We start from the raw sequence: 72,089 nt of genomic DNA, 5'->3' as shown, positions 1-72,089 counted from the left end.
CATCATAGGAGGCAAAACACGAAGGTAAGACTGCGCATGTCTATGTGCAGAGAGGCTCGTGACATTTTCAAAATGCGGCGGTTCAACTCCCATAAACCAAATTGGATCGTGAAAGTACCAGAAAACCAATAAAAGTGCCCCCACTCACCGCCAAAAATATTGTCCAGTGTTGTGCCGAGTCTCCTTACAATAAGCGCCTGTTTGAATGCGCTGAGCAAAAATAGCACTGGACCCTGAATGCGCTCGTTCGGAACGGCGTTGCCACTCAATCACTGGGAAAGTGTTGAAAAACTGCTAATCAATGTCACTATAAAGATGCTAAAGTGACAGAAACAGCCACGCAGCCTTCAACCACCCACAAACTCGAGGACAAGTCACGCCTCTCACCTGACCTGATGCCCTCCTCCAAGGTGCAGAGTCGATTATAAAGAGAATGTCTCTCCAGTAAGCACGCGTTTCCCACACAGGGCAGAAACAGGCAGAGTGGGTAGAGGCTGCTGTAAAGTCTCAAAGTCATCAAAGTAAAACTCACGCCCTGGGTGCAGGCTGTCCAGATGGAACAGGACACTGGTGGGGTCAGCTGGGCGTTACCTTTGGGTTTCAATTGACGTCTTGAAACTCTTAATGTCTTTACTTCCTTTTCATTAGGTTCCTTGTTGCTTAGTTGTCCTTATTCTTAACTGCACACGTAGGTTAATCTAGGTCAAATCGTCGCCAAATTGTAGTAAAGGAAGATGCACAGTCCAACTGTGTAAGATAAGATCCTTTATTGTAAGTTCCTTCCAAGATAATAATGTATAGAAGTAAAACCCCACCAGGAGCCAGCTGTTAGCAGCTCAGCCTGAGTTAACCAACTGCCACAGTCAGGTAGAGAGAGACACTGTGAGCCAGAGAGTCACCCATGCATTCTATGATGTCACAGATGACATGGTACAGTCTATCTAGTGAAGAATAGTGGAGAGGACATTTACTACAATCATCAACATTTTGCAAAAGCACATTACCAGGGGGCAGGACCAAATCATCCAACAATGTCTTCCAAGCTTGACTATAAATACTAGGACTCTCCGTGTACCCCTAGGTAGCGCGACAAAACCGGAAGCTGCGACCAGATAATGAGAAGCCGAAAATATTGCAGCTATCAGGATGTATCGGAATGCTAAAGAAAGCATTCTTTAAATCAATCACAGAGAAATATTTAGCAGTGGGAGGAATCATAGTGAGAATAGTAGTGATATCAGAAACCACAGGGTATTGGGGCACCACTATTTTATTAATTTCACGCAAATCAATCACAAAACGATAAGTATCAACATAGTCAGGATCACCTCCAACAGGGGCCTCTTTTAAGATCGGTAAAATGGGGCTGTTGCATATATTAGCAGCTGTCTCTTCCACCACACCCTTTGTGATCAAATCTTGTATGATGGAGAGCAAAGCTTTCTCGCCCGCCGGAGAAATTTTATGTGGAAGCCGAGCATTTTGCTTCAAAGTATTAGAAACGGGTGGAATCCTTAATAATTCTACATCTGTGTCTCCAGTGGCCCACAGCGTCGCTGCGATAGCAGCAAACTCGGGAGAGAGGGGTTCATTTTTGGTGAAACACTGCAAAGTATGCTTGCCAAGGGAATTGATAGTCAAATAAACACCATCAGGTGAACAATTAATTTTTGCCTGTCATTTCTTCAACAAATCCAAGCCCAATAAATTTTCCCCACAATGGGAAGTCAAAAGAAACGGGGAGTCTACCGTTACTGGACCAATTGTAAATGGAATAGGTTTGGAAATGGGGCTAACCACCGGAATTCCCGAGAATCCCACCGAAACATTATTTTTCCCGGACAGAGCAGCCCCTGGGACCAGATAACGAGAAATAGAACTAGTCATCGCACCCGTATCAACAAAAAAATTCAGATGTCCCCATCAAATGCGCCTTTACATAAGGACCTTGTTGCTCAACGGGTACTGACACCTGGCCCCCACTCTGTCCTTGGCTGTCCTATGTATAGGTATACCCTTCGGTTGCATCCATTGCACAGTCCTCATTGTAATACTGCCTACCTCTCGGATTATCAAAGTAATTCTTTTCTGATCCAACGTGCGTCGCCTGCTCTCATCGCATATCACTGCGATCCACACCACCTCGACCTCTTTCTCCTCCTCTCCTATCCCAATCTGAGCCAGCAACAATGGACACTGACATTGCCAATGCCGTTCCTCCTTACAATAGGTGCACTGATTTATCCCCAGAACAACAGCAGGCCCTCCACCTCGTCCGGTTCCTGCCCCCCTCGGGACAAACCCTCTACCACCTCTCTCTCCGCCTTGTCCTCGAAAAACTTGTTGTAACAACACCCATGTTTTAAGATCTTTTGTTTTCTTTTCCGTCTTATCCTTACTCTCATTTTCTCTATAGTCGTAATATTGGGCCATACTCAATATTACCAAGGGCGTAGATGTGGTCCAGGTACTTTCAGCGGCTTGTAGCCGCGCAGTAACTCCCGGTAACAAATTGGTCACAAAACGATTACCAAATAATCGTATACCGCCTTCCAATGATAAATCCTGTCCACTAAAATCAATGAACATTATAAGGCAGACTTATTGGCTTTATCAAGGGGGTCAACACATCAAAATATAAGGAAAGTCTATTTCCTTTTTCAATTGGTCACTACATCAATAACCATGTCAGTACAACCATTGAAACCACTGGAAACGTCTGCATGTATTATTAAGAAAAGCATTGCTACATTTCTGAACACATGTTGCTAGCATAGCATTTACATTCAAAACAACATTTACCATGTATTAGAGTCTTTATTTATCACTTCAGACCTCATATTGCATCCAAGGAAACAACCACAAGGAGCCCTATATTCCCAAACTGAAGAGCAAAAGCTCCACCTCAGAGTACTTGCAACGATGACCATGAGGAAGGTTTTGCAAATTAATCAAACCTCTCCCAGGCTCATATTTACTAAGGCTCACTAGACTTAGGGTCAGTTTGGTAACCATTGGGGGGAGGGGCTACACTTCCTCCAGCCCCCACATGTTTACGTGGTGTACTGGTGGTGCCCCATACCTCCTAAGCCGGGCTTAAGACGGCTGAAATGCCAGAAACCGGTCCTCGGAAGCTTGTTTCCGGTCCAGGGAAGGCATGGCTTGGCAGTTCGGGCTAGACTGTTCCCATGAGGCACAGGGTCAAACTGATTTGCATATGGCCATGTCTCAACTGGGGTGGCAGAGTGGGCTAAAGAACGGTGATGGATTAAACCCAGATCTGTTGACTGGGTGTGAGTGTTTGATTGGTTCGGATGCTCCGTCCATCACCACCCACCCCCTTTTGTAACACCATACCTCCATGGGGCATCACTAAGAACAAAATGTATGCAAATTAGGGCCCTTACAGGGCATTATGGGGTGATTCTGCACCGTCTTTGATGCACACTTAGGAGCATATTTGCCAAAAAGTCTTGCAAGCCACCTTGCTGCACTGTGTGAAAGGGAAAGGGCAGGAGTTATATATATATATATATATATATATATATATATATATATATATATATATATATATATTACCTACTGGCGGTCGCCAGTAGGTATATATAGTTAGGATTTTTTCTCTATGGGATTTTTGAAAATTCTATGTCTAATAACTTTGGCGTTTGTGGACGGAATTGGCTGAAATTTTCAGGAAAATGGCACATTTTGTTTCTGAGCAGCCCTTGAAAATTTGGGGGGGGGTTCGTCAAGGGGGGGCCGAGAAAAAAGGGGGGTCCCAAAACGTGTTTTTAACATTGAGTTTTCCATAGGGCGGTTGGCCTCACTTTTAGCCCGAACGGCTGAATGGATTTGCACGAAACTTGGCAAAATTGTAGCGATTGGTAGCCCGATGTGCCTTTTGTAGGTCTCAATATATGTGCTCCAGTGGATTTTGAGAAATTAACGTTTAAAAAAAGATATATATCTGTAACAGCGGACCAGGCAGCGTCCCAGGACGCGTACTTTTCGCGCAACGGAGCTTTGTGAAGCGAAGCTGATTGGTTCTCCGGCGTCTGTCAACATTCCAAAAAGTCCGTAGCTGCCGCCATCTTGTCTCTCGGTAGGATCGAGAGACAAGAGGAGGTCAAAACAAAGGGGGAAATAACTATAAGGGGGCATAGTAGATCCTCGCTGACCCCCTAGGTTTGATGTGGAGGTTTTTAAAAGGGCCCCGCGGGGCAAAAAAAAATAATAATAATAATAATCGAACGGCTGAATGGATTTGCACGAAACTTGGCAAAATATTAGGGACTGGTAGCCCGATGTGCCTTTGCTAGGTCTCAATATATGTGCTCCAGTGGATTTTGAGAAATTAACGTTCAAAAAAAGATATATATCTGTAACAGCGCTCCGCTTCGCGTAACGGAGGTTTGCGAAGCTGATTGGTCATTCTGTCACTGGGCTATAGTTGGGCTACATCTGGCTGATATTTGGGCTACATTTGTTTTTTTGTGTGTCTGGTGGCCATCTTTGGGCTACATTGGGCTACATTGGGCTTCATTGGGCTACATTGGGCTACATTTGGGCTCCAACATATATATAGGCCAATGTAGCCCAATATATATTTTTCAAAGTTAATTTTCGTAAATCCACTGGAGCATATATCTTGAGACATAGCAAAGGCACATCGGGCTACCAGTCCCTACAATTTTGCCAAGTTTCGTGGAAATCCATTCAGCCGTTTGAGCTAAAAGTGAGTCCAACCGCCCTATGGAAATGAAGGAAATGAATGGGTAATTTGTAATTAGCAAATAGCTAATCGCAAACTAGGAATGGTAAAGAATCGCTATTTATTCCTTAAAGTTCGCTATTTAGGAAATGCAAAAAACTTTGATGATACATATGGCGGTTCATCTCTAACAAGATAAGAAGCATAGGGATACATTTATGATGACTGGCGCATCACCAGGGATGTGTTAGTCATTCTGTGCCGCTGTTCCGTCACCTATGGTGTGCTGCATTTACAATGCGGCGCATCATGGGGCAAAAACAGCACAGATGCGTGATGTATCTGTGCCGTAAAGGTGGCGCATTGCTGGAGTTGTATCGCAAGTGTGATGAAGCTCCAGCAAGGGTCGGGGGTGCCCCTGTCGCAGGGTTTCTGTTCTCACACAGAACTGTGGACAGAGGATTGGAACCTCGGCGAATTAGGGTGTCCCAAAACTCACGTTAGTAATCAAAAACTATTTAGCAAGCTAGGTACAATGTCACATTGGATATAACAAACTCTCAATGTTTAGACAATCCAGAATATGAACTTATAGTACCTCAGGATACGTGGAACTCATGAACAGTCGGTCGTTATATATTTCTTAGAAACCAGAACATGGAGTTAAGAAGAACACATGTGTATTTGAAATGTTTATTTACTAATGCCGTCTTCTCAGGCGTAGTACCTTAGATAATAAAAGTACACATATTATCAGTAGCAAAATTACCAGCATAGTTACTAGTACATAAAAAGTGAATGGTGATAGTATGTTAACATGCTGTAAATGAATAAGAGTTAGCAACACTTATAAGCAGCCGCGGGCCGTGGAGGGAGTTACGGTGAGGCAGGGAGGCGGGGAGGGGGAGAAGCAGGGTGGAGAATACAAGTACACATATTATCAGTAGCAAAATTACCAGCATAGTTACTAGTACATAAAAAGCGAATGGTGACAGTATGTTAACATGCTGTAAATGAATAAGAGTTAGCAACACTTATAAGCAGCCGCGGGCCGTGGAGGGAGTTACGGTGGGGCAGGGAGGCGGGGAGGGGGAGGGGCAAGGTAGAGAGGGCTCCACCCTGCTTCTCCCCCTCCCCGCCTCCCTGCCTCACCGTAACTCCCTCCACGGCCCGCGGCTGCTTATATCTCACCCTCCCTAATACACATATTATATTATTTGCTAAGAAGGTCTCTTTGTGTTGGTTTAGGGCGTGCCCATACTTTAGTGTCTTAGATTTGAAGGAATCACATCAGCATACACCAGCTCTCTCTTCATGTGAACCGCATCAAGTGTTGTGTATGTGTGTTCGGCAAAGCAATATAAAACCCGCCTCATGCCCAGAATTGGCAGAAGTTGCACTTATGTTATGAGTATGAAGTCGTGGAGATCAGACCTCATAACAATTCTGTATCGTGTTGTTCTTGAAACTTTAGCACTCGCTGTACAGATATAGTTTAACAAGTAAAGCAGATAGTAGACCAATAACATATTATTCTCATGTAAACCACGATGAACTACTAGGTGGAAAGCTAAAGCAACAACTAAGTGTCGTGTGCAGAAGTTGCAAAAAAGGAAAAATGGCGTTTAAACCGGTAATGAGCCCATGCTAACTTAACACGGTGTAAAGATATCCAGGACCTAGATGACACCTCCTCATGATCCGGAAACGAACTGAATAAGATAATAGAAGTGCCATCTCATGAGAGCAGATTGCAAGTTTATATGTGGACGGTCCGCAAGGTAAAGCATTAAAAACTAGGAAAATTCAATGCTAAAGAAAAATAAAACAGCCAAGTACTTTATCGAGTCTTAAGCCAATAGGCAAGGTAAATAATAAAAACTTGACAAATAAGTCAATGAATTGTCAATGAAATGCTAGTACTCAGCATATGAAACATGAAAAAGGTCTATGACATAACTGTGTATGCAAAATAAGCTGCAACAGCCTCCAATAGGAAGTCACCGTCTTCATCCGAAAACAGTTCAGCCATCCAATTTAAAAGCGGAAAAGAACATACGTGCTCTCCCAGCACCGGATCCTCTATCACCATCAGAGGACAGCTCGGTGGGTTTTCAAGAAAGCTGTGTTCCAAGAAAGACTGTGCTGCCGCCAGTAAATTCCAGGGACCAAGTAGTCCATGCATCAATGCCACAGCCATAATCCTTTCGCCAGGACAAATCAACTCGTGAGTAATGATAGGAGTCATCAGCTGATTAAAGTCGACGTCAGGAGAAACCGGTCCGCAGAGACACAAATCAATGGCCCAATCGAAATCACAGGTCAGGCAGTGAAATACAGGCTGGACACAGGTGAAGTAGGAGAACCGAAAAGATAATCCATATGCCGTGCTTAATATCGCCAACGGCATTGTGCCATAATATTCTAGCATGCGATTGCGGAACAGTGTCAGCAGCTGCAGGGTCGAAGGTTGCATAGGAGGGACATCCATATTTAAAAATGTAAAAAAGCACAAGAGCGTCCGCTGGTAATGCAAGTAAAAATGCAATCCACGAACCAGAGTGGAGAAAATGGAATGAAAGGGAGCAGGGATGACTCCAAAGATTTTCTCAAATGAAGTCACGAGACCACTGGTAACAACTTTAAAAAAGTGTGCCAGGGATTTTGTGGAGGATGCGTTAAAGATAGTCGGAAACATGTTGCTGAAATTGAAAGGCAAACCTGTGTACGGGTGTTCGCTATGTGAAGTACGAAAGTTTCACGGGCCGAACTCAAGGCCACCTCTCTCTGAGACAAAAGAGCTCTTATTCTTGTCATGCCGTTGAAACGTGTCCCAAGGTTGGTATTTGTGGCCAGATTGAAAACTCCCTATGTTCATGTGTGGGAGGAAATAGAACATTTCTGCAGCAAATAACCCGTTCACTTACTGTTACGATAAAAGGAATACTTTTAATTAACTCAGAACAATCTTCATTATTGAGCATCAAATAACTACCATTTTCCAACAACTTGAACGTGGGGATGATAGCAGGAACTGGCGTGCCTTGCAACACGCAAGCCATATTTGGTCGGTGTTTGTTGCATGAATCGTGTAACTGTATGTGCCTACACATTAGTGAATGATCTGGCGTCTCAGTGCATTCCTCTCCATTCAGATAAACTTCTTGATCATCTTTGAAACATCTGTATGTGTATGGAAGCGACCAGACCTCATGAACAAAAGCACTACCTAAAGGTTCATAAAGACCTATTGGTATATATTTCATACAATTTGAAAACTTATATAAAGCAAAAGGCAGCGTTATTAAACCGTGGATAAGGCATGTTGCCAAAAAACCCGCAATCCTCTGCTGATGATGTCACTGAGCATGTCATGAATGATGTAATATGTGACATCATCAGTAGTGGATTATGGGTAATAGTATCTCTAGTTTACTCCCCTATAGCTGTCTTTCTTTTAACATAAGTGTGTGTTTCCTTCCCTTATACTTACTGTTTTTGGTTCGCTTCCAGTTCGCGTACCAGCGAGCGAACTAGGAAGCGAACTAAGAGAAATAGAGGTTGGCACAGTTCCAAATATTGTACCAATTTTTTAATAACGGGGAGGTAGTTCTGAAAAGAACTTTTTTTTTTATTTTTCTGAACATTTTTTTACTGTTTTTGAATTTTTCGGAACAGTTTTATATTTTTTGGGGTTTTTCTTGGAGGGGGCAATGAAAACGATTCATTGTAAAGGGCTCAACAGGAGCAACAAAACAAAAAAAAGAAGTATTTATTATTTTGGGCGTTTCGGACAAACTTGCATATGATAGTCAATAGCTCTGTTGATCAGAGTGATGCTTCTTTCTCCGTAGGAAATGAATCCATCGCAAAATACGCAGGTGTGTTTTACTTCACCAAATCTCATTTGTATATTTGGCACCATCTCCCTGCCCTCTGGTCCCGTTACTTCCGGTACAACAGATCTTCTGGCCATAATAGGGAGATTATCTAGGTCGTTCCGAAACTGTGCAGCACTGTAGTTGTTAGGATGCCACCTAGTCATATGGCGATGCATTGTGTAGTTTCCGAAACTGTATTTTTTGTCGGTCCCTCTGGACAGTCTATCTTGACATATAAGGCAAGTTACGTATCTTGCATTTACTTTTTTCTGACCTTTGGGAATTTTAAAAAATTGCCAAATGAAGTTTTCTTTCCGGTGAGACGTCTTGGGCTGCTCAGGCAAAAACTGCCTCTCTTCGTGCTCGTCCTCCTGTTCCTCTTCTTCTTCTTCTTGTTGAATTACAACTTGAGCAGGTGGTCCACTCTTCCTTGGATGTGGTGGAGGTGGTGGGGAAGCACCAGCTGAAGCTACTAAAGAAGCCATTGCTCAGTGATCACAAAGGGTCTTTCTCTCACAATGATGAAAGTCAGAGTGAGGAAAGAAGGAGGGATTTTCATCATTTGGGAAAAACAAGAGTTCTCAACCAATCAAAAGTGTTCATTTTAGATTATATGACCTAGTCTTACATCATTAGGAAACCAAAAGTGAAATGAACCAATGAAAAGTGTTATTACCAAGTCACATGACTTGCTGTGTTTACGTTAAGCGCTTTGCAGGGCCTCCCTGTTTGCTTCCAGAAACCTGCGCTTTGGCACTCGCTTCGCGTACCAGTTCGCTAACGTAGCACGTCATATGACGTATCAAGCGACAACGTGGAACGTCATGCGGACGGGAGGCGTCACGATGTTGTTTTCTAACGCGGCACTTGCGGTAAAGAAACGTTTACCGGCTCGCGGTCTATTTCGCGGCATCAAGGTCAGCTAACGGGAAGCTTCCTGATTCGCGAAGCGGGAACGAAGAAAAAAAAATATTTTAAAAAAAAAATATTCATAAACATATAAAATATATTTTTGGATTTAAAGAAGAATACATTTTACAGCTACAGATATTAGCTGTTAAAAAACCAATGAAATTCACAGAAAAAACCATAGGTTATAGACCATATATAGTTAGGAATTAGCATTTACAAAACCTTGAAAATTCACTGAAAAAACCATAGGTTATAGACCATATATAGTTAGGAAATAGCATTTAGAAAACCTTATTTTACTCACACAAAACCATTGAAATTCCATATATAGTTAGTTGCACTAACTATATATCGCGCACCTGCAATCCACTGCTGATGATGTCACATATTACATCATTCATGACATGGTCAGTGACATCACTGATGACATCACTGATGACATCTCAAATGACATCACTGATGACATCACTGATGACAACATCCAGTGACTGTATGCTTCTGTAAAGTTAAAATATGTCTTACATATTGAAGAATGAGTGGATGTATAAGTGTCTGGATGAAGGATTTAGTAGGTGCATGACTGACTGTATAAGTGAGTGATTAAATGTGTCTCACTGAGTGCATGGGTTAGTGACTAAACTGTTTTAAATTGTGCATCATTGTGTCTGTTGTTTTGTAATCTGATGCATGTGTTGATCATTAGCTATATGACTAACTATATGGGTTATTGATTAGTTGCCCAAGTATTTGTATGGGAGACTGAGTGTGTGTGTGGGTGTCTGGGAGGTGTATGACTCTGTGCATAGATGTGTGAGCAGTTGATTCACTAGATGTATGGGTTCAAAAGTGCATGTGGAAACATCTGTATGGGCGGTTGACTGTGTGCATGAGTGTATTGGTGAGTGAATGGATATCTCAGTGCTACATGTCAAAGTAAGTACATATGTAAAACACAGTACATGTGATAGTTGACATATATAAATAACTGTGCATAAGAGCCAGTGAATGTGTGAGTGGCTGTATGGATTATTGTGAACTTGTATCAGGGATTGTATAACAGAGTAAATATGTGTTATTATATGTTCCAATAAGTAAGGTGTGTATAACTATATAGTTGAGGAAATCGAGGTGTGATTGATTCTTTGCAAGACTGACTAGGTGTGTGAGTAACTCCATGGATGAGTGACAGTCTGTGAGTGTCTGTTTACACTGAGTGTATCTAAGGTTATATTAGAGTCTGAAGAGGTTCATTGTATCATCACATGAATGATGTCATCAGTGATGTGATCAGTAATGTCAAATGAGATGTCATCAGTGATGTCATCAGTGATGTCATTTGAGATGTCATCAGTGATGTCATCAGTGATGTCACTGACCATGTCATGAATGATGTAATATGTGACATCATCAGCAGTGGATTGCAGGTGCGCGATATATAGTTAGTGCAACTAACTATATATGGAATTTCAATGGTTTTGTGTGAGTAAAATAAGGTTTTCTAAATGCTATTTCCTAACTATATATGGTCTATAACCTATGGTTTTTTCAGTGAATTTTCAAGGTTTTGTAAATGCTAATTCCTAACTATATATGGTCTATAACCTATGGTTTTTTCTGTGAATATATATATATTCAAACAAAGAGTTTAGCCCTCAGTGGAAGAAGCCACAAGAATGGTAAAATTTGGTAAAATTTGGCGGCTGAGCCCAGTCGCGGAAGCAAAGCCCGCCGCTTGCTGCGGACCCGTGATTGCGCCCAACGGTGCGATCATTACACGGGGGAGTGGTGTCCAGAAGCAGCTGACCACAGACAAGAGGACACCCAGAGCCACAGGCTCACCAGCCCACATGGGTTTTAATCGTAATTTTATTAACTGCCACAATGATGAACTCACACGAGGTACATGGTGTTTGCACTACAGGACCCAGAAGGCCATTTCATCTGACCACGCCCTTGAAGGCAGGCTTTAATATCACGAGTGCATACTGCATCATCATTGCCAAGCAGGAGCCATTGAAGAAGGGATAGACTCCCGAAACCGGTCTGGCTGTACACGAACAGATGGTGACTGTTCTCTCTGCGTCTCCTGTTGCAGCTGCTCCTTAAAGAAATGGATCCAAATTTTACCATTCTTGTGGCTTCTTCCACTGAGGGCTAAACTCTTTGTTTGAATATTTTGCGGCTGAGCCCAGTCGCGGAAGCAAAGCCCGCCGCTTGCTGCGGACCCGTGATTGCGCCCAACGGTGCGATCATTACACGGGGGAGTGGTGTCCAGAAGCAGCTGACCACAGACAAGAGGACACCCAGAGCCACAGGCTCACCAGCCCACATGGGTTTTAATCGTAATTTTATTAACTGCCACAATGATGAACTCACACGAGGTACATGGTGTATGCACTACAGGACCCAGAAGGCCATTTCATCTGACCACGCCCTTGAAGGCAGGCTTTAATATCACGAGTGCATACTGCATCATCATTGCCAAGCAGGAGCCATTGAAGAAGGGATAGACTCCCGAAACCGGTCTGGCTGTACACGAACAGATGGTGACTGTTCTCTCTGCGTCTCCTGTTGCAGCTGCTCCTTAAAGAAATGGATCCAAATTTTACCATTCTTGTGGCTTCTTCCACTGAGGGCTAAACTCTTTGTTTGAATATATATATATATATATATATATATATATATATATATATATATATATATATATATATATATATAAAACATATTATGGCACATTCCTGTCTTTTTCCAGTGCTGGTGCACAATGTGCTGCCTAGCACCAATCCAGGCACCCTTGCAATATGATGCAAGGGTGGCTGCGTTGTTGGCAGGATTGTTTTTGTGCAAGGAGGGACACCTTCCTTCACAAAAACTATCCCCTGAGACATTTTCCTCTTTCTATGTGTACTGCAAAATGCAGCACAGATAGAAAGAGGAATAAATGAGGAGAAATAAAGACATTTCTCCTTGTTATGCCTCTCCTGGGGATGCATAGCATTTTGATGTATTTTCAGGTCTACCAGTATTGGAAAATCTGGGAATGCACCGAAATCCATTGGTGTTGCATGGGAGCAATAATGCACAACCTACTGAACTCCTCCCTGGGACAGAGTAACACAACACAGAAATATGTGCTGTGTTGCATTACTCTAGATGTATCTAGCCACTCAGGGCCAAGCAAGGGGCCCTTGTGTGGCTTGATAATTATAACTTATGAGTGGCATCACTCTTGCACCCTATTGCTTGGTGCTATGTTGGCACAACTCATTGATCAATTTGGCCCTTTGTGACCAGCCTTTCTGAGGAACACTGTTCTCCCTGCCTGTCTTTTCCTGATGTTATTTTGGATTAGGGTGTCCCAGTCCCACCCTGGCACAACCTGATATCTCAAATAAAGTTGGGGTCAATAGAGGAGACTTAAGGTCCCACAACCCTGCAAGTTTCCTGCCAGAGCGAGCAGCTCCATTGTGCTCCTGACCTTGTTGATTCCAGCAGGCAGAAGCAGAATGCCTTGTTAGTCCCACAGTGTGGACATTAGGTAGAGTATTCAGAGTGGATGAGCTTCCCATGGACCACATTAACCTTATGGGTCATGGGGATGGGGTCCGGGGCGACAATTACTCGATTGTGTTCCTAAAGGTATCTACAGAGTTAGGGGGAGATGCCATGCCAATGGGAGCATCTCATAAAAAGTTAGGGACTGGCCTCACACACCATCCGGTGTCATGCTTCATCATCGGCTGTCCTCACCCTCTAAAAACTTGGTTTGATAGGGGGCGGGCATACACCTGGAGACAGGGATGCACTTCTAAATCTAGGTGATGGCCATGGGGGAGTGAAAAAGTGTATTAAAAACCATTACCCTTGTCCATATCCTACGTTTATTTAGGGATCAAAGGTATGGTAGTTAAAAGAAGTGGTCGGTGATATGGGACATTAATCTCCCTTCACCGCGTTATAAAGGGTCAACATGTTTCTGCTAAAGTGTCCCTGAAGGGTACGCAGCATTCTTCAGGACCAAAGGGGAGGTTATTACCTAGAGGTCCACTTCCCGGCACCTAGTTTCAGAAAAATTGACCTGCTACTAATGTGTGAAGGGGCTGTGAATCACAAGTACCCCTCTTGGAGTAGTAACCTAATGAGAGACTCTGTAGAAAAAGGAAACAAAAAAGAAAAGAAGCATACATACCAAAGTGTGAGTGTGAATACAACAAGTACACTGTACCATCCATGCAGTGCCATACCTATTGCGCACGTGGTTCGGTCTATATGAGACACCACCCCATGCTTAGTCCTCACCTGGGAGAAATCTCAAAAATACAGCAGAAACCACACACTAATTTTCACTGTCTGCATGTTAACATGCCAAATCTTCAGAGGTGCATAGCTCACTTTGCTCCTGGTGGTGAACTCTAGCCTCCAGGATATTCGGCACGTCTCTGAAGAGGTGCACTTTGTGGAGAGCTGATTTCACTGGCTCCCTGCACCACTCTTCTCCTCTGAATTGCCCACCACAGGCATCATGGACCCCTGGCCATCTTCCAGGGCACCTTGGGTGCAATGGAGTCCAATTCTTCTCCGAAACCTGTCCTTAGGGGGCATAACAGGCCATCAACACTGGCCCTACATAGACTCATCTAGTCTTGGGAGTCAGCTGTAGGTAAAGTTCTTAGTCCTTCAGGTGCATTAGCTGGCGTGTCCTTCCCGCTGTCCATAATTCTGGTGTTGTCACTCTCCAGGTCCAGGGTTTTGCTTACAGTCTCTCCCTTTTACATGTGTTTTTAAGTGTGGGTGGAAAGTTCTAGGTGCCAGGCACCCCTTCTCAGTCTTAGGATGCTATATCATGCCTTCAACCCCATCCGAACAGTCCGACAAAGCATTCTGTGACAGTCCAATATAGCGCTGTCATGTTTTCTTTGTAAAGAGCTCCTTTGAAGGCCTCAGCTACACCCCTGGCTGACATCACTGCCAGATACCTTTGCAGTAAAACTTCAATGGGGAGCCCTTCATATGTTGGCTTTCACATATATGGGTTTCCTCATTTCTTCATTGTACCTGGGCTGTCCTAGCTCAGGAGCAGTGTTCCTCCCCACCCCTTCCTTCTTAGGACCTGAGTCAATAACTGATAATTGTTCTATTTGTGTGTGGAGGCCTGTGTTCCCTCTGCTGGCGCAAAGTAAGTATGTTGGCCCAAAAAGGTAAAGAAATACCTGGAAGGTGATTATGAGCTGAGCCAGAACAATATGAGAATTTTGCTTAACACATAAGATGTACACATATATTATTGGACCTGCATTTTCAAACTTATTGCACATGTTTTACTCCTTTGCTGACTCCTAAAAGGGGATAAGTACAAAAGCAAAAACATTTTAGTAGTCACAAATGATGAATTGGAGAATTTGTGACTGTTAAAATGCTGTAAACTTCTGCTCCATGTCCCTTTATTTTTCGTAATGTTCATCACACATTTACAACTATATTGTTCCTAATTTTAAATCCTTACTGTTGGAAATGGGGGCCTCTAGTTGGCAATGGTTTGCACTTTTGTCCAAGTCGGGACCCTTCCGCTTATTCAGGGTAAGGGGGATACACTTCTAAAATATCCCATGCTCACCCCCTTGGTAGCTTGGCACAAGCAGACAGGCTTATCTAAGTGGCAGAGTGTAAAGGTTTTGAGCGCACATATTGTAATACAGTGACAACACTACAAATAGACACCACACCAGCTTAGAAAAATAAGTAATCTTTATCTAAACCAAACAAGAACGAAATGACAAACATTCACAATACAGTAATCAAAATACACTTCTTAGAAGGTAAAAACACTTCTGTCCATAGCAAACTATAGATGTGACACTTTCAACACAAAGAACCTTGGATGTGTCAAAATCATAAACAAAAACAGCTGCAGGGAAGGTGATGTGGCGGTTACTTATGTGCATGAAAGGTGATGCGTTGGTTCCTGACTCCAGGGGAGGTGATGGGTCAGTTCCTTACTGCCACACAGGGGAGGTGATTTGTTGGTTCCTTACTGTGTGGAAGGTGATGTGTCAGTTTCTTACTATGCGGGGAGGTGATGCATTGGTTTCATACTATGGCCCCGGTGTCCTTGTAGACTTGGCGTCCCGCTGTGATGCGTGTGGATCGGGGGTGCGTCAGTTATGATTCGGCGGCAATGGCACTGCATTGGTCTCTCTAGCCGCGGTCCCACGAAGCGTTGGCTCTTGCAGCCTCACAGCAGGGTATGCGTTGGAATCGGATGTATGACGTTACAACGCATACTTTTACTCCGCGTACCATTACAACGCGGTATTTACAACGAATACCGTTACAACGCATAGCGCTTTGGGGTGCTGGATAGTGGTAAGTATAATTTACTATTCTAACTCCAGTCCCCGTGGACCCTAGGGAAGGTGTTGGATAGTAAATTAAACTTACCTCTTATCCTAGAGCGCCCCCCAGCGCAATGCGTTGTAATGCCATGCGTTGTAATGCCCGCGTTGTAATGGTAGTGCGGAGTAAAAGTTGCGTCGTAACGGGTGTATACCGTTGGAATCGGTGCAGTGATCTTAGACTTCGTAGATCGGTGCACACGATGCGGCATGCAGCGATTTGTCCAACCGTGGCAGGCACTGTGTCGGTTTCTTCAGCTGCACCTTGGCAATGCATGGAAATTCTTCCTGCACGGCGGCCATGCAGCGGAAACAGGTGCAGATGCATCGTACTTCTCGTAGTTGCGTCTCTTTTACAGCACCCAACTGCAGGAATAATCTACTGAGGCCCAACTCAGCAACAGCTACCTCTTGGCAGGTTGGAACTCCGATCAAGGAAGTTCAGGGGAGCTAGTGGTGAGGTGTTTGTGTCCCTGAGACTTCAGAACAGGAGGCAAGCTCTACTTCAAGCCCTTGGAGATCTTCTTCAAGCAGGATACATAGCACACAGCCAATTATTTGTCCTTTCCTTGGCAGAAACAGCCACCGCAGGCCAACCCCAAACAGTACACAGCAAAGGGGCAGTACTTCTCCTTCAGCTTTCCCAGTTCTTGTCCTTGGAAGAGGTTCCTCTTGAGTCCAGAAGTATTCTAAATTGTGGGGTCTGGGCCCCAATAATATTACAGCATTTCTCTGTGTTCTCTTGTGGCAGAGAAGCTCTGTGTTCAGTCAAAACCAGTTCTATCATCTCTGGTCCAGCTTTCCGGCAGGAGGGGGAGACAGACTTGTGTAAGGCAGACCAGGCCCATCCAGGTGCAAGGAAATTCCTCCTCCTACCCTAAATGCAGCCCAGGTCTATTCAGCCCATCCCTGACTAAGGCAGGACACACCTCAATCCCTGTGCCTGCCTACAGTGAATGCACATCCCCAGCCCCTGTCACTCCAAAGACAGACAGTCAAGCCACAACCCAGCAGAGGCACAAAGGATGATTAGGCTAGAAAGTACTCACTTTCTAAAAGTGGTATTTTCAAATACAAAATGTAAAAATCATGCTTACTAAATATTTATATTCTGAGTTCAGGCACACTAAACTTTACCTTTCTATCTGTTCTCAATGGGAAGTTATATTTATAAGATTTTATAAATAGACTCCCATTCTATCCTATAGGACAGATAGCGTTTCAATAGTGAAAATCGAAATTCACTGTAGTTCACTATCAGGACATGTTACACACATCAGTACATGTCCTACCATTCACATACATTGCACCCTGCCCACAGGGGTACCTTGGGCCTACCTTAGGGATGACTCACATCCCCCAGTGCTGCGCCTTTAAAGTAGACTGCCTGGTTTTTAAAGCACTACATGGCCAATGCCCCTAATTCATCGATACCCTTACCCAAAGATACTCTCCTTCACGTAACCTGCACTTGTCTCACTTCCACCTGCTGACAACTCCCGCCTTCAAGCTGAAGCGACAAGGGGGTTGTAGGTTTGCAACTCTGGCACGCAGACTTTGGAATTCCTTTCCCCTGGAAACTAGATCACGTACAGAGCTACTGAGCTTCAGAAAATCCCTCAAGACATGGTTGTTCACACAAGCTTATGAATAAACTCCATCTTGGTCCGGCTAGTCCTAGACACAGTGCCATGAAAGCAACCGGTGTACGTGCGCTCTATAAGGACCTTATAACATAACACATAACATGCAAGAAAAGAGAATGTTAGGGCCTCACAAATGGGTGCACTTACCAGGTAGACTTGGCAGTAGAGACTGCTAGCAGACACACCAGTGACAGGTCTGAGAACCCTTTGAAAGGCAGCTTGTGTGGGTGTCACAATCAGTGCTGCAGGCCCACCAGTAGAAATTGACTTGCGGACCCTGGGCACACACAGTGCACTGTACTAGGGAGTTAGTAGTGCATCAAACAAGCCAATCATGGAAACACCAATCAATATTCACTATTTATAGAGGGAGAACTGATCAGCAGGGGTAAAGTGCCCAAAGCATCTAGATCAGCAAAAACAAAATTCAGCACACAGCAAAAATACAGGAGGCAAAAAAAAACAGGGGAAAACCATGCCAAGGATGTCATGTCTAACACTTACTGCTAGATTTCCTTTTGGATTTTCTTTTGGAATGGTTTGCTTTGTTAATTTCCCTGATGTAGGAGAATCTCTTCAGCTTTGTTCAAGAACTATTAGATTACAAAGTAGGTTGTTTGCCCTTGTTGCTTTTTCTACTAATCAGGACCCTCTTAAGGAGAGAATTGACACATTTCAAGAGTACTATTAGTGCTGAGAGGATCTGTGGCTTATGGGATGAATTGTGGTTACCTTGGGCAACCAAGAAGGAACATTTACACACCCAAGACCTTCACTATGATATGTAAAGGTTTTATCTCTATTACTGTGATTTTAGAATATTTTGGTCACAAGATTGCCTGAGGTATCTAAAAATGGTTAGTAAAATAAACTATTGTATGCCCATGTACAGCAACATATGGGCATGAAAAAAACATTAAAGAGCTAATTTATAAGAGGCCAGTGATGCAAAGCTACCCTGCGTGGCTTTTCATGGCCGCATAAATATGGAGTAAGGCAAGGCAGCGCAAAGTGCTGCCTTGCCTTACTATACTTCAAGGAGGTATTCTATTGGTATTTTGATGGGTTTTTCCCACTCAGTACCCATGAGTTTTGACACATTCTACAAGGATCTGTAAACCTGGGAATGCTGTGCGCCTCCCCAGGGGAGGCATAATTGTCAATTTTCACCTGTGTTTCCGTAGGAGCGATATGAAAAATGTGATGTGATTTCCCAACTTCCCTGAGCCACCAAGACCACTCAGCATTGTCAAAGCGTGTTGTGGTGAGAGGGGAAAAAGGGAAAAGAGAAAACACCTGTCCACCAAGCCAACTAAGAGAGGTTTGTAAGATCCATGGTATCTCTATGTGTACCCTGTTATATAAGAAGAAAGAAAAGATGTCACTAGGTGTAGAACCTTTCTATATGTTATGCACGTCTAGAATACTCTAATCATATATATGTTTCTTCATGCCTTAACTACCTGTATGATTCCCCTCTTCCCAAATTAAGTGAATGGCTGCTTACACAGGGTTTGTACAAAATCTAAAAGCAATTTGTGTCATGCATTTAAGTAAACCCCAAAAAAGATAAACAGTCTCCAAAACTGGATGTAAGGATACATGAACAACTTTTATCCTTTTCATATATAAAATAAATGAGGGCACAAAAAATTGTGCAGGGCTATAAAGGCATTAGACTCAAGTATCCTTAGATTTTGAAATATTTAATGTATATTTCCTTCTCTATACACAGAATTCAAAGAAGACTTCCGCAATCAAAATGGGACTCCACAACGCTGTGAGAAATTACAGTTAAGTATATACGACAACAAATTAAAGTCAGTGCTAAGTGCATTACCACCTGTGATGAGGACAATACTTGAAATATCTTCCTTTCTGATTTCGCAAGATTGTCAGGATTCCAGAACCCTAGGAGAAGCTGCCGACAGCACCATGAGGATGACGGACCCAGAAGCAAAGGTGAGTGAAGATAGGAAAGAGGAGACACATGCATCAACTAGAACGTGAAGCATCCTTCCACCCTTGTGAGCCAGCTTTATTCTGGCACTGCTCTGCCCCTGCCACACACGTGACCGGGCGCGGTGCATAGCTGACAGTAATAAGGACAAATAACCTTATTTCTCCTTGTTTTTTCCTCTTTCTATTCTGCAGCACACATGGAAAGAGGAAAACTCCTCTATTGATTGTTTTTGTGCAGCAAGGCGACCTTCTCTTCGCACAAAAAATAATGTCAGCAATGCAGACACCTTTGCACCATGCCGCTAGGGTACCTGCATTGGGGATGGGCTCCAATTTGTGCGCCGGCTCAGGCAGAAAGGACAGGAATGCACTGTTTTTCATTAATATGGCACATTCCTGCCCTTTCCTTTTGACAGAAGGCAGCGTAGAAAGAAGCCTTGCAGCACTGCCCTGCGTCAAAACGTTGTAAATGAGGCCCTTAAATGTCAATGAACAACCAATATTTTCTTACGAACTACCAGCACACCTACTAAATGCTTATTTACAAAAATTACATGTTGTGGTGCACAGTCACCGCTAAGCTTATCATATACTGACTAACATTCTCCTCCTCTCAGGCAGTCATTTTATGGGCTCTTTTAACTAGCGTATTCAAGGGTCATAATTTCTGCCATTTTGTATACAGGACATGTTATCATCTTCTTTGCACAGCATATTCCAGTTACAACCATACTACATTCAGGCAAAGCTATCAGGTGTACTGGTCTAGCTATCATATGTACGGTTGATGATGCTATAGGGAAACAGACCTGTGGAAACCCCAGTTTATTCCTGCTTTTGGACCTTTGATTTTTGTACATAACTCATGTCCCCTTTTTTATGCTCAGATAGCCATTCTGTTTTTCCCCGGTGCCATTTTCAAACAGCGTTTTGTATTTTGGTTTGTGTTTTTCGCATGTCGGGCGATGTAAGTGATGGTGTGCATTGCAAGCCATAAATGGCAAATTCATATTTACATACACTTATATTTCTGACTAGAAATAAGAAATGAATATGAACTAAAAGAACAATATGCTCATATTACCTTACCAAATATACTGTAAAACATGTTGATCTAATTTTGAGTCTGGTAAAAGAATACGTTATGAAGAATTTTCTTCCCCTGTTTTATTAAATAACCTTAAGCTTTTACTTTGAGTATTACTTCACTTAGATTACCTTGCTTTGCACTTAACCCGTTGAAATATATAATATATACCCGAGTGCTGCCATTGTCCTATCTGTGAAGTTGAAAATTGCAGTCTTCAGTTACATTTTCTATGGCTCATTGCTGTTGAGGGAAAATGTGCGAGATTGAATGCTGTGCACCAGCATCTCTTCATCGTCCTTATCAAAATGTCATCTCTTTTTTTCTCAAATTGCCCTTGTTCCTAGATTTATACTCGGTAAAGATCATTTATGAGCAAATTCCAAATAGAGTCATCGGTTTCAAGAAAAACTGCATTTGAATGCGGAGTAATTGCTGCAAGCCTCTTACTCAGAGCAGATGCAGTTTTCGATTAAAATATATGATTTAGATGTGTTTATACATCCTTTAAATAATTCAGAATGTTTAAATTCCATTGCATCACAGGATTAGATGGCGATAAAGCGAATAATTAATATTTTGCTTGACTAATTAAATGAAACTGACAAGATTTCCTCCTGGGGCAAAATCCCCAAGTAAGAAATTAGCTCTATGATATCAAAAGATGTGTGATTTATATTTTAGTGTGGAATATGATGATGGTGGAAATTCCAGTCAGCAATGTGGACACTTACAATTAGCCGCAGGCTGCGCTTAGCATATGACTGAACTGATTACATATTCAAAAAAGAAAACTATACAAGTAACGCGCTACATTTTTTTTCCTTTAAGTTCATGGAAAGATTTCAAGTCAAGCAGTACACGCTGTAAGAACTGTGTACATTTTTAGAAAAATATGCTTACCTTCTCATATACCTTCTCGTCTCAACCTTACATCGTGAGGTTTGCCTTGATAGGCAGGCATGATTTGCCTAACATAGCTAAGGTTTAAGGGAAATACTTACACGTGTTACCTATCCTAAGCTTCACCCCCTCCTATTCCCGTCATTGGGACTAGTAAAGAAGATCTCCCCTTGTATTTTTTTAACCTTCTTTATTGAAGTTTTACTCTTACAGCTCATTTGAAAATGTACACCAATATATACAAATACAGTGTTGATATTGCACTACATCAATGCTAATGACGGTACATATTAGAGAATTGCAATGATGCAGCAATTCAGAACCTTCAACACAAATTAAACCGTGGGCCAATGATCCCATCTGACTGATAGTTAGTAAGGGTGTGATGTAGATGGGACTGTAGACTGCCCAGGAAAAAGGTAATGTCTCAGCTGGGGCACTAGTGTATAGGCATAGTGAAGCAGCATAGTTGCGCCTCACACTGGTATGTAAACTCTGTGGACAGGGCACTTCAAATAGGTGAATGGGGAAAGGGGAGGGGGAATGGGAGGGGAATAAAGGGCATGGGAGGAGCGCTGTCATTGGGAAGCATGTTGTAGTAGGTTATACAGAGCTATCATCACCTTCATGGGCCCCCTGAAGAGCCCAGAGGAGCTCATCCCATGCACCCACAATGAGTTCCCTCCTCAATCCCTGCACCTCCTCATGCCAGAACGTGGAACCTCCGCCATGCCCCACTGGACTATTATGTGGACAAGTCCCCGTTAATCGCCTGGGTTGTTACCTACACACCGTGGCCTGCCAGTGTGCCACGCTCGGAAGCGTCAAGGCCTTCCAGTGCATTACTAGCAGTTGTCTAACCATCAGCAACGCTAAATCAATAAAGCGGTTAGTGGCACCACCCATTTCTCGATGCTTGTAGAGGCCCAGCAAACAGCTCGCTGTGCTGTCCAGGTCTAGCCAGGCAGTGATGCAGGTGAGGGCTGCGCAGACATCTGCCCGGAGCGCGCAATCGCTCGGACGGGTCCAAAACACGTGCACCATATACGCCGTGCAGGTGCGACAGTGAGGGCAGTCAGGAGGTATTGCAGGTTATATTTTGTGTAAATTGGCTGGTGCTAGATAGGCTATGTGAAGGATGTTGTACTGGATGTGCTGAAAGCGGACGTTGCATGCGACCTACCGTAGATATGTCAGCACCCTGTCCATTCCTTCTAAGGCAATACAAGATCTAGATCTATATCTCACTCCCAGGTTTGCCAGAGGGATGCCAGTGGGTCCTGTGTCTTGTGAGAGATGGCTTTTATAAGCCAAGAAACCAAGCGGCACCCATTGTCCATTGGGTGGAGTACCTGTGTCAGGGGATACGGACAAGACACAGTGTTGGTGATGCCCCCAAAGTGCTTCAGCTCTAGTGCGAAGTGCATGTGCATCAGGAACAGGTCCATTGGGCGTCCCGTTTGTACTATCAACAAATCAAAATAGATGAGAGCCTGTCAGGAAATAAGTTGCCTAGGGTGCTCGCTCCTATGGATTTCCAGTATGCAACTCTCTCCTGACCAGTAGTTACCTGGAAAGCACAAATAGAGAGCTGAGGGCTCCCAGGCACATACAATGGTGTGCCAGGCATGGTCCACAACTCCCTTTGATCACTCTCATATGCCATATAAAGGAGGCTATTAGAGCTGGGAAGGAACAATTCTTACACCAGGCTTATCACTCTAGTTTCCATCCTCGAGCACACTTATGTCAACACTGAGGTGCCCAGCCACCCCTAGTATCACTTGGTAGTTGCAGTTTGAACAGGGACATTCTACCCCTCTCTTTGTTCCATATAAGGCCACCTAGCATTGCATTCAGTGTCAGAATGTTTAGCAAGGGATACAAATCAGTAAGGTTGTGAAGTAGTATAGGAGCTGCATCATCATTTTAGAGAGGGCCAGCTGGCCCTGCACTGTGAGGAGAGGGAGCACCAGAATGCAACCTGTCACCGCAGCGAAGAGATCGCCCTTGTGAGGTTGCCATCTATTAAATCTTGGGCCATTTGGAAAGTATGAATGCCCAGATACCGGAAGGTGTGCAGCTTCTACCTAATGAAATAAGTGCTGACCACGTGTAATGGGAACAGCGAAGTCTTAGCGCAGTTGACCCGCAACCCAGATAAAGTTTTCAAATCATTCAGGATGTGGGCGATAATGACTATACCATCGACATATCCCATATATACACCAGGACATCATTGGTGTATAGGGAGATGTCGTGGAGCTTGTGGACAATAGGTATGCCTCAGGCGTAGCCAGACTGGCGAAAACACTGTGCTAGGGGCTTCATCAACAGTGCAAAAAGCAGAGGGGAGGGAGGCATTTCTGACAATTGAAAAGGGAAATCCTGTGGCCTATTTTTACCTTTGCCAATGGCGCAGTGTAGAGGAGTTTATTCATCTGTAAGAGCCTGCCTCTAAAGCCAAACTACTGTAAGGCCTTGTGTGTGTATATATAGTTCCAGTCCTAGGTTCCAAATGCTTTTGTGAGGTCTAGAAACAGACAAGCTGGGTAAGGCCACTTTGTCGGAGCATCTTCCAACAGTCTGTGTAATCTATGGATATTAAGGATCGTGGATCTTTCCAGTATGAACCTGTTCTGATGAGGATGGACCAACAACTGTATGTGCCACAGCAACCGTGTCACCAGTACCATACTAAGGATCTTATAATATCTGCCCATCATTCATGTGCAGCGGTCTGTAGGAGGAAAACTCCAAGGGGTCATGCCCGGGCTTTGGGAGTGACACCAGGAGGGCCTTCCATATGGACAGGAGTAAATGACCAGTGGAGAGGGTGGCTGAGTAAAGTACAGCCAGTTTACGTGATAACAGGGCTTCATATCTTTTAGACAATTCAATAGGCAATGCATCCAAGCCTGGAGTGTACAGGTAGAGGAGTCACGTTTGGCACCTCTAATTTCTTGCTCTGTGATGTGGCGGTTCAGGGCTTCCCTCTGTTCTGCAGGCACCATTGATTATGTAACAGTGGGGTGGTATTCTGAAATACTGGGCTGTCGTTGTACAGGTACAGGTACAGGGTTGTATAAGGCCTAAGAGTGTATTGCTTCCTGGGTGATGGTGACTGAGTCAGGAAATTCGTGGATGACGGTCTCCGTCTGGATGCCAGATGCATCGGCATCACTGTTTGTCCCCTTCCGCATGCATCTTGGCTTGGTAAGCCTTGTAGTTGAGGTATCTCAATGACTCAATCAGTTGAGCACGGCGGTCCCTTGCTTCTGTTAATGCGAACTGGGCAGTATCATCCGCTATTGTGGCCTGCTCAAGATGCCTCAAGGAGGTTTCCAACTGAGCAAGCGCCTGGCCGAGTCTGCCCCTCACCCCAACAGCTTTATGTGCGCAGTGCCCTCGTACGACAGTTTGTAATGCTTCCAACTCCACCAAACGTGTGGAGGGCATGTTGGTGTTTCCCGCTATATAATTGGCTACTGTTGAACAGATCAAAACCAGTTGGTCCTAGCCGCTTTTATCGTGCATCAAGTCAAAAGGCGTTTATAATTCAGAAATAATTTGTTGCAGGTAAAAGATCAGCACAAACTAATTAATACATACACGACTTTCAGATTGTGCACCTCGTAAAAGAGAGAGAAGGAACCCACTGTATTTAAGGAGAATTGTCTACTTTATTCATAGAAACAATATCGAAGGTAAAACATTACCAAGCGTATATATCAGTCAAAAGGTTGCTTCAAAACAGTAATTTGTAATTTGAAATTTGTAATTTCTGGATATAGAGCGCGTTATCACCATACGGTCGCCCCATGCCTCCTGAAAGAGTATAGTCTTGAGCTTTTTCCTGAGTGGAAGTAGAGAGTGTTCCTTTCATACGTTATCAGGCAGCTTGTTCCAGATTTGAGGATGCAGGTGGCTAAAACTCTTTCGCTGAGGGAGGACAGACGGGAGCGAGGGCACACCAGCAAACTGGCCTCTGATGAGCATAGCGTTCTGCTTGGGTTGTAATTGGCTAGGCTGTTCTTAATGTATCTTGGGGCCTGGCCAAAGATGGCTTTGTGTGCAATGCAAAGGCTTTTGAACTTCGTCCTCTGCCTTATTGGGATCCAATGTAACTGGCGTAGGAGAGGCGCGGCATGCGTTTGTCTGGGCACTCTGAAATTCAGTCTGCCAGCATCATTCATTATTATCTGCAGTCTTGCCAGTAGCTTTCCTGGAAGGCCCAGATAGAGGGAGTTGCCATAATCTAAACCTGATATAATTAGTGCTGCTACCACTAGTCTAAGGGTGTCAAAAGTGAGAAAGGGGGCCAGTTTGCACAACTATCTCAGAAAACCTGAGCAAGTGCCCACTACTGCCGACACAGCACCACCTGTTGAGTCATGGACAGCTTGGCATTGATTTTGATACCCAGGCTTGTTACCGCCAAGGCTGGCTCTGGGTATTTGCCTAGCTCTTGTGACCAAAAGAGATTGCTACATGGGTTGGCGTCGGTGGTGACGGCCAACACCCCTGTCTTATCTGGGTTGATTTTGAGGGAATTGGCCGTCATCCAGTTGACTGTAAATTTAAGGATGTTCTGAACTCTAGCATGGGCAGTTTGAGAATTATCAATCTGAATGATAATTTGGGTATTTTTTTTTTCTTCAGTGTTTTTTAGAGCGCGAACTTGACCTGAATCGGGTATCAGAGCGCTTTACATAGCACCAGTTACGTTACATGAGGACACATTCATATTTTTTTAGGCACGGGGAGATTAAGTGATTTGCCCAGAATCACAGGAAGCTTGGTATCGTTACTGAGACTCAAACCCAGATCTCCAGGTCCTTATAAATCTGGCACTCGAACGGATTCAATGCGGTTATCAAGGGTTGGAGATAGGCATTGAACAGGAGGAGTGACAGTGCTGACCCCTGAGGGCCCCCACAGGGAAGTGTGCCTGGCCTGGACACAGCGTCGGTCAGCTGTACTCTCTGGGAGCGGCCCTTCAAAAAGGACGTGAGCCATGCTAGTGCCTTGCCCTGGATCCCTAGATCAGAAATCCACAACAGGAGTAGGTCATGATTTACCATGTCAAATGCCGCGGATAGATCTAGCAGGATCAGGGCGCAAGGTTTCTTAGTGTCTGCCCTAAGTCTTAATCCATCTAGTACTGATAGCATAACAAGTTCCTTGGTATGGTGTGCTCGAAATCCTGCCTGGTTAGGTAGTAGGAGATGGTTGACTTCCAGATGATGTGAGAGTAGCACATGCTGTTCCAGAACTTTTGAGAGGAATGGAACCCTAGAGATTGGCCGGAAATTCTTCAGGTTTTTAGTGTCGGCCCCAGGTTTTTTCAAGAGTGGAATGACATGTGCCTCCTTTAGGTACCTGGGGACTAGTCCTGTTCCAAGGGAGGAATTGAGGAGTGACGTGATCTCGGCTTCTATCCCTGGGAGAGCCATCGTGAAGATCCCTGGGGGGGCAGGGGTCCGCAGGCGAGCCTGATTTCACACGTCCTATTAGTAGGGCCAAAGCTTCAGGCGTGAGCGTGGGGAAGGAGGTGAGGGGTTTATCACAGAGGCGGAGCTGGGGTGTCGGTTCGAGAGGGTAAGGGAGTGTGGGGGTATGCTGGATTACGGTCAGGAGATCCTACACATTTAAGTTGAATAACGTTTGAAATGTATTGCTCTCCTCCCTACCGAAGGAAGACTTCTGTTCCTTCACTTGTCTTACTTCTTTCAAAATTTAGAAAGTCTCTTTCTTTGTGTTGTGTGCGGACGCGATCTTGGCTTCATAGAATTCTGATTTTCTTGTTAGAATTGCTTTTTTGTACGCAGCAAATTTGGCATGGTATTCTAATCGAGCGTCGGAGTCGTAAGCTTTCTGCCAGGCTTTCTCACTTTGGCGAAGCAGTTGTTTCATACTGCGTAGGGCATCACTGAACCATGGTGCCCCTTTCCCTTTGTCCCTTATCTTTTCCCTACGTGCAGGTGCTAATGTGTTGATGGCGCTATTTAGCCTTTGCGCGAGGGCATTACTTAGTGCATCAGGGTCTCCAAGAGAGGGACTGTGGGGGCTGGGTTTTCTTAGGACCGAGATCAGGTCCTCTAATCTGATTTTGTTCCAGCTCCTAAGAATTTTCCATTCTGGGGGTGGATGGGTTTTTTGCTCTATGAGTGGGAGGAAGCCACTAATGATGTAGTGGTCAGACCATGAGCAGGGTCTGATGACCAGGGGAGTCTGTATGTGGCTGGGATGTCCAGACCAGGTCGAGTGTATGCCCTTTCTCATGGGTAGGGGATATCACGGTTTGGTGAAATTCCAGTGCGATCTGTGCTCCGTCCATTAGTTTGTCTTGGCTCTCTTTGGGGGATTGCTCCCAATGGAAATTGAAGTCTCCCATCACTACTAAGCATTGATATTGTAAGCGCATGTCATGGGCCACTTCCGTCAGACAATCAATGAACTTGGGCGGTGTTCTCGGGGGACGGTACACAATCAGGGAGACAACACAAGCTGAAGGGGAGCAACATTTTGTACCTAGTACCTCCGTCCCTTTAATGCTCTCTGCAAAGAGCGTCTCGGCCTTTAGGGACTGTTTGTAAAGGAAGGCGACCTCGCCCCCTCTAGTACTACCGGGTCTGTTGTGAAACAGGGCCACGTAGTTTGGAGGCATGGCAGCTACCAGATCCGGCGTAGAGGGTTCCTCAAGCCAGGTCTCGGTGATACCTAGAATATCTATGGTGTCATTTTGTAATAATGAGAAGACCACTAGGTTGTGTTTTTGCAGTGACCGAGTATTCATGGGTAGCAAAACTAAATCCCGGGGAGTTAGGGGGCCCGAGAGATCTCGGCGGGAGAATTGGGTGATTGTGGTAGACCATATGGTTTTGTGGCCTTAGCAGCCCTTCTGAAATGATTATGGCTGCTACTCACTTGTCAAGCAGCGCTATGTCATGATTTAGGCGGTTGAGTTCTACCAGGGGTTAAGTAAGGCCAGGGCCAGGGGTCTTGGCCCTGGCCTTACTTAACCCCTGGTCAGGCGCGGACTGGCACAGATGGGCTTGCCTCTGGCGCGGCTGCGGTGCGCCCGCTGCGCGCGCGTGCTGCACGCTAGCTCCAGCTTGGTAGATATAGCCTGAGGCTCCACCCACCCACCACTCAGCCCTGCCGTGCAGCGGCTGTCTATTCTGTGCACTAGACCGGGAACTAAGCGGAAGTGCTTTCGCAGGAAGAGGGGGCGCGTTGTGGAGCGAGGAACGTTAGATGCGGGATGCAAATGAGGTCAAATTGAGCAACACAGAGTCAAAATGCTTTTTAAAAAAACTTTCCTTTTTAAAAAACAATCAATCAATATGCAAAAAAGCTGTATTTCAGTCTTTCAGGGGAAAGGCAGTGAGCGCGGCAGCGTTACGAGTACCCACCATTACCTAGGCAGGGCTCTCTGATCTGCGCGCTAGCTCCAGCTCGTTACATATAGCCTGAGGCTCCACCCACCCACCACTCAGCCCTGCCGTGCAGCGGCTGTCTATTCTGTGCTCTAGACCGGCAACTAACTGGAAGTGCTTCAGCAGGAAGAGGGGTCACACTGTGGAGCGAGGAACGTCAGTTGCGGGATGCAAATGAGGTAAAATTGAGCAACACAGAGTCGAAATGGTTTTTAAAAAAACTTTCCTTTTGAAAACCAATCAATGTGCAAAAAAGCAGTGTTTCAGTCTTTCAGGAGAAAGGCAGCGAGCACGAGGAACGTCAGGTGCGGGATGCAAATGAGGTAAAATTGAGCAACACAGAGTCAAAATGCTTTTTAAAAAACTCCTTTTTAAAAACAATCAATCAATGTGCAAAAAAGCAGTATTTCAGTCTTTCAGGAGAAAGGCAGCGAGCGCGAGGAATGTCAGAGGCGGGATGCAAATGAGGTAAAATTGAGCAACACAGAGTCAAAATGCTTTTTTACAAAACTTTCCTTTTTGAGAACAATCAATCAATGTGCGAAAAAGCAGTATTTCAGTCTTTCAGGAGAAAGGCAGGGAAGGGACTGCGTCAGCGTTACAGTGACCCACCATGACCTGGGCAGGGCTCTCTGATCTACGCGCTAGCTCCAGCTTGGTAGATATAGCCTGAGGCTCCACCCACCCACCACTCAGCCCTGCTGCACAGCCGCTGGCTATTCTGTGCACTAGACCGGGAACAAACCGGAAGTGCTTTAGCAGGAAGAAGGGGCGCGCTGTGGAGCGAGGAACGTCAGATGCGGGATGCAAATGAACTAAAATTGAGCGACACAGAGTCGAAATGCTTTTTTAAAAAACTTTCCTTTTTAAAAACAATCAATCAATGTGCAAAAAAGCTGTACTTCAGTCTTTCAGGAGAAAGGCAGTGAGCGCGGCAGCGTTAAGAGTGACCCACCATGACCTAGGCAGGGCTCTCTGATCTGCGCGCTAGCTCCAGCTCGTTACATATAGCCTGAGGCTCCACCCACCCACCACTCAGCCCTGCCGTGCAGCGGCTGTCTATTCTGTGCACTAGACCAGGAACTAACCGGAAGTGCTTCAGCAGGAAGAGGGGTCACGCTGTGGAACGAGGAACGTCAGTTGCGGGATGCAAATGAGGTTAAATTGAGCAACACAGAGTCAAAATGCTTTTTAAAAATACTTTCCTTTTTAAAAACAACCAATGTGCAAATAAGCAGTTTTTCAGTCTTTCGGGAGAAAGGCATTGAGCGCGACAGCGTTACGAGTGACCCACCATGTCCTGGGCAGGGCTCTCTGAACATATTTCTGGGTCCAAACTGGGGTGGTGTGGTGAGCAAAAGAAAGATGGGTTTAACCCAGATCCTTGTAACTGGGGGTGAATGTCTGCATTGTCCAGCATTCCGTCCATCAATTATTTCTTTTGTATATGTCACCCTAAGTGGGAAGGGTTATTCCCAGACGTCGATCCTGTGCTCACTACACCAATGGATTCAAGCTAGCCTGACTTATGAAAGGTGATGCCCTGAAATTGGTCCCAGGATGCTTGTTGTGGGTCCAGGGAGAACCGGGCTTGGCATTTCGGGCTGGACTAGTCTCACAAGGAACAGGGTCAAGACCAATTTGCATATTTCTGGGTCCAAACTGGGGTGGTGTGGTGAACAAAATAATAATGAATTTAACCCAGATCCGTGTGACCGGGAGGGAATGTTTGCACTGTCTGCCATTCCGTCCATCAATTGTTTCTTTTGCATATGCCGCCCTATGTGAGAAGGGTATACCCAGACGCGGGTCCTGTGCTCACTACACCAATGGATTCAAGCTAGCCTTGCTGATGAAGGGTGATGCCTTGAAACTGGTCCCAGGATGTTTGTTTCAGGTCCAGGAAGTGTTTGGCTTGGCAGTTCGGAACTGGAGAGTTCCCATAAGGTACAGGGTTAAGACTAATTTGCATATATCTGGGTCCAAACTGGGGTGGTGTTGTGAGCAAAAGAATGATGGATTTAACCCAGATCCTTGTGACTGGGGTGAATATTTGCATTGTCCAGCATTCCATCCATCAATTGTTTCTTTTGCATATGTCGCCCTAGGTGGGAAGGGCATGCCCAGATGCGGTCCTGTGCTCACTACACCAATGGATTCAAGGTAGCTTGGCTGATGAAGGGTGATACCCTGAAAACGGTTCCAGGATGCTGTTTCCGGTCCAGGGAGGTCCTGGCTTGGCAGTTCGGGCTGGACTGTTCCCACAAGGAACAGGGTCAAGACTGATTTGCATATTTCTGGGTCCAAACTGGGTTGTGTGGTGAGCAAAAGAATGATGGATTTAACCGACATCCTTGTGACTGGGGGTGAATGTTTGCATTGTCCAGCATTAAGTCCATTCAATTGAATCTTTTGCAAATGTCGCCCTAAGTGAGAAGGGTATGCCCAGACGCGGGTCCCATGCGCACTACACCAATGGATTCAAGGTAGCCTGGCTGATGAAGGGTGATTCCCTGAAACTGGTCCCAGAATGCTTGTATCCGGTCCAGGGCAGACCTGGCTTGGCAGTTCGGGCTGGACTGTTCCCACAAGGAGCAGGGTCAAGACTGATTTGCATATTTCGGAAACCAAACTGGGGTGGGGTGGTGAGCAAAAGAATGATGGATTTAACCCAGATCCTTGTGACTAGGAATGAATGTTTGCATTGTCCACCATTCCGTCCATCAATTGTTTCTTTTGCATATGTCGCCCTAAGTGAGAAGGGTATGCCCAGACGCGGGTCCCATGCGCACTACACCAATGGATTCAAGGTAGCCTGGCTGATGAAGGGTGATGCCCTGAAAACGGTCCCAGGATGCTTGTTTCCGGTCCAGGGAGGACCTGGCTTGGCAGTGAGCGCGGCAGCGTTACGAGTGACCCACCTTGACCTAGGCAGGGCTCTCTGATCTGCGCGCTAGCTCCAGCTCATTACATATAGCCTGAGGATCCACCCACACACCACTCAGCACTGCTGTGTAGCAGCTCTCTATTCTGTGCACTAGACCGGGAACTAACCGGAAGTGCTTCAGCAGGAAGAGGGGTCACGCTGTGGAGTGAGAAAAGTCAGTTGCGGGATGAAAATGAGGTAAAATTGAGCAACACAGAGTCAAAATGCTTTTTAAGAAAAATTTCCTTTTTAAAAACAATCAATGTGCAAAAAAGCAGTGTTGCAGTCTTTCAGGAGAAAGGCAGCGAGCGCGAGGAACGTCAGATGCGGGATGCAAATGAGGTAAAATTGAGCAACACAGAGTCAAAATGCTTTTTAAAAAAACATTCCTTTTTGAAAACAAGCAATCAATGTGCAAAAAAGCAGTATTTCAGTCTTTCAGGAGAAAGGCAGCGATCGCGAGGAACGTCAGATGCGGGATGCAAATGAGGTAAAATTGAGCAACACAGAGTCAAAATGCTTTTTTAAAAAACTTTCCTTTTTAAAAACAATCAATCGATGTGCAAAAAAGCAATTTTTCAGTCTTTCAGGAGAAAGGCAGGGAGTGCGACAGCGTTACGAGTGACCCACCATGTCCTGGGCAGGGCTCTCTGAACATATTTCTGGGTCCAAATTGGGGTGGTGTGGTGAGCAAAAGAAAGACGGGTTTAACCCAAATCCTTGTAACTGGGGATGAATGTCTGCATTGTCCAGCATTCCGTCCATCAATTATTTCTTTTGTATATGTCACCCTAAGTGGGAAGGGTTATTCCCAGACATGGATCCTGTGCTCACTACACCAATGGATTCAAGCTAGCCTGACTGATGAAAGGTGGTGCCCTGAAACCGGTCCCAGGATGCTTGTTTCCGGTTCAGGGAGTACCGGGCTTGGCATTTCGGGCTTGACTATTCCCACAAGGAAAAGGGTCAAGACCGATTTGCATATTTCTGGGTCCAAACTGAGGTGGTGAGCAAAAGAATGAATGGATTTAACCCACATCCTTGTGACTGGGGTTGAATGTTTGCATTGTCCAGCATTCCGTCCATCAATTGTTTCTTTTGCATATGTCGCCCTAAGTGAGAAGGGTATGCCCAGATGCGGGTCCCATGCGCACTACACCAATGGATTTAAGGTAGCCTGGCTGATGAAGGGTGATGCCCTGAAACTGGTCCCAGAATGCTAGTATCCGGTCCAGGGAGGACCTGGCTTGGCAGTTCGGGCTGGACTGTTCCCACAAGGAGAAGGGTCAAGACTGATTTGCATATTTCGGATACCAAACTGGGGTGGTGTGGGGAGCAAAAGAATGATGGATTTAACCCAGATCCGTGTAACTAGGAATGAATGTTTGCATTGTCCACCATTCCGTCCATCAATTGTTTCTTTTGCATATGCCACCTGTTAGACCTGTCTAGGCCTTTTGCGTAGTCCCTCCAAGTTATTATTTATTTTGTCCCCTTTTTGCCCCTCATGCCCTTATTAATTTTTGTGTCCACTAGATTTTTCAAGGTGTTGGTCTAGGGGATAGGTGTTCTTTCACCCTCATAGCTTTTCACCTCAGGCCTAGAGGCCTTTTCTGACAGGAATATAGTTGGAGTCACAAAATGGTGGCTACCAACTGTACTAACTGCCAAACCTAGAACCTGTCCCATAGAGTAGAATAGGGCGTTCCAGAACCTTCTGGTCCCTTCTGGACCCCTGAGGGTCAGCCTCTATAAGGCGGAATGCTGGACGGACATTTTGTCTTACTAGAGAGAGTCAGCTAGAGGACAGGCTGTAGCTGAAGGTGGGGGTAGGATAGTCAGAGGGTTGTCCTATTGATTCACCACCCTTCCTCCCTTGGGTTACCTGACCTGACCCTGCTGATTTAGATGGCTGGAGACCCTGGGCGCCTGACCAACCCCTAGTCTAGAAATACAGGGGTGTGAAGAGGAGAAGGAGACTGCGGTGCTGCGGAGCGCAGTCCTCTGCCCAGTAGAGAGACTTTTATTGAGCAGTGCTTAGAAGAAGAAGGGTTAATCTTTGTGGCCCCTTGTGCAGTTGTCAACTGAATCCTGCCCCTGGTTGCCGTGACTTTCCCCTAGCAACAGAATCCCCCGGAGTTTCATCACTTACTCGCTGTGGCTGTATCTGTCTGTGGAGAGGGGCCAACCTTTGGAGGGGCGGATGCAGAGTGAACCTGAGCAGGGTTACCCCCGAGCCAGCGCCTGGTGAGCAGCGCAAGATCCTGACTGTGGTCGCTGGTAATGTGAGTAGGGGAGAAAGGTAGCGAGGCATCGCTTGTCACAAAAGCAGTCCTGTAGTGCTTACCCCGGTCCCGGAGTGTGAGGAGAGCGAGGGGAGGCGCCAACGCGAGAGCGCGATCTCCAGTGTGGAGGCACTGCTCCCTCGCGCATGCCCCGTTGAGCCGCCGGGCTCTGTGAGGCGGAGCCGGCTGAGAAATAGAAGCGGAAGCGGCGCTTTCCTGCGCAGGGCAGCCTCGGCGGTGCCTGCCCGTGATTGTGTGGCCTGAAGCTGTGGAACCGGCAGCGGTATCGTCCGTTAATTAAGGGAATTGGTATCCCCGCTATTCCCCGAGCCAGCACCGAGTGAGCAGCTGGCTGGGCGGGAAGTAGCGGACTCGGCAGCTGGGACTTCTGTGGAGCTTCAGATTAACAGCGACACGTGGAGACCTGGGAAGCATCGTCTTCACGTTACAGTAAGGAGAGCGTGGGGAAGGAGGGAAGACTGAGCCCTAGGAATTGACCTCCTCTACTCGAGAAGCAGAGGGGAGGGGTCCTTAAGAGTTCTAACAGAGAAGGGGGAAAGTGGTACTAGAGCCGACAAAGAAGTAACTTAAGCTCTGGTCATTCTTCACCAACCGTGATACAAGCGGTGGGGAGTAGCCTGAGGAAACAAACTGCAAAGAGAGCGCTGGTGGTGCCTGTTGTTTAAGTAAAGGTTCAAGTTCCTCATTGAGGCTGCTGATGTCTATGTAGAATTCTGGTATATGTGAAACCTCTCAGCAACTGTGTACCTGATGGGGGGTTAGAGGTGCGGTGGGAGAAAAGTTTAGGGCACCTCCTTGAAGTCAAATCTAATCAATCCTGGAGTCTAATTAAATGTACTATGGATGTTGATTAATGATATAAGGTATGGCTACTGATTTCATGTCAACTGTATGTAATGAGCTGTGATTTTTCCAAAGACATAAGAGTAATATTAATTCTCCTGACGGAATGTATAATACTAAATGGTGAATACAAAGAATAAGAGAACAGAAAGTATTTTTATAAACCAGCTCTTATTTTTCCATACATTGGTGTAGCGTCATTTGTGTGTGTTATTGCGTTGATTTACTGCTGGGTGGTCTGCAACCTTCACATCTGTGCCTTTAGTGAATGTGTCTTACCCTAGGCCAGGCTACCCTAGGTGACCTGACATCCCAGGTTCCAACAAGTTGGTGTCTAGCGGTGGGATCCTGACTGTGGTTGCAGCTACTCAGTAGTAATTGAGCGTAATTCACTAGACTACACCAGGAGTTTTCTCCTAGCGGCCCTCCTAATTTTTACTTTTGTTTTTCCAAATTTGTTCCTGGTGGTGGGGCGGAGGTAGCTTCAGGTTGCCCTTGCAACTCAAATTTCCTTGTGTGTATAACTTGGTATTGCCTATTGTAAAATGGAATTTGCACTAGAAAACCTAGATACCTATTCTGTGGCTCAGCTGAAAGATTTCTGCCAGAAAATGGGGGTATTTTTTAAGCATGGTGCCAAGAAGGGGGAACTCCAGACCAGTCTAAGGGCTTGGGTGGAAGCACGCAAAGAAGGGAAGGAAGAGGATGAGGGGACAGACCGGGACCCGGTTGTGGAGATAGATGGATTATTCCACTCTGAGGGGGAAAACCTACTCCCAGGACCAGGGTCCTACTCCAGGAAAGGCAGTAGTGTCTCCGGGGGAGGCTTAACTGAAGCAGAGCTCGCTGACAGGAGGGAAAAGAGGCAATTAAAATGGGAGTTGGCTAAGCTGGAGCAGGAGAAGGAAGAGAAGAGGATGGTTCATGAGTTCAGGTTGAAAGAGTTGGAACTCCAGGCCCTGCAAAGGGGGCCCTCTCCTGTAATAAATGGTGGCAGCGAATCCAAAGAAACAGCTAGGGAGTCCAGACCCTATTTTCCAAAAGACCTTATTGCTAGCTTTAGTCAGGGAGATGACATAGCCAAGTGGTTGGCTGCCTATGAGGTCTCCTTAAGAGCCCATGGGGTGCAGGAGAAGCACTGGGGGGGTGGTTTGTATAGGTACATGCCTCCTATTGGTCGGGACACCTTGCTGGCCCTGGAACCAGAGGAGCAAACCAACTACCCCATCATGAAGCTAGCATTGGTAAAGAAGTTTGGGCTTACCCCAGAAAGGTATCGCCAGAAGTTCAGGGGGAGCCACAAGTTAAGCACTCAGAACTGGGTGGACTTCCTTGATTATGTAAGAAAGGCATTAGAGGGCTGGGTAAAGGGCAGTGAGGTGAAGGACTATGAGGGGTTGTATGATCTATTTTTGAAAGAGCACCTCCTTGAGAAATGCTTTCCCGAGCTGCGCCAACACCTAGTGGACAGCAAGCTGACCAATCCCCGGAAGCTTGCAGAGGAGGCGGACATCTGGGCAAGTACCCGGGTGTCCTCAAAGGGGACTGGAGGGGATTCCCAAAAGGCCGGACAGGGCGCCCCCCAGAAGAAGGAGGGGGGAGATAAAAAGAGGGAGTTCTCTAAAGGTCCCCAAAACAATTTCCAAGGAAAGGGAACAGGTTTCACCCCTAAGGCAAACCCGCCGAGAAACCCTAATCCTGGCCAAAGCCAGCAGCCAAGGGTTCTCCACTGTTTTGAGTGTGGTGATGTTGGACATTATAAGGGAGATGTCAGATGCCCAAAGAGACCACCCCCTCCCACCGGAGGAAAACCACCGGGAGTAGCTAGTGTAGCGCTCAGGGAGGAGTTGCCCTTAGATAAGGGGGGTGAGTGGGCGGGTGTCACCTTAGTGTCCCTGGGAGAACGGGAGATGGTTCCTAAGATCCAGGTGCCCCCAAATACTGCAAAGTATAGGCAATGGGTCACCATCAATGGCCAGAGAGGGGAGGCTCTGAGAGATACAGGAGCCAGTATGACTATGGTGAGAAGTCAACTGGTGTCTCCAGAGCAGGTGGTTCCCCATGTACTCCACCCCGCCGCGATGGCTGACGGCAGAATGGGCCACTATCCAGTGGCTGAGGTTCCCTTTGAGTGGGAAGGGGTTGCAGGTTCACTTCGAGTTGCCGTAGGCCCTGCCGTGCCAGTTGATTGTCTGCTGGGAAATGATATGGAGCACAACACTTGGAGAGAGGTGGAATACCGGACGCACTCTGCGATGCTGGGTACACCTGACTGGGCTTGTGGGAGCACACGGTCTGCGACTACCCGAAGAGGGAGTTCGCCTGGGTTGGAGCCTGGAACAATGGCCCAACCCGCTGCCAAAAAGGGACAGACCCGGAGACAGGAAGAGCCTGCTTCGGCTTCCACGCCCCATGTGACAGATCGGCCACCTGTGGTGGTGGACCAGGAGTCCGTGGAGGGGGAGGTAGACTCTCTGGAGGATTTACCCATCCCTGCTGAGTGGCATGTGGAGGGAGGACCTACCAGAGAGGAATTCTGTAAGGGGCAGAGGGAGTGCCCTACCCTTGAGGGACTGAGGCGTCAGGCTGAAGCCCAGGCAGCAGGTGATGCTACGGGACACCACCATATTTACTGGGAGGATGGACTCCTCTACAGTGAACCCAAGGTACCCTTACCTGGCTCATCAAGGGCCTTGGTAGTCCCGCAGCAATACCGAGCCTTTCTGCTGGAATTGGCTCATGCAATACCCTTGGCAGGACACTTAGGCCAGGACAAGACCTTTGCTCGGCTTGTCCTCCACTTTTACTGGCCTCAGATGAAAGTGGCGTCCAACACTTACTGTCGGACATGTGTATCCTGCCAGGCCAGTGGGAAAACAGGGGTAAAGCTGAAAGCTCCCCTGGAACCACTTCCAGTCATTAGCACCCCCTTTGAAAAGGTGGGCATCGACATTGTAGGGCCATTGGATCCACCAACAACAGCTGGTCACAGGTTTATCCTGGTTCTGGTGGATCATGCCACACGGTATCCAGAGGCCATTCCTCTGAGGACTGTCACTGCACCTGTGGTGGCTAGGACCCTGATGGGGATCTTTACCCGAGTGGGATTCCCCAAGGAAGTTGTGTCCGACAGGGGGACCAACTTTATGTCAGCTTACATGCGGGCAATGTGGAAGGAGTGTGGAGTGACTTACCAGTTCACCACTCCTTATCACCCCCAGTCGAATGGACTGGTAGACAGGTTCAATAAGACCCTGAAGGGCATGATAAGAAGTCTGCCTGAGAGCCTACGGAGAAAATGGGACGTCCTCCTGCCCTGTTTTCTGTTTTCCTACCGAGAAGTGCCGCAGAAGGGAGTGGGCTTCAGCCCTTTTGAACTGTTGTACGGGCACCCTGTGCGTGGACCTCTCAGCCTGGTGAAGGATGGATGGGAAAAGTCTCCCAGAAAACCTCCTCAGGATGTGGTGAGCTACATGCTGGCCTTTCGGAGCCAAATGGCAAAGTTGTGGAAGCAAGCTTCTGACAACTTGGAGGCCAGCCAGGCAGTAATGAAGGAATGGTATGACCACAATGCTCACCCGGTGGAGTTGGAGCCTGGCCAGAAAGTGTGGGTGATGGAACCTGGAGAGCTAAGTGCCCTTCAAGATCGTTGGACAGGCCCATTTGAAGTGTTGGAAAAGAAGGGTAAGGCCACTTACTTGGTGGATCTTAAGACCCCTCGACAGCCCCTTCGGGTGCTGCATGCCAATCGCCTCAAACCCCACCATGAGAGGCCAGAGGTCATCCTGATGATGGTGACTGATGGTGCCGAGGAAGCAGAAAGCGAGCCTCTCCCTGATCTCTTCTCGTCCCAAGAGAAGGATGGGTCGGTGGAGGGAGTGATTCTCTCCCCATCCCTAACTCCTGAGCAGCGAGAGGATTGCCGCCAGGTATTGGAGCAGTACTCTTCGTTGTTCTCCCTTGTCCCGGGAAAAACCCACCTCTGTACCCATGATGTGGACACAGGGGACAGCCCACCAGTGAAGTCGAAGACCTACCGGCTGTCCGACAAGGTGAAGGCTAGCATCCATGGAGAGGTTGCCAAGATGCTAGAGCTGGGAGTCATAGAACCTTCCAACAGCCCTTGGTCCAGTCCGGTGGTGCTAGTGCCAAAAGCCGCTCCACCAGTCACCACACCAGAACTGAGGTTCTGTGTGGATTACCGAGGACTGAACTCAGTTACAAAGACTGATGCTCATCCGATCCCTAGGGCGGATGAATTAATTGACCGGATAGGAGCTGCCCAATATCTAAGTACCTTTGACCTCACTTCAGGGTACTGGCAGATCTCCTTGACAGATGGAGCAAAGGAAAGGTCAGCCTTCTCCACACCTGAGGGACACTTCCCCTTTTGCGTGATGCCCTTTGGGCTCAAAAATGCCCCTGCCACATTTCAGCGGCTGGTGAACCAGGTCCTCTCTGGAATGGAGAGTTTCTCTGCTGCTTACCTGGATGACATTACTGTCTTCAGTAGCAGTTGGGAGGACCATTTGCAACATTTGCAAGCAGTTCTCCAGGCCCTGAAACAAGCTGGATTGACCATCAAAGCCAGCAAATGCCAGATTGGACAGGGGTCGGTTGTGTACCTTGGACACTTGGTGGGTAGGGGGTCAGTGCAGCCCCTGCAGGCAAAGATTGAGGCAATCATGGCCTGGGAACCCCCCAAGACACAGACTGATGTCCGAGCTTTCCTGGGCCTCACAGGCTACTACCGTCGCTTTGTGAAGGGATATGGCACTATTGTAGCGCCCCTCACAGAGCTCACCTCAAAGAAACAACCTCGACGGGTAGTTTGGACGAAAGCTTGTCAGCAAGCTTTTGAGAAACTGAAACAGGCAATGTGTGCAGCACCAGTCCTGAGGGCCCCAGACTTCTCCAAGGAGTTCATTGTCCAGACAGATGCATCAGAACATGGCATTGGGGCAGTGTTATCGCAACTAAATGAAGAGGGCCTGGATCAGCCTGTGGTCTTCTTATCCAGGAGACTGCTTCCCCGGGAACAGAAGTGGAGTGCAATTGAGAGGGAAGCTTTTGCGGTGGTGTGGGCTCTGAAGAAGCTGCGGCCATACCTGTTTGGCTCGCACTTCCTGGTTCAGACTGACCATCGCCCCCTTCGTTGGCTAATGCAGATGAAGGGGGAGAATCCCAAGCTGTTGAGATGGTCCATCTCCCTACAGGGAATGGACTTCCGGGTGGAACATCGGCCTTGAATGGACCACGCCAATGCAGACAGTCTCTCCAGGTATTTCCGCCTTAGTGATGAGGACTCCCAAGGGGTTGGGTAGTTCTCCCCACTTTCAGCTGGGGGGGGGGACGTGTGTTAGACCTGTCTAGGCCTTTTGCGTAGTCCCTCCAAGTTATTATTTATTTTGTCCCCTTTTTGCCCCTCATGCCCTTATTAATTTTTGTGTCCACTAGATTTTTCAAGGTGTTGGTCTAGGGGATAGGTGTTCTTTCACCCTCATAGCTTTTCACCTCAGGCCTAGAGGCCTTTTCTGACAGGAATATAGTTGGAGTCACAAAATGGTGGCTACCAACTGTACTAACTGCCAAACCTAGAACCTGTCCCATAGAGTAGAATAGGGCGTTCCAGAACCTTCTGGTCCCTTCTGGACCCCTGAGGGTCAGCCTATATAAGGCGGAATGCTGGACGGCCATTTTGTCTTACTAGAGAGAGTCAGCTAGAGGACAGGCTGTACCTGAAGGTGGGGGTAGGATAGTCAGAGGGTTGTCCTATTGATTCACCACCCTTCCTCCCTTGGGTTACCTGACCTGACCCTGCTGATTTAGATGGCTGGAGACCCTGGGTGCCTGACCAACCCCTAGTCTAGAAATACAGGGGTATGAAGAGGAGAAGGAGACTGCGGTGCTGCGGAGCGCAGTCCTCTGCCCAGTAGAGAGACTTTTATTGAGCAGTGCTTAGAAGAAGAAGGGTTAATCTTTGTGGCCCCTTGTGCAGTTGTCAACTGAATCCTGCCCCTGGTTGCCGTGACTTTCCCCTAGCAACAGAATCCCCCGGAGTTTCATCACTTACTCGCTGTGGCTGTATCTGTCTGTGGAGAGGGGCCAACCTTTGGAGGGGCGGACGCAGAGTGAACCTGAGCAGGGTTACCCCCGAGCCAGCGCCTGGTGAGCAGCGCAAGATCCTGACTGTGGTCGCTGGTAATGTGAGTAGGGGAGAAAGGTAGCGAGGCATCGCTTGTCACAAAAGCAGCCCTGTAGTGCTTACCTCGGTCCCGGAGTGTGAGGAGAGCGAGGGGAGGCGCCAACGCGAGAGCGCGATCTCCAGTGTGGAGGCACTGCTCCCTCGCGCATGCCCCGTTGACCGCCGGGCTCTGTGAGGCGGAGCCGGCTGAGAAATAGAAGCGGAAGCGGCGCTTTCCTGCGCAGGTCAGCCTCGGCGGTGCCTGCCCGTGATTGTGTGGCCTGAAGCTGTGGAACCGGCAGCGGTATCGTCCGTTAATTAAGGGAATTGGTATCCCCGCTTTTCCCCGAGCCAGCACCGAGTGAGCAGCTGGCTGGGCGGGAAGTAGCGGACTCGGCAGCTGGGACTTCTGTGGAGCTTCAGATTAACAGCGACACGTGGAGACCTGGGAAGCATCGTCTCCACGTTACAGTAAGGAGAGCGTGGGGAAGGAGGGAAGGAGGGAAGACTGAGCCCTAGGAATTGACCTCCTCTACTCGAGAAGCAGAGGGGAGGGGTCCTTAAGAGTTCTAACAGAGAAGGGGGAAAGTGGTACTAGAGCCGACAAAGAAGTAACTTAAGCTCTGGTCATTCTTCATGCGGTGGGGAGTAGCCTGAGGAAACAAACTGCAAAGAGAGCGCTGATGGTGCCTGTTGTTTAAGTAAAGGTTCAAGTTCCTCATTGAGGCTGCTGATGTCTATGTAGAATTCTGGTATATGTGAAACCTCTCAGCAACTGTGTACCTGATGGGGGGTTAGAGGTGCGGTGGGAGAAAAGTTTAGGGCACCTCATTGAAGTCAAATCTAATCAATCCTGGAGTCTAATTAAATGTACTATGGATGTTGATTAATGATATAAGTTAGCATTTCTGAAGGTATGGCTACTGATTTCATGTCAACTGTATGTAATGAGCTGTGATTTTTCCAAAGACATAAGAGTAATATTAATTCTCCTGACGGAATGTATAATACTAAATGGTGAATACAAAGAATAAGAGAACAGAAAGTATTTTTATAAACCAGCTCTTATTTTTCCATACATTGGTGTAGCGTCATTTTTGTGTGTTATTGCGTTGATTTACTGCTGGGTGGTCTGCAACCTTCACATCTGTGCCTTTAGTGAATGTGTCTTACCCTAGGCCAGGCTACCGTAGGTGACCTGACATCCCAGGTTCCAACACCACCCTATGTGGGAAGGGTATGCACAGATGTGGGTCCCGTGCTCACTACACCAATGGATTCAAGCTAGCCTTGCTGATGAAGGGTGATGCCTTGAAACCGGCCGCAGGATGCTTGTTTCTGGTCCTGGAATTGTCTGGCTTGGCAGTTTGGGCTGGACAGTTCCCACAAGGTACAGGGTCAAGACTGATTTGCATATTTCTGGGTCCAAACTGGGGTGGTGTCATGAGCAAAAGAATGATGGATTTAACCCAGATCCTTGTGACTGGGGTGAATATTTGCATTGTCAAGCATTCCATCCATCAATTGTTTCTTTTGTATATGTCGCCCTAAGTGGGAAGGGCATGCCCAGATGCGGGTCCTGTGCTCACTACTCCAATGGGTTCATGCTAGTCTGGCTGATGAAGAGTGATGCCGTGAAACTGGTCCCAGAATGCTTGTATCCGGTCCAGGGAGGACCTGGCTTGGCAGTTCGGGCTGGACTGTTCCCACAAGGAGCAGGGTCAAGACTGATTTGCATATTTCGGAATCCAAACTGGGTTGGTGTGGTGAGCAAAAGAATGATGGATTTAACCCACATCCTTGTGACTGGGGGTGAATGTTTGCATTGTCCAGCATTCCATCCATCAATTGATTCTTTTGCAAATGTCGCCCTAAGTGAGAAGGGTATGCCCAGACGCGGGTCCCATGCGCACTACACCAATGGATTCAAGGTAGCCTGGCTGATGAAGGGTGATGCCCAGAAACTGGTCCCAGAATATTTGTATCCGGTCCAGGGAGGACCTGGCTTGGCAGTTCGGGCTGGACTGTTCCCACAAGGAACAGGGTCAAGACAGATTTGCATATTTCTGGGTCCAAACTGAGGTGGTGAGCAAAAGAATGAATGGATTTAACCCACATCCTTGTGACTGGGGTTGAATGTTTGCATTGTGCAGCATTCGGTCCATCAATTGTTTCTTTTGCATATGTCGCCCTAAGTAAGAAGGGTATGCCCAGATGCGGGTCCCATGCGCCCTACACCAATGGATTTAAGGTAGCCTTGCTGATGAAGGGTGATGCCCTGACACTGGTCCCAGAATGCTAGTATCCGGTCAAGCGAGGACCTGGCTTGGCAGTTCGGGCTGGACTGTTCCCACAAGGAGCAGGGTCAAGACTGATTTGCATATTTCGGAAACCAAACTGGGGTGGTGTGGTGAGCAAAAGAATGATGGATTTAACCCAGATCCTTGTGACTAGGAATGAATGTTTGCATTGTCCACCATTCCGTCCATCAATTGTTTCTTTTGCATATGTCGCCCTAAGTGAGAAGGGTATGCCCAGACGCGGGTCCCATGCGCAATACGCCAATGGATTCAAGGTAGCCTGGCTGATGAAGGGTGATGCCCTGAAAACGGTCCCGGGATGCTTGTGTCCGGTCCAGGGAGGACCTGGCTTGGCAGTGAGCGCGACAGCGTTACGAGTGACCCACCATGACCTAGGCAGGGCTCTCTGATCTGCGCGCTAGCTCCAGCTCATTACATATAGCCTGAGGCTCCACCCACCCACCACTCAGCCCTGCTGTGTAGCAGCTCTCTATTCTGTGCACTAGACCGGGAACTAACCGGAAGTGCTTCAGCAGGAAGAGGGGTCACGCTCTGGAGCGAGGAAAGTCAGTTGCGGGATGCAAATGAGGTAAAATTGAGCAACAGAGTCAAAATGCTTTTAAAAAAAAAAATCCTTTTTAAAAACAATTAATGTGCAAAAAAGCAGTGTTTCAGTCTTTCAGGAGAAAGGCAGCGAGCGCGAGAAACGTCAGATGTGGGATGCAAATGAGGTCAAATTGAGCAACACAGAGTCAAAAGGCTTTTTAAAAAAACTTTCCTTTTTAAAAACAATCAAATAATGTGCAAAAAAGCAGTATTTCAGTCTTTCAGGAGAAAGGCAGCGAGCGCGAGGAACGTCAGATGCGGGATGCAAATGAGGTAAAATTGAGCAACACAGAGTCAAAATGCTTTTTTAAAAAACTTTCCTTTTCAAAAACAATCAATCGATGTGCAAAAAAGAAGTTTTTCAGTCTTTCAGTAGAAAGGCAGGGAGTGCGACAGCGTTACGAGTGACCCACCATGTCCTGGGCAGGGCTCTCTGAACATATTTCTGGGTCCAAATTGGGGTGGTGTGGTGAGCAAAAGAAAGATGGGTTTAACCCAGATCCTTGTAACTGGGAATGAATGTCTGCATTGTCCAGCATTCCGTCCATCAATTATTTCTTTTGTATATGTCACCCTAAGTGGGAAGGGTTATTCCCAGACGTGGATCCTGTGCTCACTACACCAATGCATTCAAGCTAGCCTGACTGATGAAAGGTGATGCCCAGAAACCGGTCCCAGGATGCTTGTTTCTGGTCCAGGGAGTACCGGGCTTGGCATTTCGGGCTTGACTATTCCCACAAGGAACAGGGTCAAGACCGATTTGCATATTTCTGGGTCCAAACTGGGGTGGTGTGGTGAACAAAAGAATAATGGATGTAACCCCGATCCGTGTGACTGGGAGTGAATGTTTGCATTGTCCGGCATTCCGTCCATCAATTGTTTCTTTTGCATATGCCACCCTTTGTGGGAAGGGTATGACCAGACGCGGGTCCCGTGCTCACTACACCAATGGATTCAAGCTAGCCTTGCTGATGAAGGGTGATGCTTTGAAACTGGCCCCAGGATGCTTGTTTCTGGTCCAGGAAGTGTCTGGCTTGGCAGTTGGGGCTGGACAGTTCCCACAAGGTACAGGGTCAAGACTGATTTGCATATTTCTGGGTCCAAACTGGGGTGGTGTCATGAGCAAAAGAATGATGGATTTAACCCAGATCCTTTTGACTGGGGTGAATGTTTGCATTGTCCAGCATTCCGTCCATCAATTGGTTCTTTTGCATATGTCGCCCTAAGTGAGAAGGGTATGCCCAGACGCGGGTCCCATGCGCACTACACCAATGGATTCAAGATAGCCTGGCTGATGAAGGGTGATGCCCTGAAAACGGTCCCATGATGCTTGTTTCCGGTCCAGGGAGGACCTGGCTTGGCAGTTCGGGCTGGACTGTTCCCACAAGGAACAGGGTCAAGACTGATTTGCATATTTCTGGGTCCAAACTGAGGTGGTGAGCAACAGAATGAATGGATTTAACCCACATCCTTGTGACTGGGGTGAATGTTTGCATTGCGCAGCATTCGGTCCATCAATTGCCTGCTTCATTTATGATGATGGAAAGAGGAGATCATACATGTGTATCGATAGAGAATTGGATGGAATACACAAAGGATGATGGTGCTTTAGCTTTTCCTGAGTATGGTACCTTTAATGGAAGAATATTGTAGAATTTGAGATTGCGGATGAATGATTTAGAACCAAGACCCAGGTTAACACAGTATGAGGCATTAGAAGAATCGGAGACTGAGTCATACGAACGAGAGAAAAATCGGAGTGGAAGATATATAGGTCAGTACCCTAGTTACTTGCGAGAGACACATGCAGGTCAAATGAAGCAGTGGAGAAAAGCAAGGGTATCAGGTTTGCACCCTGTATTGGTGGCTGAGAAGCAGACAGGGAGTAAGTGTAAAGAAAAATTGAAACATTTGAATCCGATAGGGTATGGTGAATCAGAAGATGAGCTGCTAGAGGAGATTTTCACTAAGAACCCTCCGCCATATCAAGAAGGACTAAGCAGAATCACCCCAAGTGCACCTGTACTAGGAACACCCTTGATTCCACAAATTGTACATGATCCAACAGTTAATAAGGTACTTTAATAAAGGGAAAAAGAAGCGTTAAGTAAAAATAGAGAAAAATTAATACAGAAGATAGGTGAATTAAATTTGAACCCTGAAACATTGACAATACCAGTAACTATAGGTCCTGTTGTTCCATTGTATGGAGACAAAGCAAATTGCCTTAAACCACCAGCTGTAACAGCACCCGTAAGTACACCCAGAAGGGAAACTGTGATAATAGATGATCAAGCCAGTGAATGCGATTCAGTAATGCCATTAATGGATCTACCGATTAGAGACTCAGTAAATAAAACCCCAAAAAGAGTTACACCCAGCATTTCAAAAGGAGGACAATCAGTGGTATCCGCAGGAACCAGAAGAGCAACAGAATACACCCCCTAAAATATTTGATATTTACAAATTTAAAGTAGAATTCTTTTTTTTTTTTAAATACTTTTTTTGTCCTCATAAATGCCACCAGAAATTGTCAACTCTAGATGGGCTTTTCTCCTGGCCTTTGACACGGGCTAACTATTCCCGCCCTGTCTACCGTGTATAGCCGACAGAGATCGCCCAGAGGTAGGTCGTTACCTTGTCCAACTCCCCTTCGTAGCGTATCGGAACCTTTGGGAGGACAGGACCACAAAATCTCTGGCATAATCATTGGACATTTTGTGTACCTTGTCCGTTATCTCTCAGACCATGCAGTTAGTTGGGACCATATTTTTACAGCACTCTCTCCTCCACACAGTAGGTCTAAACGACTAACAGCCATAATGTTCTTAAGACAGTTTGCAAATCGGGGAGGACTTACCAATTTCCACTCCCTACATATCTCCCTTCTAGCAATAACAATGACATAAAAAATAAACTGTGAGGTGCTGTTACTGACATCATAGTCCGTAGGGAGACCAAAGAATATTAGTCTAGGAGAATAGGTGATTGGTATGGATAGAACCTCTTCTAAAAACCCACACACCTGGTCCCAGTAATTGGTGATTTCGGGGCAATCTACAAACATATGTCTATCATCCGCATCTGGTGACCTGCATCTTAAACAGACATATTCTTCTGCCGAAATCCTTGACAATTTCGCAGGAGTCCAGTAAGCCCTATAAGCTGTGAATAGATGATTCCTCCTGAGATTAGATGGTTTTATGTTTTTTTGGGAAATTGTGAATGAGTCTATCCAGATCTTCAGCATCTCTTCGGAGTCCTGGGTGACGATGTTAGTCCAAAGCTTGGTGGTATCCGCTCCTAGTTCATCTTTCGCCCCCACCAGTGCATTTTACCAAAGTGACACCTCCCCTTTCCTCCCTGTCGCCCTACTGATAAGTCCCAGAATCGGAATTTTGTCCTCATTGGCCCAGCATTGACTGCCCCACCAGGAAGACAGCTGGTAAAACTTAAACCTGGAAATGGAACCCCCAGTTAGATTTAAAAGAGATTCCCAGCCTAATAGTTTAGAATCATTAGACAAGTCCCCCCACTTGGTTAATCCTGCAGCTCTCAGAGGAAGAGCCAGCCGATCCAATAGGCAGTCTGGTGTACCTGGAGAGTCCCAAATGGGGGCTTGGGAATGATAGTAGGGTATGTTCAAAATTCTACGTATTGCCTTCCAGATGTTGAGTGCTGTCCCAAGAAGCTTCAGTCGGACCTTCTTAAAAAACTTCTGGTCCCCAAATTTGTACAGAAAAAATTCCTGACCTTGTGGCAGGTCTGATAGCATGGCCTGAAAAAGTCTTCCGTGTGAAGAGGAATCTAGTTTGTTTGCCAGAAGTCTAAAGTTCTTGAATTGAAAAGCATAGCAATAAAAAAGTAAATCGGGCAGAGCCAGTCCACCCAATTTTAGCCCCTTTCTTAATTTCCGCCAGGCAATTCTAGGGGATTTAGTCGCCCAGATAAACGAGCCAATCCTTCCTTGAAGGTTAGAAATATCCCTTTTGTTAAAGTGCAAGGGGATGGAATTAAAAAGGAAGGTAACTTTTGGCAGTATTATCATCTTGACTAGATTGACTCTTCCATAGATGTTAAGGGGTAAGGTATTCCATCTAGTCAAGAGCTTCCTAATATCCTTGACCGCCGTCTGCCAACTACTTTTAGTAATATCATCCAAATTATGAGTAAGCTGGATGCCCAGGCATCTAATTTTTGATTTGGCTTCCGGTATCGGAGACAGGTTATTCCAACTCATAATATCGGTCTTTTCTTTATTAATCCTGTATCCCGAGACCGTGCCAAAATCCTCAGCCAATTCAAATAGTCTGGGAATGGCCTGCTCAGGATTTGATGTATATAGAAGCAGGTCGTCGGCATAAAGTGCTGTCTTGAGAGTCAAGTCTCCAATTTTAAAAGGCAGAATCACTGGGTCAGATCTCAAGGAGCAGACAAACGGCTCAATGTAGATATCGAAAAGGAGAGGGGACAGGGGACATCCCTGCCTTGTTCCCCTCGAGATGTCCAGCCATTCAGTCAGACTGCCATTGACTAATACCTTGGCTCGAGGGCCCCTATATAGTGACTCAATCCCTCTAATAAATATGTCTGGAAATCCAAAGTTTACCATGGTTTTCCATAAAAAGAGCCAATTAACTTGGTCAAATGCTTTTGCAGCATCAATCGCCACAATAGTCAGCGGCAGTCCTTGCTCCACTGCCATATCCATCGCTCCTATAACCTGGAAAGTGAGTTTGTTTAGTTGGCGTCCAGGTATAAACCCCTGTTGATCGGAATGAATGATGGACTTAATTATTTTTGTCAATCTAGACGTGAGAATACCTGAATAGATTTTTGAATCCGAATTGAGAAGTGAGATGGGCCTATATGATTCTATGTTATTGGGGTTTTTATTAGGCTTTGCTATCAGGGTTATAGTGGCTTCTGACCATGAAACTGGGGTGTCCTCCCCTTCTATAAAGATTTTATTGAATAATGACAGTAATGGGGCTATAATTTCTTCCACGTTGTCCTTATACAGTTCGGTCGGCAGTCCATCTGGACCCGGCCGGAGCCTTATTCCTAGCCATATTTTTTAGTTGGGCCCGTACCTCCCCCTCGGTAATCTCTGTAACTAAATATTCTTTATCCAAGTCGCTCAACTGGGGTAACTCTCTTACGGCCCACCAGCGTTCTAACTCTTCTTCCCCCAGGCTATTCTGCTCCCGGTATAGTTCTTCAATAAACCCTCTGGCCTCTATCCTGATGTCAGCGTCTTCTGTTAGGGGCAGACCTGAACCCCGCTGTATTAGTGTGCTTATACTATTCCTACACCGCTCCGTTCTAGCTTTCCAGGCGAGGAGAGCACCACACTTCTCCCCATACTCGAAGTTTCGGAGTTTGCTCACTTCCCACCTGTCCTTATTTTTTTTGTCGGCGCGTGCCTTAAAGCCACTCTGTAGCTCAATCAGCTGTTTTTCGAGTAGTGGGATCCTACCCCTATCTTCCAATACAGCTAGTTGTAGTTGTTGTTCTTTGGTTTTAATCTTTTCAAGGTCAGATCTATCTTTTGCTTTCATGAGCTTTCTCTTTGAAGCCATGTACGACCAAAGGGCACCCCTCAAGTAGGCCTTAAGTGAGTCCCAAACCATTGGTTCCGAAGCTGTATGAGCATTAAATAAGAAGAACTCCAGCAGATTTCCCTTGATTTTACTTTTAATTTCATCATCTAAAAGGATCGTTCTATCCAAAGTCCATCTGTATAGTGGGGGGGGGGTGACCTTAAAATCAATTTTCAGTTCCACAATCGAGTGGTCAGACAAACCTACTGGAATATAGGATACTGAAACAATATCTGACAAAAAAACTTGGTCTAAGAAAAAAAGGTCGATTCTAGAGTATTGTTTATATTTCTTACTGTAAAAAGAGTATTCCCTGAGATTTCCTTGCTTAGTTCTCCAAGCCTCCCGAAGGTTGAAGTTTTTTATAATATTTTTCAGGGCCAGCAAGGATTTGTTGGGGGAGTTATATTTTGCCTTAGAAGTACGGTCTAGAAGAGGGTCCAAAATAAGATTAAAGTCGCCTCCCAAAATGACTGGAGCTGTGTATAGTATCATATATTCGTCTATTTTTTGAAGAAACCTGGGATTATCTTCATTAGGACCGTAATATACAGTGCATAGAAAAGTAAGACTGCCAATAGAGAGGACCGCCACTAGCCATCGCCCCGACTGATCTGTTCCCCAGTTTTGTACCCTAATGCCCTTATTTGCCCGCACAATAATGGCTACTCCTCTCGTGGAACCTTTCTGTTTAGAGCAGAGGATCTCCTGAACCCACCTAAGTCTAGAAAAAACTTGACCGCATGCTTCCGCTTCAAGATGGGTTTCTTGTAGGAGAAAAATGTGCGCTTGTGTGTTTTTAAGAAATTCACAAACTCTTCGCTGTTTCTTTCGATCCCCTATCCCGTTTAAATTCCAAGATAATATCGTAGGCTAGCTGCCATAGCGAAAACCAGTTATTATAGCTCGTTGAGATCTGCATTGGTTTTTCAGCCCATCAAAATAAGAACTTCTGGCATCTGAGGACATTTTTAAGTGTTTTACCCCCTGCCCCCAGTAACCCCTCCCACCCCTCCCTCCGAGGAACCCTCCCTCCTTACTCTTGTTCGGCGTGTCTACGCCCTAGAGAGCCCCCCCCACCTTTAAGACACCACATCTAACTAAAAACTTTATCTTTCCCGTGTTCTATGTATTGACCATTATTAACCATTGACTATTGTATATTGTGTCCCCCGACAACCCATGTGCAGTTATTTTTTTTTTTCCCCTTTCCCTTTCCCCTTTCCCTCTTTTCCCCCCTATGGGAACTAGCAAGTATACCAATCCCCTCATCCCCATATACTATTACATACAATTAGTTATGCACTACTTATAACTATGTATCAAAATTAATGCTGCTTGGCTATTTTCTCATTTTGTCTAGCAGCTCGTCTACTTCCTCGGGGTAGTTACAGTTATGCATCTTATTGTTCCACATAATTTTTAGTAGGGCAGGAAATTTTATTTGAACTTGAGCTCCCAAGGAGCGGAGTTCAGGCATCCTGGAGCCTAGCTCCCATTGCCTCTGAGCCGTTTTCCCCCCTATGTCTGATCTAATTTGATAGGGATTGGCCCGATAGTGAAGAGAGGATCTTGCGAGACATCTGCTGAGGATAAGTTCTTTTACTGTATATGTCTGAAAATAAACCAAGATTTTTCGGGGGGCTTTGCGGTCCGAATGTAGTCTGAAGGGGTCTCTGTGTACGCGCTGAATTTCAGCTTCTAGATCTATATCTGGTCGATCCTTTAATATATCTTTGCGGAGTAGCCTGCACACGAATCCCTTAATGTCCTCTACTTCAGCCCCCTCTGGAATCTTAAGTATTCTTAAGTTATTTCGATGGCTCTGCATTTCCAACCTCTCCATGTCCATTGTGAGTTTACGGTTCTGCTCCTTTAGGGTATTAATATCTTTAGAATTCTCCTTTGATATTTCCGAGAGTGAGATGACTTTACTTTCTAGCACACAGGTTCGAGCTGCTAATCCCTCCATTTTTGCTTCCAAATTATCAAATCTATCATATAGTCCTTTCTGGTTACTCTCGGAAGTTGCAAACTTGTCCATCAAATCATCCCTAAGAGATTGAAATAGACAACCAAGTCGATCCCTCTCTTCTCCGCCGGGAACTTCGTCAAATCTACCCCTGGTGTTCAGTGTGTTTAGGGTAGAGTCGTGTGCAGTACTATTTGTACTACAAAAGGAAAGAGGATTAGAAAGAGGTTTAGGTGAGGCTGTGAGGGGAGTTTGAGAGGTAGAAGGGCTCCCATTATCAGATAACGTATGAGCCATAGGCGATACTGGAGACGGGGCAGTGGCCAAATTTACTGCGTCTAAATTTGTACTTGGGATGAGAGGCCCTTGCCTACATGGAGAATCAGTGCTCGATACCGGTTCATGCTCAAGGGGAGCGAATAAAGTATGTTCTGATTCTTCCATATGTGTGATCGGCTCCAGCGCTGCATACCTGTTTTCCAAAGGTAAAGTTATCAGGATGGGGAGGGTAGGCTCGATATCAAGTTCGTTTGACCCTTCGTCTACCTCCACCACCACATTTGGAACCTCATTTGGAACCGCAGGCTCTATATTAGTATCTGACGTTTCTGCTACTCCCAGAGTTGATTTTCCGGAGTTAACTGCCTGCTCCATGATCTTAAAAAGCTTTTAAGTGAGGGGGTGCCTTTCTGAGCTAAAAGCTGTTTGTTGCACTTAACAGCCCCTCCTCTCTTGGCCCCCCCCCTTCTTCTTATGTTTCTATGGGGATACCGGTGTCGGCCCCTCTCTCACCCGGTTTTCTTCTGACTCCCAAAGCCCCTGCCTCCTAAGGTCCTGTTTAGACCTCAACTGGTATCGGTTTCTGGTGCCCACTGCTCCACCACCAAACACTGCCCCCTTTGACTGTTTTAAACCTCCCTCTGTATTGCCTAGAGGATTAACCACACTAGTGTCTGTGTAGGTAGATCGGTTTTCAACTTCACTCAGGGCTTCTGCCTCCATGCAGGCACTCCCACTTAGAACCTCCTTACCGGTAGCCTCGCGTTCCCTTAGGCTCAAAGAAGGGTAGCAGCTCCAGCAAACCTGACCTTTTGCTCGGAGAATAAGTGCCGCTGTTGAGCGCTGCCAGTAATCTCGGCTGTGGAAAATCTGTGTGCTTTTGTGGCTGTCGATCGGTAAATACACTGCAACCCCCAAGAGACTGCAGCGGCTCCCGATGCTTCCAGCTCGATTCCACTCTCCCGCCTCCAGCCGAACGCGCAGCTGATCGTCACGTGAGACGCGATGCATCCCTCAGGTCCGGGTCCGGGTCCAAGGTCCTAGTGCCTGGAATGTTTTTTTTTTTTCGGGAGACACGAAGGAGAACAAAACTCAGTTTTCCGCGGGGAAAAAAGAAAACCGAAACATTATCTGTCCCCACCGCTCAAAAAACTGCAATAATCAACCGGTGAGATCCATCATTATGCTGGTAGTTGCGACGAATTGTGGTGTCGGGGTGGGGAGCTCCGCAGCAGCCGCTAGCCTGCCGCCGCCATGTTACTCCTCCAGCAAAAACGACAAATTTAAAGTAGAATTGGAAGAGATGATAACTGGAAAAGTGGGAATAGAAAGATTGAATACTTACAATGATGAAGATTTGCTGTTTGTTTTTAGAAGTGTAACCAGGAATGCAAGATTATTTCACAAGAAATTGACAGAACTTGCTTCTGAGATGGGAATTGAGATAGGGAGCTGAAAAGTATTATAGAAACCATATCGAGTGGAGTTTACTGACAAAGATTTGGAAAATATGAATGTGTCTGAAAAGAAGTTGCAGGTAAAGGAGTTGTTGAATATTTTGCAAAAGTGGAGAGACATTGACAGGTGGAGAACGAGGTGGACAAGGAAAAAATGAGGAAGCACAGGCGAAATAAGCATCTACTGTTCATATGTTAAGTGAGTCAGCAAAAGTAAAAAGGTTGTGCCCTATGAGAGAGATACCTGGTGGTGGATATATTTATGTTCAATGGAGTAGACAAGATATTTTGTCATTTACAAATGATTCTCCTAAATTGAGAGAGAAACCAGTTGAATGGTACAAACAGGTTGAGAGATTTGTGAAGGTTTCAAAGGTCTTGTTGAAAGACTTGGATGGTCTGTTTGATATAGTTGTAGCTGCTGATTTATGGGCAGAATGTAGAATCACAATTCATTGGCCTAGTGAAGAGTACCCAAGAGATGCGAAAACAGGAGCATTATGTGATGAAGAAATATCACAACGTAATGACTTTTCTGAAAGGGGAGATTTCCCAAAAAGAAACAGATTGGGTAAAGATAGATAGAATGACCCAAGAGCCAAATAATCTGGTCATGCATATTATGAATGACTGCTACAAGTGTTTAAACCGTATAGTGGTTTTGAGAATATTGAAGATATGGATATGGGAACTTTGTGTATCAATTTGTGTATGGTTTGAAACCTGAAATTAGTCAGATTATTCAGCAGCATGTGCTTTGTTGGCAAAGCAAAAGCATTGATGACATTTTGTAATATGCCAAATACTGTGGGCACGATATTGAAGCACGGCATACAAAGTTAAAGTGAGAAAATGTTGTGGGCCCAAGTGAAATTGTCAGAACAATAGGAGATTAAATTAAATAGTCAGGCAGATGATCAGATGAAAGAACAGAGTCAGAGTGATCATGTGGTGAATGGTGGTAAACCAAGATGACGAATGAATAGAGAGGATGCGAAGAAAAAGTTTCTGTGTCATGGGTGCGGAAAGCTTGGACATTGGAAAAACGAGTGTAAGAATATTCCGAATAATAATGGCCCAACCCAAAATTTAAATCCTTAGACGCAGAATGAGGTATATATGAATCAGCTGCAGCAGGTAGTTGATCAGCAGTGTCAGGTGCCACCTGCCCCTATGCCAAATTTTGTGAATCAGCCAAAGTACAGTGCGGACGCCGGAATTCAAGGAGGAAGTGGTAAGAAACATTCTGTCATTTCACAATACCTTTTGTTGAATAACAATGACAGTGAAAATGAGCTATGACGGTGCCTGAGGGGGGAGGAAGAGGAATGCGTACTTGGTGCATCCATGCCGGTAGATCAGTCAGGTCCATTTATTGATGGGAAAGTGGAAGGCAATGATATCACTTTTCTGTTGTATACTGGTGCTACCCATTCTACTGTGAGAAGAGCAGACATCCCAAACCTACCCCTCTCGAGAGAAGCGATCCAAGGAGCTGGAGTGTCGAATCAGCAGATTAGAACCCCAGGTATAGACACCATGGAGGTTCACATCGGAAATGTTAAAGACATGCATAGATTTGTGGTCTGTGACTCTAGTCCAGTGAATTTACTATTAAGAGATCTGTTGTACAAAGTGAATTGCACAATTTACTCTACACCGGATGGTGTTGCTCTCCAAACCCTTAATGAAGATTTGAAATACAAATTAATGTTAGCTAAACAAGGCACAGAAATAGATGAGGTGTATTCTTTAATGACAAAAGGTGACTTAAAGAAGAGCTGAAAACAACTGTGAATCCAGAAGTATGGGATTTCACAGGAAAAGAGATAGGTCTAATGGCAAGCTTAGATCCAGTAAAAGTGATAGTGAAAGAAGTGCAGTTTACCCCAACACCAAACAATACAAAATGAGTCCTGAAGAAAAAGCAGAAGTGGCTTTAGAAATTGACCGTATGATTAAACAGGGCATTTTAAAAGAAATACTGAGTAGTACTTGTAACGTGCCGATAATAGGACTTAAAAAGCCTAGTGGAAAATACAGAATAGTCCAAGATTTGAGAAAAATTTATAACATTGTAGTGCCTTGTTGTCCTGTGGTGCCAAATCCAGCAGTGATTCTTTATCAGATACCCTGGAATGCTGGCTGGTTTACTGTAATTGATCTGTGCCAAGCCTTTTTCTCAATTCCCTTACATCCAGATAGCAAATATCTTTTTTCTTTTAAATTGGAAGATCGTATCTCGGCATTGAACTGTGTCCCTCAAGGGTATACAGAAAGTCCCTCAATTTTTTATCAAATAATGAAGAAGTGTTTAGAGAAGTTAGTAATGCCCCGAGATTCAATTTTAGTGCAGTATATTGATGACTTCCTTGTAGCATCGAAATCCAGAGAAGACTGTGTTACTGATTCCATTGCATTGCTAAATCATTTGGCTGAGGGAGGACACAATGGGCCCCATTAGGATGGTGGCCAGAATTTGTCCGCCCGCCATCCTGTCGTGAAATGGGACTGCCCGCCATAAGGGCTGGGGTCCCTTGGGGGCCATTAGGATGCGCCCGCCACAGTGTTGGGCGCATCCTGCATTCCTGACATTGTGGCGGGCGGTACACTCAACACTGCCCGCCACAATGCCAGGAAGGCATGTTGTGCACTTCCATGCAGAACATGGCAGGCACCGCGTGGTGCCTGCCATGTTGTGCATGGAACTCCTGGGGGGTACCATAGGTATCCCCCATGTGCACCCCCCACCCCCCAGAGTCCCTGGGGGCCCGCAGCAGGCCCTCAATGGCAGAAACCTCCTGCCTTTCCTGCTCACACATGCTAATATGGATGGGGGTATCTCCCAGACACTGCCACTATGTTAGGTACTTTTCCGCCCGTTCGACTCTGTGACCAGGCGGAAAACTGGCAGACGGTCTTTACGTCGGTGGTTTTTAGCGGGTGGATCGCCACCGCCATATGGGCGGTGGCGATATGCCCTCTATACAAATGAGCACCAAAGTGGCCCCCAAAAATTACAATTTTGCCGAACAGGAGTCAAATACTTGGGTCACCAAATAAAAAGAGGAGTGAGAAATGTGACTTCTGAGAGAATTAAAATAATCAAGCAAATGCAGTTACCACAGACACAAAGTGAAATCAGAATGTTTCTTGGAGTGGTGGGGTATAGTCGACAATGGATTGTAGGTTTTTCATTATTAGCTAAACCATTGATTCAGATGACATGAAAAAGAGTGAAGGATCCAATAGTTTGGGATGATGAAAGTGTGGAAGCATTTGTAAACTTGCGAAAATGTTTATTTGAGGCCCGAGCTTTAGGCATGCCTGATTAATCGAATGAATTTGCACTGTTCTGTTGTGAAAGAGAAGGTTGTAGACTTTCCGTCCTGACTCAAAGACATGGATTAAGAAGACGTCCAGATACATATTTTTCTGCTACGTTGGATCCTGTGGCATCAGCATTACCTGGCTGCTTAAAAGCATTAGCTGCAACCCCATAACAAAGTGACTTAATTGTGATGGGACATCCAGTGAAAGTATAAGTTCCACATTCAGTTGAAATTCTGTTAACAAGAACTCAAACGCAGCATCTTACCCCTAGTCAGATGACTAAGTATGAAAGAATAATTCTGGGAGCAGAAAATGTGACAGTGATCAGGTGTACTATGGTGAACCCTGTTACTCTATTGCCAGATTCACGTTGTGAGGAAATTAAAGACAAAGCAGAACATGATTGCTTAGTCGTAACTGAGTTATGTACTAAGCTCCGCCCAACATACAGGGAGAACCTCTGAAAGAGCGAGACCATGAACTATTTCATGATGGTTCTTGCTTAAGACTTGAAAGTGGAGGACTAAGTGCAGCTTATGCTGTTTGCAAAATATCTGGAATTATTGAAGCACCCTGTTTACCGGGAGTTAAGTCTGCACAAGTAGCCACATTGATATCTTTAATAAAAGCCTGTAAAATTGGGAAAAATTGGAATGTAACCATATTTACTGATAGTCAATATGGTTACAGGGTTGTGTATGACTTTGGCCAGCTTTGGATGCAGAGAGGATTTCTGACTTCTTCAGGGTCCCCTATTCAAAATGGGAAATTTGTGAAAGAACTGTTGGAAGCAATACAATTTCCAAAAGAAATAGTAGTGGTCAAGTGTGCTGCTCACCAGTCAGGAAACGACTATGTGGTGGTTGGTAATCGATACGCTGACCACATTGCTCATTGTTGTGCAAGAAATAATATGTCATTGAATAAGAAAATGGAAACATGTGGAATCAATCAGCTGCCAACTTATGCTATCCTCAGCATTCGAAACATGGGATGAGGTGAGACAGTTACAGGATGAAGTGGAAGTGAGAGAAAAGGAAAATTGGATAACATCAGGTTGTGAAAGAAGGGCAGAGGACGACATGTGGGTGTATCCTGATTGGAGACCAATCATGCCAGACTGTTTGCTCTCTCAATTTGCAAGAATGTTCCATGGAGACACTCATGTAGGCAGGGACGCCATGATCTGACTATTTAGACAAGATTCGTATAATCCAAGGTTTAGGGTAGTTGCAGTGAGTCTTTGCCAGAGATGCTTAGTTCGTCAACAAATAAATCCAGGCACGAAGACAGTGGTCAGTTGGGGAAAAACTGGAAAACCAGAAGGACCATTCATCAGACTTCAGTTGGACTTCATACAGTTACCACCATGCAGGGGAATGAATTATGTCCCTGTCATGGTGTGTTTGTTTTCACGATGGGTGGAGGCATACCCCACTAGGAGACATGACAGTATAACATTTGCCAAATTACTGTTGAGGGAGTTAATTCCTCATTTTGGTTTTCCAGTAACTTTGGAATCAGATAGAGGACTTCATTTTAATAATGAAGTAATTCGAATAATCTGTGGAGCTTTCAAAATTGAATATAAACTGCACTGTGCATACCGCCCAGAAGCTTCTGGATTGGTAGAGCAATTGAATGGAACCATCAAGTCAAGACTGACAAAGGTGTGTGCATCCACATCAATGGTTTGGCTGGATGCATTGCCTCTTGTCTTGATGGGACTCAGAAATATTCCAGACAGGATTGAGTCCCCATGAGATTCTCATGAGAAGGGCAATGAGACAAGCATTTACACCAGGCCATGAATTGCTGAATATATCTGATGATCTGGTATTAGGGGTGCACAGACATAATATCGACTCCAAAATATCGTTTGGACAGAATATCGAGTTTTAAATATCGTTTGGACAAAATATCGACAAGACAGAATATCGACAGCCAAAATATCGTTTTTAAGGTAAGTGAAGTAATATCGACTGTAAATAATATAGAAAGTGAAAATATCCAAGTATATATTCTAGATAGTAAAAAATATCGGGTTTTTTAAATAATATTTAATTATTTATAGTGTTTTTATGTTATAATATGTGTGAAAAGTGTCATTTTATGTTATAATTATTTTTAATTAATGATTTTTTTAAAATTATTGTGTAATTTTATTCTGTAGCGGGTTGTGGGTTTATAGGGGAATAGGGTGGGAAGTAATTTAATTATAATTAATTAAATATGTAAATTTATTAATTGGTAGTAATAATTAATTAATTGGTAATTAAATAATATTTGTTAATTATTTAAAATTTAATTGGTAATTAATTTAATTTAATTGATTAATTGCTAATTATGTAAATTCAAATAATTTATTTCCTGTAGCGGGTTGTGGGTTTATAGGGGAATAGGGTGGGAAGTAATTTAATTATAATTAATTAAATATGTAAATTTAATAATTGGTAGTAATATTTAATTAATTGTTAATTAAAAAATATTTGTTAATTAATTAAAATGTAATTGGTAATTAATTTAATTTAATTGATTAATTGCTAATTATGTTAAATTAAAGGGGTATTTTTAGGGTTCAGGGTCAGTTTTTGGTTTTTGGGTAAAGGGGTATTTTTAGGGTTCAGGGTCAGTTTTTAGTTTTTGGGTAAAGGGGTATTTTTTGGGTTCAGGGTCAGTTTTTAGTTTTTGGGTAAAGGGATATTTTTAGGGTTCAGGGTCAGTTTTTAGTTTTTGGGTAAAGGGGTATTTTTAGGGTTCAGGGTCAGTTTTTAGTTTTTGGGTAAAGGGGTATTTTTAGGGTTCAGGGTCAGTTTTTAGTTTTTGGGTAAAGGGGTATTTTTAGGGTTTAGGGTCAGTTTTGGGTTTTTGGGTAAAGGGGTATTTTTAGAGTTCAGGGTCAATTCAGGGTCAGTTTTTAGTTTTTGGGTAAAGGGGTATTTTTAGGGTTTAGGGTCAGTTTTTTGTTTTTGGGTAAAGGGGTATTTTTAGGGTTCAGGGTCAGTTTTTAGTTTTTGGGTAAAGGTGTATTTTTTGGGTTCAGGGTCAGTTTTTAGTTTTTGGGTAAAGGGGTATTTTTAGGGTTCAGGGTCAGTTTTGGGTTTTTGGGTAAAGGGGTATTTTTAGAGTTCAGGGTCAGTTTTTAGTTTTTGGGTAAAGGGGTATTTTTAGGGTTCAGGGTCAGTTTTGGGTTTTTGGGTAAAGGGTTTTTTTTAGGGTTCAGGGTCAGTTTGGGGTTTTTGGGGTACAGGGGTACAGTGTAAAAATAAAGTAAAATTAAATTTACATTAATTTAATTTAATGAAATGAAATTAAATTAAATTATATTAAATTAATTTTAAATAACTTAAATTATAAAAATTATTATATACTTACCAATACTTACGTTGTAATGGTAGTGCGTTGCAAAAGTTGCGTTGTAACGTCATATATCCACTGTTGCACTCTTTGGAGTGGGAATAGTAATTTTAACCCCTACGCTAGCCAACGCTTTCCCTACTGTTGCACCCACTGGAGTGGGAATAGTAATTTTTACTGTTTTGTATTTGTACGTTAATAATATTGGCTATTATTTAATTAAATTTTGTTACTATATATATATATGTTTTAAGAAATATGATTAAAAAAATAATATTTTTTTACTTTCATTAATTATTTAATTATTAAAAGTTATTTTAAGTATTGTTAAGTATATTTTAGTAATTAATTTTTTATATTAATGTAATTAAACATTGTTTTTATTAAAGTCGATATTTTTTACAACTATATTTTTGTAAACGATATTTTTTACTCGATATTTTTGTACTTACCTGTTTGTAGATAGAAACTCGATCTTTTGTCTCTCGATATTTTGTCAACGATATTTCTGTTGGTCGATATTCTGTCCCTCGATATTATTTCAGTGATCCGGTATTAGACTATTGCAAAGGATTGGCTGACCAAGTGCATTCTGTCTCTCACCAGGTTGGAGAAGACGCAATTACCAGGCAGCCCGATCAAAAACTTGATTTGAATCCTGGAGACTGGGTGGTAGTAAAGAAGCACACCAGAGAGTCTTACCTAGCACCCAGGTGGGATGATCCACGGCAAGTCATACTGGTCACTACTACAGCTGTAAAGTGTGCAGGTATGCCCAATTGGATCAATGCCAGCCACATGAAAAGGGTTCTAGCTCCTGCTGAAGAGACACCACAACTGATTAGAACAGTTGAGGCTGTTGAAAGGTTGTACAGTCAAAGAATCTAGAGGAATAGATTCTGAAGGGACTGACAAAGAACACCTGAGCACAAGTCAGGGGGATTGGATACCAGTGTTCGACATACCTGAGGTGGTGATTAAAACAAGAAGTTGAACAAAATTAGAAAGATAAGAAACTAGTGAGGATCAGATAGGTGTAGAAGAACACGCTCAGGAAAAAAAAACAAAGCTACTGTAGACTCCGAGCAGGACCAGACAGGGACAGAAGAACATACTAAGGTAAACCAATCAACAGAAATTCCTGAGCAGGGACAGATAGGTGAAGAAGAACACATTCAGGTGACAGAAGAACCAATTGTAGTAAGATCTGAACAGGACCAGTTAGGAAAAGAAGAACACATTTGGGTTGAAGAAGAGCAGCCTGAAAGGATACCCGAACAGGAACAGTTAGAAGAAGAAGAAGTTCAGGCTCAAGAAACCACCTGAACCAGGACAGATAGAGAGCGATACTGAGGAAAGGGAAAATCAGATCGTGCCACAACATAAAGAGAATAAAAGGTCTCTTGATAAAGACAAAGAAGGTGAAAGTGCAGTTCAAGCTAAAAGGGTCAGAAAAGGTGATAATAGGCCAGGTCGAGTGAAAAGACTAAAACATAATTTGAGAAAAGTAAATGAAAACCCAGCACAAGTAAATGAGGTTACCAGTCAAACTCAGCCTGAACAGTCAATTGTTAAAAACATTCGGAGAAGTCCATGAGTGAAAGTCTTGAAGAATAAGTTCAAGGGTCCTGAATGGAACTACGTGATTCTTGAAGAATTTGAAAACCTAGATTTAAATGAAGAGACAGATAAAGAAATAATTCCAGAACAAATTGACGAAGGGGAAGTGAGGCCTCCTTGAAGTACTAAAGATTCTGATTCATAAATAAAGAAAAGAAGAGAAATCTTCTTAAGTCAAAATGGCTAATGACAGGGTTGCTGAGAGACCAAAATGATATTGTATAAAGTAGGGGTGGGCGGAATTTGCGGAATCGCGTTACGCAAATCTCCGCGAAATGGAAAAATAATCTCAGCGAACACGCTGAAATTCCGCGAACACGCAGAATTGCTTGTTCGCGATGCTTTTTTCCTGTTTGTAATTGCTGTTTGCGTGCTCGGGGGCAAATATCTTGTGAACACGCATTTTGAGAACGCGAACAAGCAAAAGATTTAGCGAAGTCGCGGAACGCAGAGTTTTGGGCAATTTCCCATTCTCCGGGGAATGCGAAATTACCCAAATTCTGCGAAGTCCGCGAGCGGAACGGAATATACTGCCCAGGCCTAGTATAAAGAAATGCTGTAGGGTTTACATATGTAATATTTTATTTGTGATCTTAGTATGGCTATTTCTAACAATTGCAGTACCTTACCTGATGATAACCTACAAGAAGAATGACGCAGACACTAACAAAAAGACAGCTAATATGAAAGGAGATCTGGTAGAATTAGAAGCAACAGATGAGGTAGATTTGCATTCCACAGTAACAGATAATGACACATCTTTAAATGTATTTACAAAATTACTGTTTCAGTACTTAGACACCATGGAGATTAGTGATTGTTATGTTTGTATGAAATTACCAGCTTCAGTAGCAGAAGGAGTCACATATCATCATTTGCCTCTAACATATGGTATTTCATGTAACATATTGTGAAGTTTATCTTATAAAACAGGAAAGCTTCAATATTATTATTCAAATCTAGATGTAGTATTTAAAGAAATTCCTATTTGAAGGAATATGAATCCAGTGCTTCGTCATCTAGATGGACAGTTTATGGGTGAAATTTTCCTAACAATGAAGTCATTAGCTATAGTGAAGGCACATTACAATAACCTAAAATGCTCATTATGTGAAGACAAGAAGGTGTTTTTGACTTTAGTTGATGAAAGGAGACAGGATTTCCAAAGAAAAGCTGCTGAACAGAAAACCCATATACCACCCTGGGCTGAAAAATCGGTAACTTATACAGCTGGCAAAGCTCATGCTGCGATGTCCCTAGACTTTGTAAAGTCAGGGAAAACCTGACTCCATAGATTAAAGACAGATTATAACAATGTATTAATTGGTTCCAGTGAATGTGAACATAATTGTGGGAGGTTGGGGACTAAAAGGGGGAACAGATCCCGTATTTCCTGGAGTTTACTACGTGTGTGGGAATAAAGCTTACTATAAGCTGCCGGCATGGTGGTACAGGAGTTGCTACTTCGGAATAATATTTCCGAAGGTATATCATTTAATAAGAATTACTGGAAGCATGGAAAACACCAATGAACTAACACGAAGAAAGACAGTTTTTCAGGAAGAATAGGTGACATATTTAGTGCATTGATACCTACAGTAGGAGTCGTCCTAAATTCACATATAATCTGTCAATTGTCAACAGTGGTTGATCGTCTTTCGACTGATACTGCTGGAGGATTCTTGATGATTAATTCAGAAATGGTCGCAATTATATCTATGGTTTACAAAATCAACTTGTGCTTGATATATTATTAGCAAAAGAAGGCGGAGTCTGTAAAATGTTAAAGTACAACATTGTTGTACTTACATTCATGATAAGAGTAAAGAAATTAGAGAATATATTGAGAATATTGCACAACTTCATGAAAAATGTAAACCACTGGAAGTTGACAATGTATGGGAAAGACTAACAAAGAGTATTTCCACAGCTCGATCGTCTCAGTCAGCTAGGAATCTAGGGATTAAGGTAGATAGCGGCCTGACTTTCAGACCTCAGATCCTTGCGCTTACTGGCACCTGTTTCGCCCTCCTGAGGATGCTTCGGAAGTTTCTTCCTTTGCTCTCCGAGGATCATAGGAGGACCACGGTACAGGCCTTAATTGGTTCACGATTGGATTACTCCAACGTCCTGTACCTTGGTCTGCCGGAGTATCTCCTGCAACGGCTGCAGGTTGTCCAGAATACGGCCGCGCGAGCCATATTCGGCCTTCATAGGCGAGCCAGAGTCTCTGGCCTTTTACAGACTCTCCATTGGCTCCCTATCCGGAAGCGGATAGTGTTTAAGGCCTTGACTCTGGCTCATAAGGCTCTTCACGCCTCAGGGGCTAAATATCTGCAAAGGAGGCTTGCCTTTTACCAACCGGCACGAGCGCTAAGATCTGAATCGATGTTCCTTGCCACGGTCCCTCGCGTGAAGAAGGCCCGAATTGGAGGTCGTTCCTTTAGGCTGCGGGCCCCACAGCTGTGGAACACCTTGCCTTTGGCATTGCGTAGTACCTCGAACCTGCTGGCCTTCAGGAAGGGCCTTAAAACTTGGTTGTTTGCCCTGTAGTTTCCCCCCTTTTCTTAGCTGACTCCGCTCTTGTTTTATCTATGTGTTGTGTTTGTCTTTCTCAGGATGTCAATAAAGCGCCGGGACACTCTTTTGAGTAGCCGTGCGCTATAAAAGACATAATTAACATAACATAACATAACAACAGTAGGAACTTGGTTTTTTCCAACCGGGGAAAAAGTTTCTTAGGTAAAGTAGTTCTTCCTTTAGTTGTTATAATAATATTAGTTTTAACAATAGTAATATGGTGTGAGTGTTGCACAAGTAAATTGAGAATAAATGGAAAGGGAACAAAAAGAAAGTATGAAGAGATACAGTTAGAAGAAATGAAGGTCAAATTATATGACAGAATGAAAGATTTAAAAAACAAAGATGAGAATAAGAACGAAAAAGGGAAAGAAAATTACACATATTAAAGTTGGCATCTGGTTGGGACGGGTGATTTTGTGATGGCTTAAAAATGCCATCAGAGAGGGGATTAAAAGAGCAAGGACAAAGATAGAGAAGCTTGCCTATGTGTTCTACTAATAAGTAACTTAAATGAAAATCGAAAACGGCTGCGAACAGGAAATCATTACTGCACATGCGTCAGCTGCATCTATGCAGTATGGCGAGCTGGTGCTTGGTGGGAATTTCTTGCACATGAGCAGACACTATCAAAATTGTGTTTTGAAAATTCACATGCTTAGCCTCTGCTTAACTGAAGCTAACAAGAGCTATTTTCCCAATGCTAATGCGGGAAGAGCATAACTAAATGAATGGGATTAAAGTAGAGATAGGTGGTATTCAGTGAAAACATTTATTTTTTAATTTAACATTTGTCTTTTTGACTCTTTTATTAGTGCATATATTGGGCCTTTCATGTGGAACCAGAGTCTGTAACCCATCTAACTTCTACACATGCGTAGTGTGAACAAGCCGAAAGAAATGCTGTGAATCTTGAATGCTGTCCAAAGTTGAAAATAATACATACCCTGGGAGCCAGTACCAATGTCCTCTGAGATGAATGGGAACACATGAAAAGTATACTTTTGTGTCTATTAAGATGTGAATACGGGTGGGAATGAAGATTCAGGAATAAAAGTTAAGGCGTGGGATCTTTTCCAAATGGACTGAAAGACTAAATTGAAAATAAGCATGGTGTGATGATCATCCCCCCTTGCCTGTCCAGAGTTAGTATTTTTACGATATTGAAACATTAATGTGTGGATCAAGAATATTGAAAGGTATAATTGAGGTAGTCTTAGTTAGTTAGAGAGACGTCGGTGCTGAGAGCAGGAGATCATGGTGCCTTTGGAGTGACGGGAGAGGCTGAAGAAGAATCGAATGCAGAACCATTATATTAAACTAATTAACGTAGCAGAAGATCACGGAAGAATCTTGAGGAGGAAGAGAGGGTCAGAGAGGGGTGCTACGTTATGCAAGTGTCGTTGGGAGAGAGGTCATCTATCCTGTCCTGAAGCTTTTGTCGCCTGATTTTTCCCGGGGGACCCTTCCCAACTCCTTGGCCAAGGTGTTGGTTTTCACACCATCCTAGGTAATATATTTTCTGTGTATGTGCTGATGTTCTTTTCTCTCTATCCTCTCCTTTCTGAGCATGAGTCATTGCTAAGTCTAAAAGTATGTCTTTGATGATTGATTTTTTGAATTTCCCTTCCTATGAGAGACGCAGACTGTACTGTACTTTGTAAGTGGTTCACCTGAAATAATTTAGATAAAGACTTAAAATATTTCCCAACTCTGTGGTCATTTCATAAATGTAAGAAATGTAATCTATGTCATTTCACCATCAACTAGTTCAACTAATAGTCCATTGACCAGAGGAAAGAACTTTTTGATCAGTGAAAGATTAGTTGAGAAATAAGAGGTGACTAATCTTGAAAATCATAAACAACTGACCCAGTTGTTTATTACTAGGATTTGTGTGAGAGAGTGTTTATGGGTCCATGTGAGTATATGGTATTGGAGTACCTGTTGCTGGTGAGCTGATGGATCACCCTACTTGTGCAGCTGGGCCAAGCACCCATGCTACAAAACAAGCCATGGGTACATGCCATTTCATCAATCAAAACCAACCTATAGTTTTTGCAACATGGGTAGCTGCAGAATTTTAGCCTGGGCTCGGCTGCCACCCAGGGAAACATACCAACCCTAGATATTTTGAAAGCTAGACACAAAGGGGAGTCCTAGATAGTGTGACTAGCATGTATCACATCACAATGATTTTTTATCCAGAAGCCCCTGCAAACCTCAAACATGGCTAAAAACAAGATTGACCCAAATAACAAAAGAGTGAGCCTTCTCAGGAGAAGGGCAGAGCAAGCATGGAGAATCAAATTTGATTCTTTAGAAAGCCCTCACTCACCAACCTAGTTGGTGACATGCTTCATCATCGGGCCCCACCAGGAAGGTTGAGTACCTCCCCGGTGTGCTTCAATGCCAGAATTACTGCGAAGCTGGTTCGTATTGTTTAATGTGCAAGTAATAGTGATGTGAGTTAAAAGTGTCTAGGTTGTGTCCCAAAAAATATATTTGATTTGTTAGCCAACCAGGCACGATTAAAAATGGAGTGAGCAATGGATGCTGGATAGATAGTTCAGCTATGTCTCACTGTGAGTGGTCAACATGTTTCTGCCTATATGTTGCAACTAGCTAGGCATTCGTCAGGACCTGTGTGTAAGCCTGGCAGTATGAGGGTGCTAAGGCTCACCCTAACCAGTAGGTCAAATGGGTGAAAAAACAGGAAAAACTCATCAAAACCTGCTATTCATGCGGGTACCTGGTTCTTTGTCGGAACCCAGCAGTTCTCTGAAAGGAAAAAACAAACACAGACAAACAAATATAGATAAAAACATTCATTCAGGATGTAGTTGCAAAATGTGTGTTCCAAAATTGATTTAGTTCTCATGCTCTTCTCAGCGTGCACTGCAACAGTATCTGACAAGGCTATGGTGCGGTACGGTGAGAAATGTATGTGCACCTAGTTTTTACATTATCATTAGCGGTGGTCATAAAACTCCACTATTCATGCAATGGTACCAGTTTGTTTTTTAGTGCTATTTCACCTGCATGCCTACTCGGGCGTTACGTGGAATGAGTGCGTTCAAATCATACTCACTCTGTGACGTGTCTTTTAGGGCCTCGCCTGATGCAGTGTGGCGGGTTACCGAAAGCACGATGAAGAAAAGGGGAGGGCAAAAAACCTTATATGTGGAGTGATCACTAATCACACCATGGGTCTCGGGAGGGGGTGATGGCTAGTAGGCACACCCTGTATGGGAAAACGAGAGAAACGTGAAATATCAATGAAATGGTCCCCCGCTCCAAGCCAATTACTTATCTGTGTGGTTGCGTGGTTTGTGGGATTTAACCCACGACAGCAAAGCCAGGCACCCGCTCAGTACCTAGTTGATCCTCTGAAACCAGATCCCGTTGATAGATGCCCGTGTCACAAGGTTCCTTTTGAAGGCAGTATAGGCTGCCCCAGGCCTCTCTGGAATCGTGTTGGCATCCAAGCGTGGCGGGGCTGGCCAAGTTATCGTGTATATTTTATTCCGTATGTGTCTTGTGTCGGCCAATCAGGGTAAAGGATTAGGCTCATGTGACCATGACTGTCAGCGTAACGCTAGAATGCTGCCTTCTATGGTCCCCATTTGAAATTATAAATAAAGTTGTGGTGACAGTTTTCGATCCAGTGGCATTCCTATTTTGAGATGCACTACGGAATGCGTTTATAGTGAAAAAAAGAAAGAAAATAATTACAGTGAATGGGAAAGGATAAATTGCAGAACAGAAAAGTGTTCATGTGTGTATGTATGTACAAGATCCTCATTGGTGCCACGCAAAGCATTGGATGTCCTTGAGACTATCCCATTGCTCGGAGGGCATTAGATGTGTTGCCGCATGTCAGTTTGTTTAGTCACATATGATTTCCTAGAGCCAGTTGGTGGTGGTGTACAACCAGATGGTGACCAGGAATCATTTGTTGATGGTCTACAATCAGTTGTGTGTCTGTAATGGAGCGCAGTGGAGCTGGTCAAATATGCACTTATAGTTAAGCTACCATGGGTAACAAAGGTATGTCAGTGCACTCAGGAGTTGCGGTATATGGAGACCCTGTGTCTGCTGCGAAATGTCTGGTGGCCAAAGGACAGGATAAAATGTGCATATGTATGCAAAATATGTCCTATGGCTAGTAGGAGAGTCAAGAGGGTTGTGTCATTGTCTTCTTAAGACAGTGCTCCATGGGATCTTATTGCTAAGCCCATCCTTGTCAGTGCCCAGGCGGGAGACCCACCTTTGTGCCTTCTCAAATAGGGACTGCTGGATATTCCTGCCTGTGTACACCTGTTCAATAACAGTCCACTTTAAGTCAATTGTGGTGTGGTTATGTTGGATGTAGTACTCACTTAGTTTTGTTGGGATCCTGCTACACCTGATGTTACTTCTGTCTTCGCACACGCATTGTTTAACTTTCCGTGTGGTCATCCCAACATAACGCAACCCACATGGACATGTGATCAAATATACCACGTTAGTGGAATTACATTTGGTGTGAGAGTGTTGTGACCAGGTTTTCCCCGGTGTTAGAAACGGGGTCCCCGGCTGGCCAAGTCTTGCGCCAAAGTCAGTCAGAGATCACCATTCCCAAGTCAGGGCAAGGGAGTTACACACCAAGATAACCCCTGCTCACCCTCTAGGTAACGTGACGCGAGCAGCAAGGCTAATCTCGGAGGCGATAAAGCGTTTGCGCGCGCACCCAGCAACAACACCCAAGGCCCACGACAAAGGAAACTCCACACAAGGTTATATAAAAATACCCTTTGTGTTATAGTAAAACACATTAGATAAAAACACACACTTTACAATGTGCCAACAGGCCCGGGCAGAATTTACAGGGGATTATGTACAGGACAGGGCCACCTGGACCACTGTCATGGGTATTCACTTTTAGAACTAGCACTTGTTGTAATTAGCACTTTGTAGGAGTAATAATACTTGTAGGTATAACACTAGCACATAGAACATATAATGACTGTGGCACCAAAATAGTACATGTAGCACACAACCAGTGATTACTAGTAAATGGTAAGTACCTCCTATGCAACCCTAACCACCTTAGGAAAATCACGCAGGGAACTAGGACCTTACTAGCAGGACCTATAGAAGGAAAAACAATCACCTAAGCATCAAACACATAGCAAAGGGAAAGAAGCAAAACACATGATGCCTAAAAACATTCAGAGGTGTAGGTAATAACAATTGCGCAGAAATCACATTGGCAAGTAAATCACAAATTGCGCAAGGTGCACATAGGCACAACACCAGAACTGTCCTCAGGCCAACTGGCCTCTCATGGGCTCAAATGCCCTTAGTCCAAAATGTCAGGGCAGGCTGCGCAGGCAGCCAAGAATAAACATAAACGTGGCAGCTGCCCACTAATTGCTGGGCAGCTGTAAGGTAATGGAAACACACGCGTTGGAGCCTCGTGGGCTCAAAAACAACAAGGGGGCCCACGTGGGAGCCTCGCAGGCTCTAACCAACTGACTTGTGTCCCCCAAGAGCCTCGTGGCTCTAAATAAACAGAATGGCACCCTGAGCCTCTCTCAGGGCTCTAGAACAAAGGTGGGCTGGGAGCCTTGTGGGCGCTCAAGAATGGAATGGCACTCAAGAGCCTTGGGGCTCTGCAACAAAGAATGCCCCTGAGCCTCTCGGGGCTCTACAACAACTGCGGCGCTGTGAGCCTCTCGGGCTCAAAGAACCAATGTGGCGTCGTTGGAGTCCCACCCCTAGGGACTCTGAAACAAAGAAATGCCGCCTCGAGCCTCGCAGGCTCGTAAATACAAAGGGGCGCGCTGAGCCTCTCGGGGCTCGAAAGACAAATGGGCCGGTCTGAGCCTTGGAGCCTCTTGGGCTCTAAATAAAGAAGGCCCTGTTGAGCCTCACTGGGCTCGGTAAATAACAAATGCCCCTAGGATTGTTGGAGCGGCCCTCTGCCAACCGGGGCCGCTCAAAGCAAAGGGAAACTGCCCCCGGACGTTGGCAGACTGGAGCAACACTCACCGGCTGCTGCTCTCTCCCTCGGGACTGCGGGGCTCACCGGCGAGACTCTGCTGGCTTCCCCAGACCGGGGGACGAGGGGGAAGGTGTCGGTTGGTCTCCTCACGCTGCGGCGGGGGCAGGCACCGGCAATGTGCCTCGGGCCCCCTCCGCCTTGCTTCTCCTGCTGCTTCCGGGCACGGGGCTCTCTCACCAATCACAGCGCGGCCCGGGGTCGTGACTGTGGCCAATAGCAGTGCGGCCCTGGGGTGGGGATGCGAGACCGCTTCTCACTGAGAATCCACGGCCCGGCGGCGGGGATTTCTTCTGGATAAACGAGGAGTGGGCTCCCTCGAATAAAATAACTAATAATGCCGGCAAGGTCCCTGGCGGGGTGGGCACCCGTCAGGGTTCCACACAGAGGGGCAGGCACATGGCAATACGTGGCGAGGGCAGCCGCGCTAGGAGAATAAAAGTGCTCCCAAGCGCTAGGGAAAAAATAAAGCGCTCCTGGTGCTACAAGCAAAATGGAGCTCCAGCCAAGGTCTGGAGGCAGGTAGGGGGGCAAGGCTGGGCCCAGAGCCAGCTCACTGGGCCTCCAGGCAGTGAGGCAGTCCAAGTGGCGGTCCTCCTGGTGCCCAGCAGCAGCCCCCCTCGGATAGGATCCTTGAAGAGAACAAATTGTAAGGGGACACAGCCCCTTCTTATACTGTAAAATCCTTTGTCTTTTCTCAGGGTGAGGGAAAAAACCAGTCGCAGCTGATTTGTGAGCACTCTTGATGTGCTCAGCCCCTCACTCTGTTCACTGGCAGGGCTAGGGACATAATACGCACCAAAGGGGGTGGAGCCAGCATTGTGTGGGGAAAGCCCAGCCCTATTCAGGACCCAGGTGCACCCCTCCCTCACATCAGCATGCCAATCTCTCCACTCACCACCGGGCAGACCCATCTAGACTCCTGGAGCCAGGCTCACCAGCCAGCTCCAGCCAATCACACGCCAGCACACTCACTGCACACACACACCAATGTCTAGAAGTGGCACTTCCCCACTAGACACATACACACCACATACATCATTGCGCAGCATTCAATCTCACGAGTTTGCACATACCAAACTCGAGCCTGCACTCCCCACACATCAGGAATTAACATGGACACACACATTCCCCATGCATTCCTATGGGAGGGCAGGCCACCCTCACTACACGCACGCACTTTATTCTGGGACACAGGAAAAAAGTGCGCAGAGACCACAAATCACTAACACAGATCACATACTAAAAGCAAAAAGATTAGGGGTGAACCTGCCAGAAGGGCCAAGTCCAACACCCTGTTCAAGTTCAACAGTTTTTTTGTGTGTTGTTAAATGGCATACGCTGCAGTTGGCAAAGGGGTAAATACCCACTACTCTAGGTAGTCCCCAAGCTGCTGTAACGGATGGTACACCAAAGGGTTCCTGAATTTTTGGTCGTGTATGGACAAGATTGTTCCTCAAATTTCTGACAAAGAACTTTCAGAAACTGTGAAGATCTAGACAGTTTCCACCACACAGCATTCTCACACATCTCCCAATAAAAATAGTTGCCCACTTGCGTGACTGGGCCTACAGCACATGATACAAAATACCGCACAACCAAACCAGACAGGGAGAAATGCAATCAAAACTGACCTCTTTTACTATGTATGTAGCTGCAGAATTTTAGCTCTGGCTCGGATGCCATCCAGTGAAACCCAGTCATTTTCTAAATCTAAGCAACCTGAGGGGTCCAGAATGGT

The sequence above is a fragment of the Lissotriton helveticus genome, chromosome 10, assembly GCF_964261635.1.
Source record: "Lissotriton helveticus chromosome 10, aLisHel1.1, whole genome shotgun sequence".
Classification (NCBI taxonomy): domain Eukaryota; kingdom Metazoa; phylum Chordata; class Amphibia; order Caudata; family Salamandridae; genus Lissotriton; species Lissotriton helveticus.
Note: the sequence above shows the minus strand (reverse complement) of the source record.